Raw genomic sequence first — 72,089 nt, 5'->3', positions numbered from 1 at the left:
GTGGTGCCTAGTTTATTTATGAGAGTGTAATCGAAGTTGAGAGCAATTTCAGAACACGCATTTAAACAAAAATCTTTTCAGAAGTTAGTTGAAGCGTCTTGAGGACATTATTTTCTAGACCTACAAAAGGAGTAGGACCCGGAGCTAGGACTGGGAAAAAGAAAATTTAAACCAATGGATGAAACGTGGCAGATGCAGTTTATGCTTACTTTTCCTTTGCCTTTCCTACTCCATCACCACATTTCCTGAGAAGCCAAAATGCAAACAGCACAATTTTCCCACTCTCTCCAACTTAATTTAAGATTAACAGAACCGGAGCCACTCTGTTTTCACCCATTGACTGGCGCCAGGGTTCACTTAGAGTGAAGTTGAGATCTTCAGAAACAGAAAACTTTTGAGAGGTTAACTACCGCTGAGTGGCAAGCCTTTGCGTTCTCTCCAGGAGGAAGTTTGTTTGCTTGTTTACTTGTTTCTCATGGATTGACAGTTACAGTTGTCTTAGAATAGTCTTATTATTCCTTTGGGCAGTACAAAAATTCACTTACCAGACAGCAAGGTGTTTCTTGTTTTGCACAGTCCTACATAAAGTAGGAAACTCTGCAAAGCATGTATTTTCATGATCTGTTTTATCAACATAATATTGTCTTCTCTTTATTTGGTAAGGATTTTACTTAATACAAAACAAATGCTTAAGTTCTTATTACATACACTGGTCATAATTATATAATACAAATGTATTTGTCTGCAATATTTGTTTGGGGCAGATTTAAAAAAAACAGCCTTTGTAAATATTTATTTGTTCATTCCTGGTTCTCCAACAATGAGATTTGGTCATACTTTTCTATAAAATAACATTTTAAAAAACAAATGTATTTTATTAAAAACCTTGACGACATTTCAAGTTAATAACAACAGAAACAAATCAATCTTGATGGAAGAGATCTATTTGAAAAAATACCTCTAGTGCTTTTTTAAAACATTAGTAACTGTTTAAAATCACAGATTTTTAAATGTATTCTTTTTTGAACAGCAAACGTTCTTGTTTCACAGATTTGCCGGTGAAATTAAAAAGATTTGGCTACAGTAGTATGACTTCAGAAGACAGAACCCCAGCTATTAAGAAATTTTATACATTTTGCATCTGCTCTAAACCCAGGTCGCCAACAGAGAATCTCTGGTACCTCTGGTACAGCAGGTATTACACTAAAGTTCCAAATGAACAGAGGCATTTGACACGGTGGCTGAACAGATCAGTGGATGGTTTTTATTTTTGTTAACCTCCAAAGAAAGTTATTGAGCTACATTTTCTTGCAAACATTTTTAGGCTAGAATAATACATACAAACCTTCAAATGCCTCTGCCCCTGAACCTCAACTTAAATATATTAGGGGGCATCTGGTTATTTATTACCTTCCACCACTCTGAAGTGAGGGCTGTGTTTGGAGGGTTTCTGCAGTTAAAAAAAAAAAAAAAAAAACAAAAACAAAAAAACTTTGATAAGCACAGGCAACTAATATAGAATTCATTTTATTCAGAGCACCGCTTTCACACGAGTTATCTGAAAGTGAATTCGGTTTCAGCAGAAAAATACATCATTCTTATCCTTTCCCCTCTTTTCACCCCCCTTTCAACATCCTCCCCATCCCCGTATTTTTGGTTGAATTGAGTCTCATTTGTTGACTGGCTCTACCAGGACTTGGCCCAGTATAAACACAAAAATGCACCCAAATCATAAAACTGCTCTTCTTTCAGTTATGGTTTATTTGTAAGTGTACTGGGACACCCCCCCCCCGTGGTATTCTGGTGCACAGAAGTGATTCTGATAGGAGTGGGGAGGAGGAAATATAATAGAGCAAAGACATAACCAAGGAAAAAGCTCAGCAGACATACATGGGTAGGTAGATCAATCCGTGAGACATTTCAGGATTAACACGGGCAATTTGTAACCACTGTGTGAGTGTGTGCATTAAAGAAAATATTTACAGTAATCTTCCTTTTCTTCCCTTTTTCTCTAAATACAAGAATATGACAAGAATGTTGTGTTTTCGGTGAAAACAGGCAGTAGACTGTGAAATCACACTATCCACAAAACGGTCTATCAGAAAGCTAGCCCAGTTTAGTGTTCAGTTTCAAATGCATAGAATGTTTGCGCTGCAAACAATGATATACAACGTAATTAAATAAATAATGCCTAACCAGAGTGAGACCTACTTGTGTTTCTTTCTGTACCTTTCAGATCATGCATGATTTCAGTCTTGTTAAATGGCAGGGTTTTTTTCTTTTCTCATGTGTTCTGTTTTCAATTTATTAGTTCTTGTTAAAGGATAGTAACACACCATCTCCACCCGAGATCAAAAGAGTGACTTGTGCACCAAGCAGGCATTTTACCTAACCACCTTCAATTTTTTTTGTCATTTTTAAAAATCCATCAGCAGTTCATAAAGTACCTTAATTATTACTATGAAATACTATACATGATTTTCTATATTTGGGAGATTGATAGTGCAAATTAAAGTTCTTGCTACCCAACATTTATCCCCAGCAATAAATTACTTTTGAATAATAATAATAATAGTAATAATAATAACAATAATGAAATAGTTGTTCTGCTTTGCCCCCCAACATGCAGGCCCTTTTGAAACAAATGGAGGGTTAAACCTGTCTTCCTCTCATATAGGATTTGGTTCATTCTCTCATAGACAAGTCCCGCTCCAAGTGAAAGCAGAAACTTCTCAACATTTCAATGATTTCATGTTCTCCAAGAGAGAAGGAAAGGAGACCTAGAAGAGCAAGATGAGTCCTGTTCTGTGGAGAAAATGCGACAGAGTATCTCTCCTACCGTCTACTACCCCGTTAGGCTATTTGAATCAATAGGAAAAAATAATCAGTATATAGTTTAAAATAAACCACACTCAAATAAATAAATAAATAAATGAAAGGGCAAGCAAGTTCTGAGTGGGGAAAAAAGCTTATTTTGAAACGATCCATTTTCTAGGTCTTAGATATAAGAGCAAAAATGGAAAGAGCAAAACCTGGTTAAAATTGTTTTATTTTTCTAGAATAAAATAAATACCTCGGAGCCTCTAAATTCTGCCTTTTAGTCAGCTCAAAGACTGCCTCATTCTCCCTACAGACCTCCACCCGACCGGGACCAGGCCACAGGATTAGAGGCTGGGTCACTGGGAAACTTGAACTTTAACTAAACAAGCAGCCACCCCCACTTCCTTCAGATGTATCCTCACTCAATGGCTGGCAAAGGAGAGCAGCCATCGGAGTCTCATTGCAAAATAGAAAATAAATCAAAGAGGACTTGGATGGGGTGTAAGTGAGTCTTAGAAGGAAAATTAAACACACGGACAAAACAACTAGCTTCGACACCCAGAATTTCACCTTCCGGTTCGTTTGGTTTTCGGTTTTTGACTCAGTTCGTGTGTAGGGCTGGGGCTGTGGTAATAATGGTGGTGCTCTTTTTTTCTCTTCCTTAGGGGGAAACGAGGCTGCAGAATACGGCTCTCCGGAGTTAAATTTCAAAAGCATTTTTCTTTGCTTTTGTTCTGTTTTGTTTTAATTTGTCTTTATTTGTCTAGTTTTTGGTGGTTGGTAGGTTTGTTTTTTGTACATAGTTCCTTGGTCCCCAGGAGATTTTGATAAGTGTCTCTGGTCAAAAACTGTCCATTTCCCTACCCTCCCCGAGTGTTCCCCCCACCCCAACCCCCAGATCCATCCTGCTCCTCAAAACCCCTCCTCCAGTCTCCGCTTTCCTTCCCCCAACTCCCCACTCACCCAAATGCTCCCCCCTTTTCCCCCCGCCCTTCTCTCCTGTGTCCATACCCAGCACCCCTGTCCTCTAGGGTGGGAGAGGGTAAGGGCAGGGACAGCAGAGAGGAGGCGGAGTAGAGCGCTCCAGGAGGGCCTCCCCAAATGCAAGCAGGATAACGGACACTCCAAATCTGGGGGGAAGCAGGCCCGAGGAAAGCCCCCCAGAAACGCCCCTTCAGCTCCTCGCTCTGCCCGGCCCGGCACTTCCCATCCCCCTCAGTAAGTAGCGGAGAATTTCATCCGCTTCTGCTTCTGTCTCTGGTTGCAAAACCACACCCGCACCACGTTCTTTTTGAGGTCCAGTTTCTCGGCGATGGCAGCGATTTTCTCGGACGAGGGCCGGGGCTGTACCGCGAAGTAGGCCTCCAGGGAGCGCTTCTCGGGCGCGGCGATGGAAGTCCGCTTGCGCTTCTTCTCGCCGCCGTTGAAGAGCTCCGGCTTGTTCATTTTCTCGCGCTGCGCGCCCTCGGCCTCCTCCAGCCACGCCTGCAGGATGGGCTTGAGCGCGATCATGTTGTTGTGCGACAGCGTGAGCGATTCGAACCTGCAGATGGTGCTCTGGCTGAGCGAGCCCACGCCCGGGATCTTGAGGTTGGCCAGCGCAGAGCCCACGTCGGCCTGCGTCACGCCCAGCTTGATGCGCCGCTGCTTGAAGCGCTCCGCGAACGCCTCGAGCTCGCGCGGGTCCGTGTCCGAGTCGCAGATGGACGCCAGGCCCGCCGCGCCCACCACAGCCGCCGCCGCCGACGCCGCCGCCACCTGCCCGGCAGCCGCCGCCGCCGCTGCCGCCGCCGCGCCGTGGTGGGCCGCCGCCGCCACCAGCCCTGGGTGCGGCAGCCCCGACGGCATGTTCATGGCGGCCGCCGCCGCCGGGTGCGACAGGTGGCCCAGGCCGTGCATATGCGGGTGCGGATGCGCCGAGCCGCCCAGCAGCCCGCCGCCCGGGCCCCCGCCGCCGCCCCCCGGGCCGCCGCCGCCGCCGCCGCCCCCGGGGCCGCCACCGCCTGGGCCGCCGCCGCCCCCTGGGCCACCGCCGCCCCCCGGGCCGTCGTGGGCGCCTCCGCCGCCACCCGCTGCGCCCGCGCCGCCGGCGCCGGCCATGAGCGCGAGCGAGGGCGACGAGATGTGGTCCAGCAGGTCACCGGGCTCGAGCGCCTGGTGGTGGTGGTGGTGGTGGTGGTGGTGTGCCAGCGGCACGGTGGACGTGGACGTGCATGGCACGCTGTTCATCGTGTGGTACGTGGCGTCCGGCTTGAACGGGTGGCTCTTGCCCTGGGACACTGCGATGTCCACGGCCGCCAGCGCCTCGGCCCGCGCCAGCAGCGTTTCGTCTAGGCTGGCGAAGAGGTTGCTCTGCAGCTGCAGGCGACACAAACCAAACCAAAAAAACCACAAAACCAAAAAAGCAAAACCACAAAACAAAACAAAACCACACAGAAGCCGGAAAGCACAACAAGCAAAAGGCAAACACAAAGCAACCAAAATAACAACAACGGGGGTGGGGATAGTGGAGACCGGGAAAGACGGAATAGGGACACATTGGGAATGAGACGGGGGGTCAAATGAGAAGGATCGGGAGTGTGGGGAGAGGGGGGACGCAGGAACACATTCCGGGGACGGCGGCGTGGAAGACGAAAAAGGAGGGGGAAAGAAGAAGAAATGGAAATGTAACTAGCAGCTGGGGATCCGTGTCACGCACCCGAACACGCACAGAGACCGCCTTTCCGAGGCATGAAATTAAGAGAAAGTGGGGGGGGGGGGTAGTCGAGAGTCATGGCCCCAGCGCTCCCCACTCCAATCGCCGGCGCCCGAAACCGAGGCGACGGGAACACATTAAGCTCCAGTTGTACAAAGCGTGCCTCGCAGCGGGATTCCTCTAAAAATCCCTGCCCGCAAATCCCCGCACCGGGACCTGTGCACACATCAGCACCCGACATGCAGCGTCTCGGAGACGGGGACGGGGCAGGCGCGCGGGCCGGGTCCGCGGGCGTGGGGCGCTTACCGGCGGCGTGGGCAGGCAGGCCCGCCGGATGGCCTCGGAGCTGGAGTGCAGAGATGGGTACTTGTGCTCAGGGAGGGTGGGATGCATAGCAAAGTGAGGTTGCTTGCTGTTCATGGACATCATCTTGATGGCTTGGCATGTAAATCCACAAACACTCCGAAAGTCCCCGGGAAAGTGCGCACGCCGGCTTCCCCGGCCTCCGTTCGGAGGCTGCAGCAGCCGCGACTGGCGGCGCGGAGGCGGCGGTCGCGCCGGGGGCCGCTGCTGCTTCTGCTGCCGCCGCTCCGCCCGGCGCTCTCTTTGACCACGCAGACCGCAGCGCACCGGCCTCGCGATCCCACTTCTCCGAGAGCTCTAGCCCCGTGCGCCGACGGGATGCACTCCTCTTACACCTGAGCCCCACTTCTCGCGGCCGGTCCGGGGAGCTCTCGCGAGAGCTCACAGGCCGGCCGCGCTGACAGGCATCAGCTGTCTCCGTCTGTCTGACGCGCGCTCTCCCTCTCGGCGGCGCCGTGCGACTGCGCGCGCGCGCGCTCGCCCGGCTGCGACCCGCGCGTGGGAGCCGCTCTTATAGTGACCACCAGCAAGGACAGCGCAGGTGATGCACCTGTAGCTACCCAGACATGCGCACTGCACGCCTCACCTTTCCCACCGCGGGTCTGGAAAGATCAAAAGAGCCAGCTATTGTCTGAGGGTAGGCACCTTTTAGGGGGAGAAAGACAAGAGGCGTTCGCTAGCCCCTGGGTGGTTTCCCTCCCTCCTCCACCACCCCTACCCCGATAGCAAGCCCTGAATATATGCGCATTACTTAGGCACACCTCCTCTCCGGGACGTCTAACAAGCTGTTATATAATGTATACAGCTGGGCATTTGTATGTTAAATTATGCCCGCGCATTCCTCTGTATACAGTATAAATAACACAGAAATGCAGAAGGTGCTGTCTTTTGCGGCAAGAACCTGTTTCTTTCAAGGTTTATAAATAGGTTCCTGGAGAATAATCGCAGTGACAGACATTTGTTTGAAGCAGTCAGATGCTATTGATTTCCATATAATTTAATTTCCTCCACATACTTTGTTGTTGTTGTTGTTGTTGTGCATATAACTGTGTCAGGCACCGACAGTGACAGCCACTTAGGAACCACAAGGAGCGTGTGCTTTCTACTAGGGAACGGCTGTTGAAATGAAATTGTGCATTTCTCTTATTGTTTGTCTCCTTTAACCGTGTACAAACCCACATTTCAAACGAGCTCCGGGTGATCTGAGGCTTCTTATAATCAAAAGGAAAAATAGTTAACAGGGTGTAGTTGGGATCCTTACCTCTCTTCAGCGCGCGCTCGCATACACACACACACACACACACACACACACACACTTTATGCTGAAAACTCCAGGAAAAGAAAATAGTTTCAGAAAAACGGGAAAATGCAATAAGATGTTGAAGAGAACTTTATTTTGCCTTCCATCGTTTTGGTTTGTTTGCATCACCACCACCACCAACACCCCCTGCCCCCTGCTCTCTCTTTCTCCATACACACACACACACACACACACACACACACACACACACACACACACACACACATGCCTTCAAAAGGAATCAGGATCAAGCCAGTTTATAGGAAAGTGTGATTAAAATACTAATTCAAACCAATTTAAAAGAACGGGGCCCAAGCTCTGGATCAGCCTTTATTTTATTATTGTGAAATCAAAACCTAAGAAGAATAAATCAATTAGCCAACCTGTTATATGGCCCTTATGTGGCAGGCAGATCAAAGGCCTCCCGGGGGAACCACAGGTCTGGTGCCCGAGTCCCCAGGGACGCAGCGCTTGCCCGGGGTGATAATAACAGCCCAGATGTTATCACATCTGCGGCGAGAGAACTGGCGAGAGCGGCAAGGGGCTGCTTATGGGAGGCAGAGATCAGATAAATAACCTTTCTGGTCTCCCCCACACCAAGGAGGTGTATATTTCCACCAAAGATTAGATCGCATTTCTATAAACCTAAATTTGCGTTCGCGGGGATCTTTTCTTTGGATAGACGTGTGCGTATTTAGCATACCCACTCATGACTCAAATTCCAAGAAAAGCCCCACAGGCGTCACCACGGTTTTTTCTTTCTTTTCTTTTCTCTCTATCTTCCCCCTGCCCCTTTCCACCCGCCGGCTGCAGCCCGAGAGGGGAGTAAGAAGGATGTTCACTTGCTAGTGTGGGAAGAAGTCTCGTTTCCATCCATTACGCGGTCCCCTGGGAGTGCTAAATGCAACTTTATCTCTACGGGGAATGGACGATGAGCAGGACATCGCTGGAGGGAGCGAGTGAGTCCTACGGTAGTCGTCGCACCGGGTGTCCAGGCTTAACTTAATCCTTCCTGACACCCATCGCGGCGGTTCGCTGAGCTGTCCTGCTGGCGTGTGGGGGGGGGTGTGTGCAGGGGGAGGGCCCCGCAGAGGACGGGCGCCTGGATTCTGCCTCTCCGCCTCCCCTACTCTCACCCAAAGAAACGCTGGCTTTTCCTTGTCCTGAAGGATCCAGGGCAAACAGAAATGCAAATAGCACAGGTTTGGGGCCACGTGGATCCCGAAAGAGCGAGGCGAGCCCCTGAGAACCCAAAGTTCATCTCGGTTTACCCTCCGACATCGAGCTGGGAGGTCTCCAGCCTGAGGTCAAGAGTTCACCATCTTGCCGAGACTCCCCACCTAGTTCGCTTCTTTTTGGACAACCGGAGCCCCTGTCCACCTTGGGGGTGGGGCCAGACCTTTGCTCAGAATACTTCGTTTTTCCTGGGGGTTAGAAATAGGGCCCTGGGTACGAGCCCCAACTCACCCCCTCCCCAATTAATAGATTGAAAGCCCTATTAGGGCACACCTGAGTCCACCATGGTGCTTAGGAAAGGTGCTGGTCACAGAGTGAAATGCCCCATTGAACAATAGTGTGCAGAAAGGGAGAGAAGACAACTGGAGAGGGTCAGGAGCCAGAGATTTCAGCAAGCCTGGGCCAATGAGGGGTGGGAGTGGGGGGAGCAATCTGGAAGATCACTAAAGGTCACTCCTCTCTCCCTAAAAAGGAAGTGCAGATAGGAAGAGGGGCGTGTTGTCCCCTCACAGAGCTGCATATCTTGATTCCAGCCTGTTCTTTTCCTAAAGTTATTTATTTCATTCCTTCCTCATTTACTTTCTACCCTACTGTTCTTTCTCAAATGCTTGCTGAGCACCAATCTCAGCCAGGACAAGACACGGGAGATAAAATGAAGTATAAATATGGCTATCTGCTCTCCAGGTGGTGGCAGTCTATAAGAGTGGGGTAGCTCCAGGTGAAGGGGTGTTTTGTTGTACAGGTGTGATAGGTGCCATGAGAGGGAGTTGTACAGGAATATGGGGTAGGGTGGGGAATGATGCTTGCAGAATTATTCTGCCACATTTCTGCTGGGCCTCGGCCCCAGGCAAGAGAGTGGGACGCAGTGGTGAATCTGCAGGTAGGGCTCTGGACCATTTCAAGTCTTCCCCTATTCACCCCAGGGCAGTGAAAGGAAAGAGTGGTGAACTGGGGCTCCGTCCACCAATATGTCACGGCTTTGTTGCAGTAACTAGCTGGCCCTGGCCTGAGCTAGTGATGCCCACATGGGGTCTGAGCCTAGGAATAGATTCCTGGGCAGCTTTTTTTTTTTTTTTCCTTCCTGTTTCATGACCAACACAGATTCCCTCCTCCTCCAATCTCATAGCTTTGCATTTTATCAAGAGGGGGATAATTAATGCACAGCTATTGATTTCCAAGGAATTTCCGCCCCCAGGGACAGGGAGTCTATCATCTGGATCAGAGACACATTTCTTTCCCTCATTAATTAATTTTCTCCTCCTCCTTTGGCAGGCCGCACTTCTCCTTTCCTTTGGCAGCGCCTCTCTCCCAGGCTCAGGGAGCAGACGTGGGTAGGTTGGAGTGGCGGGAGAGGCGCTGCTCAAGGACCCGCACCGTTGGGGGTGAACGCTCTTGGCCTTTGACCACCCCGCCCCCTCCACAGCTCCGGAGCGCGCCTGACAGCTACCACTCGCTGGGCTGCCTTTCTCTTCCAAAGGGGCGCGGGGAAAGTTGGCGCTGGACTTGGCAGCCCCTACCTGCCCCCTCCTCCTCCCCTCACACACCTCTGGGGTTGAACCCATTTATCTGCATCTGGGACGGTTTGGTCCTGAGGATGTCCAGTGAAGTGCGTGGAGGTTGTGTGTGTACAAGGGGGGGGGGCGGAATCCGGCCCCACGTTCTTGTCCAAACCCAGGGATTTGGCCCAACCTGCAAGACTGGCCACCTTGGGCTCTGGAGCCCCAAGAGGGAACTCTGCTCCTCCCAGATTCGGGGCTTCAAGTTCCCCGCAGGCACCTGCCTAGATAATCGGCCCACATAACATGCAGTCAGCGCCTTGAGCGCAGGGAAAGCCACCAGAGCCGAGTCAGCCGGCTTCAGAGGCTTCTTGGGTTGTTTTAAGCAGTGGGAATTGATAGGAAGGGGAGTAGAAGGCCTAGAATTGTGGCGGTGGAGGAGGGGCGGTTCTCGGAAGAGGGGCAGCACTTGGGCAGTCCGGCACCCTACTGCTCACTCTCATTTGGGTGGGAAAAAGGAGAGACTAGGGCCCTACTTTAACTTCCCCTCCTGGCGGCCTTTCCAACGCCTAGCCTGGGCTGCGATGATCCTTGGTCTCTCTGAGCTACCTCTCGCGCATCCTGGCCCCGGCCTTCCTGCGGTATGGGGACCGGGATCCTCGCCTGCCCAGACCGCTTATCCCTCAAGGCGGTCCTGGGCGGTGGCCTGCCCTCTGCCGCCCGCCGCACTCCCCTCCCCTGCTCAGCTCGAGTTCACAGCCAGGAGCTCGCTGGAAGGAGCTGGGAGATTTCCTGCAGGCCCCTGTCCTTCCGCGCCCTGCACACTTGGGGCTCGTCTCTCTCGTCCCCAAGGCCGGGGTGGGTGAGATTTTGAGGACCCTCGTGATCACCTGCTGTAAGACTACCAGTCCCGCATTCAGTCTGGGCTCCAGCTGGGGACCCGCAGAGAAAGTTCTTGAGTAGACCGACGGAAAACCACTGTTTTCATTCTTCTGGCCGTTTAATTCAAATACAACTTTCCTGGGAACATTTTCCTGGATGTCAACCACTCCACTCCAAGATGTCACTCATATCCTTTCGGCCCGAAGGATGCAGCAGTAAAGTTCACTGCGGCCATTACCACTCTTGGGATCTGCAGGGATTTATACATGTATCTCACCACCCTAAACTCTCTGTGGGCTTAAACCCACCTACCTTGTGAAAGCCCTAGGGATGACGCATGACTACGTCTCCGTCCTAACAGGGGTACGGCCGGCCTTCCTCGCCCTCTAGTTGCCGGAACCAGTTTTGCTGTCCAGGTGAATAATGAACCGCTAAGCTTGGCCACAGACCCCTGCGGTTTAGTCCCAAGAGAAGCAGAGCCGCCCCCTCCCCGCCCAGGCTCCTTCCAAAAGGGAGACCGCGCTGGTCAGAGAAAGGGCTTCGAGGTACCCTAGTTAAAAATTACGAACAAACCAACTCTACAACACACATATCCGCCCCTGACCCCACGAGACGAGATGGAAGTTGTGTCGCCTTCCTCTCCCCTAGATAGCCGCCCGCCCGCCGCTCCGACCCAGACGCACGCACGCGTTGCTGGAAGGCAGCTCGGCTGGAGCAAAAGGACAGCAGAGGACCCCCAGACCCCCACGAGTGCAGTTCCGGGGACCGAGAGGCGGGCTCCCATCGTCCTCCGCAAGCTTGGCTCTGCCTGCAGGAGCAGGGTCCCCAAGAGGGTCCAGACGCCACGGAGGAAAGCGCGAAGCGGCGAGTCCAAACGCCGATGTGCAGAGCTGGGTCCCGTCGCCCCGCTCCAACGCTCGCCGGCGCCGCCGCCAGCCGCCCCTCCTCCGCGCTGCCTGCACAAATCAAAGCCCCTTGCGAGGGACTGGGAAATAGTTGCCTTGTCATGTAACACATTGCCCTGATTTATTATAAAATTTTAACGAAATCATGCATATTTTAACAGCCTTTAATCACTGCATGAAAATTTAATTCATGGACTGTAGCGCGTTTAAATAAATGAAGTGTTAATTCATTAGGATTAATTAATTTGTTAAAGGATTGTGTGCAAGGTTAAGGTGGAAAGAAAACTCTTTGTTGGTTTCGCGTCTTAATCGCCAGGTTTCGCGCGTGGTGATGAAATGAAAGGAAACCGCGGCGCAGGTCCTTTCTTCGGGTGGGGCTTGGGCGGGAGCGGCTGAGAGCGCCCTCAAGAGCGCAGGAAACACCAGCAGGAGGGGCATGGTCTATCCTCCCGGGAGTCTGGGGGTGGGGAGAGGGAGCGGTACAGGATTCGAGAATCCGGGAAGGCGGGGTTCGCCGGAATCAGACGGAAGAAAGCGGGATCCGAGCCGAGGCTGGCGGGCCAGACCTCACCTCCCCACCCCCAGCACAAAGATGACCCTGTGAGTGAAGCGAGGTCGCGCCCTCCGGCCCTCGGAGCGCCAAGCCTCGGCTTAATGGACAGATGATGGGCCAGCCCTGCCACCTCCTGAGCCTTCCAGCGCCCAGGGAGTCAGAGTCTCGCCAGAAGGCCGCCCGTCCTGGCGGCGAGGGCGAGCTTAGAGTCTCAGGGGATGCTGAGAGGAGGTGGACCAAAGTCAAACTTGCCAGCTCAGGCTGGAGCAATGGGGAAACCTTTTTCAACCAGGAGCCCTGTTGTTAGAGAATGGTTCCTTCAGCACCTCTTCAGAGTCTTATGATAAATAGGCGCCCACTTGCAGGAGAGCGGACACGCACGCAGAACAGATGTCTTCTGCACCAAACTCTTACTCATCCTTAAAGGCCCAACACATATAGGATGTCCGTGAAGCCGCGTGGTTTCCTCTCTGCCCCACGCTATCCCCAATTCACCTTTCTACTCACCAATGTTTTAAGAATCAAAATGGACCAGAACTAGGTCCTCCTTCCTTAAGTAAATTTCAGCAAATGCCTGTCAAATCCTTGCCCTAGGGTACTGATCTTTACATCCCCAAATTATGTCACACTAGGCGCACACTTCTACACACTTGGTTAATCCAACTAACATTTATTAGAGAGGTCTGCTCCCTGTTAATACACAGCAGACCTAGGGCTCTTCTACCATGTTTCAAGAAGTGGAGCTTCAATTCCAGGTATTCTAGACTGCCTCTGTCATATCAAACTTAAGATCACCCAAGCCTAAGCTTCAGATGGGTTCTTAAAAGAAATCTGCAACTTAATAGATGCTTCCTCGCTCAGAGTGGGGTTCCGAGAATTAGGCAATAAATGTTCACTATGCACTCTGAGATCATTGCTTAAAAGGTTTTCTCTCTGCCAAGCATTATTAAAAGGATCGGGTTACATCATGATAGGCAAAGACTGTTGTAGGACTCCCACGAATAGGAATGAAAGACCTTCTTATGAGGCCTTGGGAAACCCTTCTAATCTAATAGGCCACATTCCATAAAGTTAAACTGATCTCTACAAACATCATTCACAGGTGCAAAAGTGGGGGGAGAGGGGGAATGTCTAGTGCGTGTATTACACTTTGAATAATTGAAAAGCATTCAAACAAATTCGTGAAATGTACGAAGAATAAAGACCAAATTTCTTCCCTTGTTCAGTGCTAACTTTAGAGGTTTCAAACCAATGCAAATATAAAAGTTTATAGGAAAACAGAGCAGATTTGAAATTAAGGAAGTATCAATCTTAAAATCTGCCATTTTCAGTTTTAAGTCTCAGTTGATCCATTTAAACAGGGAAAAGACTGTCATTTTGGATGGGATGAAGATTTTCAAAATTGAAATATGAACACTAAAGGTCATGTTAAAAAAAAAGTATCTAGCATGTCACATTCTCTTCGCTGTAGCATTTTTAGAAAGATGAGCAGTCAAAAGAAACTGTTTTTATAAAGACATGAATTGATATGTCTTCCCTTTATCACCAGCACATCTTTTTCCAACATAGCTTTCGTGCTATTTTGAAATTCATCTAAATGTCGGAGTTAATGCAAATTTCTATAAACTTAAAAGTGGCACACACACAGCTCCCATCACTGAGCTTCCACTTAGTAGTAGACTCAGATCCAGGACACCGGGAGGAATTAAATGCTACTTGAAAAGAAACATGCTGATACTTCCCAAATACTGCTTAAAAAAGAATCCTTGTAAACTTCAAACCCATTCATTCTTTGGCTTACAAATGTGAACTCCTATGCTTCCCATGCATGAGACGGAGTCCAAGCTCTGGGGTCAGAGGCCCAGCTCCAGGACACGATTCCAACCCCATTCTAGCTGAGTGACCACTAACCCTCAATTCACTTATTTGTAAACTGGGGGAAATAATTCTTGGCTCACAGAGTTTGAAAAGAAGTTTAGATGAGATAGAGGTTAGTAAAGTACTTAGTTTCAATAAAAGGTAGTTTTTTTTTGTCTAAAGTTTTGTTTTGTTTTAGAGTGTATACATGTAATAGATTATATTTAAAAATGTGAGACCATCATATTTGTCATGACATTTCAGATTATGGTAAAGAGATTAGAAGTACAAATGAGAATGTGTCATTAAAATCAAATCCTGCACATATTATTTCCTTCAACTGAGGAATGTCACAGGTTTGATTAATCTAATATAATGTATGAAATACTGTTTTGGAGAGGATGGAGCAGGGTTTCTGAAGCAGCTGGGATACACCCCAGTCCAACAGAGATACCCTCACCCTAGGTAGGCATTAGTAAGTCAGGTTACACACTCTGCATTTCCACGGCACAGTGTCAGTTTGTATTTGGATTAAAAACTGACACATTCCTGGTAAAGAAGAGTTAGAGACAGAATTAGAGTGAGGTTTACCCCCAAATTTATTCAGAAAATCTTTAATTTCTGCATTTAGTAGAATTTCAAATGTATAACCACACTGTCAAAGATATTTAAACTGCAATATATCTGAACATATCCATTAGCTTAAACATTATCAGAAAAGATGAAATCATGCACAAATGTTTATTGGATAAAAATATGACAGCAAAAATTATGCTTTCTATTAGTTTTTTTGGGGGGTAGGCTCTTATTACTTCTAAAAGTAGAAGTCATGATTCTCCAAATCATAAGTGATTTTTTATACTTCTATGGTTTCATTGAATCCTGAGTTATTGTAACAGAGGTCAACCAATTTTTCTGTGAAAGTCCAAACAGTAAATATCGCAGGCTTTGTGGGCCAGAAGGTCTCTGTCACAACTATTCAACTCTGCCACTGCAGTACAAAAGCAGCCACAGATCAAATATAAAGAAATAAATGGAGCTGTGTTCTAATAAGACTTTAATTAGAAACACTGAAATTTGAATTTCAGATCATTTTCCTGTGCTATGAAATATTCTTTGGATTTTTAAAACTCATTAAAATGTACAAACCATTTTTTGGTTCACAGGCCTTTCACAAAGACAGATAAAGGCCAGATTTGGTCCATGGGCCAGAGTTTGCAAACCCTTAAATTCAAAGAGCAATTTAAAATGGTTAAGTGTTACTGGTCTTTATAGGCTTATTCAACATCTGAGACAACATCAAGGATTACAGTGCTTATGACATCCTTTATTCAATTCACATAGAAAAGCATGCAGTATTAATGTAAAACAGTACAGTATTAATGTAAAATGCTCAGTGCACATTAGATAAACAAGTCATTAGCATACAAGCCATTTTCAAGGCCTATGCAGGCATACCAAACATGTTTAGAATAGTATACCTTTTCAGAGCCTAAATTAAAAATTGTGCTTAGCTCACCTATTCTCATCCCCTTAACACTTCACGGAAAAAAAAAAATTGTCCTACATTAAAAAATATTCTATTAGTGAACTGAAACTTCTTTTTCTTAAGTAAGGAAGACAGTGCGAGCAAGGATGCTACCATGCACACAGTTTCCACAAAGAACAGTAACATGCAAACAAGAACTTCACCACTCCATAAAAACCTCCCTGGGGACATAAGTGGATCAAGAACTTTTGCACCTGTATATCTGAAACAATGATGCTACCAAGTTTAGGCTCCTCCAAAGCCAACTGTTCTGTGATTTCTTACTCAAGTAGACTCAATTTCTGATTTTCAACACACACAAAAAGACGAACAATGAAAGCTACCTGACATTAAACAAATTTTTTCATATAGAAAATGTATTCTTTCATACTAGCAACACATTTTCACAAAAACTGGACAAAACACAATGTTAAAAATGCAAACATGTACGTAAAACCTAAAAAAAAAAAAAAGTAAATGAACATTGGACTAAAGTTTGAGTGCTGTTTCTCCACCACAGCCTTGAATAAAAGTTAGGCCATCACTAAACATAAATAAAAAGAAGCAGGCAAAATAATTTCCACCCTGGGAGAAGCTTTAAAGAACTCAAGTGTCTTATAAGCAGTATGCAGACAACATCAAAAGTTTTATTTAAGAAATCCAAGTTCTGAAAACAACTGAGACTTATTAATAGGCCATTGCATGTGAATAGTTAAATCAAGATTCAAGAAAACGAAATATACCCAAACCAGACACATATAATATTCATTAAAAAGAAACCCTCTCCCTACCTTTTCTGGTCAAAAATGAAAAAGACTAAACTCTTCAAAATGAACAGAAGTATCTTGGGTATAGGCTAATCCACCATTTTGACCTGATATCTGACTAAAGATTATCAGTTCAAAATTGTCTAGAGCTTTTATGAGGGGAAATAAGTAATTTTAAAACCTTATATTCCTTTCAGGACAAAAACATAAATGACACCTTACTAATGAGTCAACTTTTAGTTGCTTTCGATGGGCTGGCATTAGAAAGGCTGGTCTGGATTTTTCTTTTTGTGGATTGATTCACATTTTTATTCCTCTTTTCAGGCATGAAAGAAGTAGACCAAGGAGACTGAAGGTGGTTATGAAGCCCATGCATCTCTGAGGACATCTTAAACAAAGATGACCCAAACCTTTGATCTTCAAACAGCCGGTGGGAACTGCTTAGCAAAATACCCTGGGAGAACTCAGTCTGAAACAAACAGCTTGGGGGTTTGATTTCATTGGTTCCTGGGTTAGAACTGGGATGGAGTGAAAAATCTTCATTCATTTCTTGGTCAGATGGAGAGAGGAGGAAAAAAGAGTTGGGTTTCCATTCATTTCCATTTTCTAACTGATCAGTAGTTATAGAACCTTTGGAAAGGTTTGGCTTAGTTCTTTCGTCCAACTTATCTTGTTCCTCAAGGAATTCATTGCCTTCAGATGACTTTGATAACCCATCCAAGTCCAATGACTTAAAACCGTTATTACAAGGGCTCTTGCTGTTGTCTGACTCTGACATCATTGAATCCAACTCCGAGATTTTATCAAGGTAAGCTGCGTCCATTGATGCTTCACTGGATGTTCTTGTCCTATTCATTTCAAAAGAGCGGATGGAATTCAACCTCTTGGATAAACATGAGCCTGATTTCTCACTCAATTTTGAAGAAATTTCTCCAACAGAATTTGCTATCGTGTTCCCCTCCGAGCTGTCAAAGTCCAAGGTGGGGGCATAACTGGTGGAACAACAATCCCAAAACCCCGTCTTTGGGGAAGTAAAACATTCTGATTTCTTTTCATTTTCACTTCTATCATCTTCTGAAGAATCTTTATTACAAACATTTGGAGAATCACAAAAATCATCAAACACTAATTTTCTGAGATGGTTTGAGTGCTTTTTGGACCCTCCTGCTTTGACCACAGAGCTCTCTCTATTTTCTGGTGTGCTGAGCTGGAGGCAACTAAGGGACAAAGGTGTACAGGGAGCTGGAAGATCATAGAGTTCTTCACCTTTGAAGGGGACACAATCACCAGGCTTATTACCCCATTCTCTTTCCAAGTAAGTATCCATACTTGTATCTGTCACATCTAACATTACTTCCACCTGCTTTTGATATAGGTCTTTGTTCTTAGAACAATTTGGTTCTGTTTTGCTGATGCTTTCCTGCCTAGCGGAACTGCTAGAAGGTTTTGCCAGCTGAGAACTTGAGGTGGATGAGCCAAGCTGCTTTCTGGCACCATCACCTTGATTCTTGGATGCCATATCTTCCTCACTGTCTTTGCTCACCTTGCCATCTGTAGAAAGTGCCCTCTGGCAAATGGAATTCATAGCTTCCTTCTCGTCACTTGAATTTTTTAGCTGTGTAATTTGAGATTCCAGTTCCTCTATATACTTATCACTTCGTTCCAGGGCCTTCTTGAGGCGATTGGTTTCACGTTCATACTGTTCGACTTTGGACTGAAGGGCAGCTACTGTGAACCTTCCAAACCTGCAAGGAATGGATGGATAGTTAACCTTATAGTTCAAGCTTTTTTCTTTCCTTTTCAAAGTTTAAGAGTACAAATTGTCTCTGCCCATTCTAATATCACAAAACAGTGACACTTCAGACCACATAATGAGCAGGATAAGAGTAATATCAGATGTAGTAGCTTCAAAGGAGGGTTTTCCCATTCATGTAACAATGAGCATATGATAGTAACGGCATAGGCCTACTAGTTTTGTGACCAAGTCACACTAGTGGTAGCAGTGAGGCAGAGGCTCACTGATGATTTCCCTTCCAAGAGCTAGCTCTATCAACTCAGCTCATATATGCAGGAAGAGTTATACCCTAAAACAATGGCAAAGATTTATGATAACATTTGAACAGTGGTCCACATCTTGAAATATTTACATTCAATCATTTTCCTATCATACAGCAGTGTTTTACAATACATTTCTTATACAATGTCACCTTGTCAAACATAAAATGCCAATTTGAAATTCAGAAATCTTAGCAGTTCCAGCAGGAGTGGCTTTAAATACTTATTTGGACCATTTCAATCACAGCCACCCTTGATCTGAAGTTTTTAACTTGGCCTTTCTGAACACCAGGCTTTAATTCATTTTAGCTCTACGTATTTTTGGCATTTTACAACTGTGTGGGAAATCAATTTCATTTCTTCCAACTCTGAGATACAAAATCAGTGCTTGTGGTTCCAATAAATTACACATAGAAACATTTTTACATTTTCTGAAAAGGAACATTTTGAAGAGTAAATGAAAAAGAATACATCAAAAATTCACTCCTTTCACTTGGGGGTTATCTTGTTTTCATTATTCCCTTAAGAATGGGTACTGGGTTCTGCTCAGAATATAATTTTTGAGCACCTAGTATGGCTGGTCGTATATTTGGAACTGATGATACAATGATCAATAAGACTGTCTCAGCTCCAAGGGACATAAAATATCTACCTTAAATTCTATCTGACCACCAAGGAAAATTCCACCTTTCAGGAAACTGCTTCTTATGAGTCAGTAAACATAAGCCTTACATTCTAACTCCATGAAAAATAACTTCTCTCCACAAAAGTTCTTTTAAAAAGACTTTACTTAATCATCTTTTTGATGACTTAAATATAGGCCAATCTTGAAGAATTCACACATTACCTTTTTGGAGCAAGGTACTTGAGAAGTGACTTCTAAACATTGTTTTTATCTATGGATTTTTATTTTCCTTTCTTTCTTCCCTAATTACAAAAATAATTACAATTAAGAAAATGCACTAAATATTAAAAAATAAATAAATAGGAGAAGGAGCCAGTAGCACTATTTAAAAAAAGAAACAACAAACAAAAAGGAGAAGGAACCAACAGTTAACTGCAATTCTTAGAGTTACCCACTGTATGTTCTGTCTCCCACTCAGTACCCAACACCTCCTCCTAAATGGTAGCCCAATTCACTCTCCAGCTCCCCCTGACACGATACCTGCTTGTCTTATCACTTGGGGAAAAAAGCAGGGGAAAGGTGAATATAGATTCATAGAATTTCAGGATTAGAAAGGGCCTTGAAAGACACATTACCAAATATCGATAAACTCACTGCAATTAACTGAACTCCCAGAAAGAGCATACTCCCTTTCAACCTCTAAAACATAACGCAAACCCAACAGGTATAACCAAAACAAAAGCAGCCACAGTAACAAGCCTCCTTCTTCTAAAGACAAAGTTCACTACCACGAGTATCTGGTTAAATGAATGATGGGAGCTTTTCTTTCTTCACCAAAGAAAAATGTTTTTGTTTGTAAATGTAGTATTTGACAGAGTGGTAGTTTCTGCAAGAGAATTTTAAAAAGTGGACAAAGATCTTCAAGTTCATTCAGCAAAATTATTTGTGTGTTCTTGACTCTAAGTACTCCGGCATAATCAAACAACTAACACATTTTTAAATGGAAAAACTGTACAGCATGTTTATTTAATGAAAAGAGCAAAAGTGACAGCCTTAAATTTGCTTAGCAAGATAAAATTTGTTTTTCCTTAAGTGCAATTTTTATAATAAAGCTATCCTCAGATGAAAAAAAAAATCACAGAATTTCAAATCAAATAATGTTGCTACATAGTAAGTTAGCTGTTACCAAAGGATGTCCTTGGGAGCTCAGAAGCCTACGTAAGAAGTAATGATAAAGAAGGAATGTTTCATCCAAATATTAGCAGCTTTTTATTCTAGGTTTTAGCCTGGAATTGCAAACATAATGTCATTTTATGATGCTACATTTGTCCCATTTTTATTATTATGATTTTAAAAGAAGTAAGTTAACAAATTGTTCTGAGTTGAAGTTAAAATGATAACCTAAGTGTATTTTTTTGTGTTACTTCAGAAATAAAGCTGAAGTGCCATAAGAACTAGCAACGATGGCCAGCAACGAAGCACACAGCAGAGGGACATGCAAGCAGGAGTCACTGATGGAGCTGGCTGTTTTCTAAGAGGTCACTGCCCTCAATTCCCCAAAGCTCCATTCCAATACTTTGCAAGTCTATAATACTTCGAATGGTCAGACCTTTTTACCATGCTATTAAGGGGCCTGTGCCAGTGGGCAAACTAGAAGAAATATACAGTGAAAGCAAGGAACTGATCAATTAATCAATCCATGTAGTTTGTTTTCTGTCTCTCCCTTCCCTATTGGAGTATAAGCTCCAGGAAAGCAGGGAGTTGAACGTCTTACATTTACTGCTAGCTCCTTTTTGGTACACAGTAGTTTCTCATTAAATATTTCTCGAAAAAATGTTGCTTTCTTTAAGATACATCAACGTCTTACACCAAGACAGAGCTACCACCACAAGGTAAGCCAAAGGCCCTTGGGCCCCTTTAACATAGGAGTATTACGAGTCACTAAATTACTAAACTACGTGTTTCACACATTTGTTTGACCGCTTATTTTCTTTTTTCACTGACACCAGGAAGAGCAACAGAGAAGGCCACATTAACCGCAGGCTTGCTGTTCTACATTGCTCCACCCAAAACAGAACTCTCCACTTTCACCTTAGCAAGAGAAAACACACACATGAGACTTTGGACGTAGGTATCAGGGATGTTTTGCTTACACTAGATACCTATATACATCTGGCAAGGGACAATTTACTTGATCACATAGAAGTAACAGTTACGAAGGCATACCCGATGCTACACTCCCATGGAAGAAAACAAGGAGGATAAGAGTTTATTTAACTTTGAGTTTTAATTCTCTCTTACCCACGCTAATTCCAGATATTTCCAGAGTTCATAACATTACATGAGTCAATGTCAAGGCAAGCTGGAGGGATTTCTAACATCACTTACCATACTTCCTTCTCCTGAGCAAATTTCCATTAGAGACCAAAAGGCTTTGATTTTTAAAGCAGCAGTGATGGCCAAAGGCTTCATTATGTTAGAGAAAACATCATAAAGCAGTTTGGGGGCTGCACGTGATATTGGAAGTGTGTTCTGCTAGAACGTAGGAGAAGCTTAAAGGGTTTTTCATCTTGCAATGTTAACTGATGGATACATTCTGGCTGAGGGCTCCCCTGTCCAAAAGTGACAGAGGTACAAGAGTCTTCCTGTCCCTACTAGACGTAAGAGAAATGAAAGTCCTACTGGTTGGGCCTCTGAGGTATTATAAAAAGGGTAAGGGTGTCTTTAACAATGAAAAGTTCCCAAGACCACATTTTGTCATCGCCCATTATCCAGGAGGAACAGGATGTGTTTGAAGGGGGTAAGAAAGCAAATGTGGTAAAAGAATAAATGTCAGAACCAAGTGTCAGAAGGACTAACCTCTAGTGCCATGCAACCATCAACTAGTTGTGAAAACGTTCATGGCCTCGCCTCTCTAGTTCTCAATGGTATCCCCAACAAAAGGGATTCATGCAGCCAGCGCAGTGGGTTGCTGAGACCAGCAAACTTCAGAAGCATCTTCTTGGGGAACAAGAGGGGCGCTGGGGAAGCAAGCCCATCTGCTTCCCACGTACCTTTGATTCTAAAATCTTTTCCTTCCTTAGGACCTGAAGTAAGAGTGAAGCAAAGTGAAAGCAATCTTTGGATCTGGACCAGCTTTTGTGATCTGGCCTGTCTGGCAGGTTTTCAGTACTGAGGTCCTTGATGTAAATGGCTCCTATATGCACAAATTTCAGCTGCCACAGTTTAGCTGTATAGCACCAGTCACTTAACAACGTGGTTCAGATTCACCACATTATGTTGACTGTGAGTAGCCGCATAAAGTAAAAACTTCACTGCTAGCCTCTCAGGTCACAACGCACTAAAAAAATAACAAGCATGCACCACAATCAGTGACCAGGCAGGTCACTTCTTTCAGAGCCTGAAAGTGACGAATGAGTCCCTGTGCACCTGTTACTCAGTTCACACACAAGACAGCAATACATGGAGTCGTGCTGCCACACGACATTTTATGAAAGTGGATAATCAAACGACGGACTTGGCCAACAAACACGAGGTGCAACAAAGAATGGAAAAGCTGACTAACGCTACTAGTAAAATAAGAATCTAATGCAAATTTAGTTAGAAAAGAATAGCTGACTGTGGGGATGCTCAAACTGCTAGTATTCGAGAAACCCTAGGTACGCCGGAGGAACTTGGGAAAGGCAAACTTCTTGACATAAATGAGAGAAGTGGTTGTGATGAAAAGGATAAAGATGTCTAGAGGAAGTGACAGGCTGGCAAAAAAACTTCACATTAAAGCGACGTAGAGCTATTTCATGACACTGAAAGCACAAAAGGATAAAATGTTAAAGCTGATGCAAACTAAGGAGTACCAACCACAATTCATCAAAGCGTTAGAGAGTCTGCTACCTGCGTATCATAAGCTAGATGATAAGAAGGCAGGCACTGCTGTTCAGACTATTCTCCGTAAGTTTTCTATAAAGAAAGAAAACATTTCACTTCTCAATGTTTCTAATGTCTTAAATTGTACTACATAAATATTAAAGCACTAAATAAATACCAGCTTTACTATTTTTTTGTCTTCATATACATTTATAAATGACAGTAAGAGTCACTGACAGAGTTTTGACAAAAAATTATTCAAGTTTATCGAAAAATTTGATTTTTCTCATTGATGATTAAGATTGCTTTGCATGGCTTTAGGATGAATGGTCATTTTTATGGTTCTATATAATCATGCAAAGTGAGGATTACCTACACTAAAGTAACACTTGGTATGTGGGTAAACCAAGTAAACTTAAGTGAGTCTCAACAATTTTTTTTTAAAAGAACTGTTAAACTTGCCTAAGAAAAAATGACCCATTCACAGAGTAAATTTTATTAGAGTTGCCTGGCTATAAAACTGTAGTTGAGTATCTTCTCATTCCCTGATTTTCAGAGATACTAGGACAATATCTTCATTTTAAACACGAGGGAGAGGTAGAGAGTTTCAGAGGAAAAAAACCTTCCACTGTTCCTTTCCCTTTCCTAAGTGTTTTCTCCTAAAGCATAATCTGTGAGTTAGAGGCTCCTTAAGTCTGCAAACTCCTCTTTTTGATTACACAAAACTTAAGTGAGGAGTCTGTAATATGAGCTCTTCGGGACCTGAGTTTTGACAGGAGTAGGAAGGAAAAAGAGAGATCCCAGTGCTGAGCTCTGCTGTGTGCATGTGTGCACAGGATGGGTACGGGCATGATTTAGGAAGAGAGGACAGGGAGGACCAGGACTGTCGGGAGCTCAAACCTGTGTCTGGTGGTAAGGGCCCTTCTCTCACCCGCTTCCAGTAAGTCGCTGTGTGTTACCCACGTCTATCTCATCCCTGGGTGTGTGTCGGGAGGATGGGGGAGAGTGCTCTGCCATAAAACTATGAGGGAAGCTTTGGGAAATGGCCTGTACACTTCCATCCACTGCTGAGCCCCACGACTTGGCAGTGTTTCCTCAAGAGAGTGTTCTCTGTTTAAAATGTAACACTTGGTAATGAAAATGCTACATTCCTAGAGAATTTGTTAAAAAAAAAAAAAAAGTATTGCCTATGGCCAATCCTGGTCACACTAGTTGAGTCATTAAAGTATATTAAATAACATGAGGTATACTTAGAACAGGAAAAAACCTTCCCCCATGAAGACTCAAGACATGTTTCTATTCCTTGGCCCAACATCCAAATAAAAAGGAAAGTGAACTTCAGGGATGGAAATTACCAAAAGTAAGTGTAACAGATAAGTCTTCAACAGCAGTGTAAGTGACTATTATTGACAATGACAGCAGCAGCCGCCGCCGCCATTTACTAAAAGTTTACTTGTGTCAAGTGCATTGCTATGTGCTTGGTCACTTACTTAATCATTACATCCAATTTATGAAGATCTGTTGTTCTTATTTTAAAGATGAGAAACAAGAAGCTTAAAAAGGTTGTCTCTTGTTCTAGGTTATAAAGAAAAGCATCAGGAAGAAGATTTAAATTCAAGTCTGTCTGAGTCCATGTACTATATATGAAGCCATATGAGATGCCTGAACGTGAGATCCCTTCTTAAGTAATGTCAGCACCATTTATACTATGACATAGTCCAAAATGTAAGCCTGTCCACTGCATACCAAGTCTGTATACACAGTCAAGGGACTAGCACAGTTGTAATACTTATTAATATATATATTTGCTAACAGAGCATGGATAGGAAAAAAGAAAACAAGATGTAGGAAGACATACAGATATGTATGTACAAAGTCAATTAATGTTTCTCAAACACCCATTATTTCTAGACATAAGGTCCAGAGTATTTTCAAATTTCCAAAAATCATTTATCAAAGTGATCTTGCAAGAAACTATAGCACAGACAGATCACCCTGGCAAATGCCAGCAGAGGGTGACTAGTGTAACCAGAGATAAGAATACGAAATCTGGAGCATAAACTATAAGCTCCATCTTTAATTGTGCTAGGTGCAAACGGCAGACATGATCATCCCATCTACCTCGTGCACAATCAGCAGGTATTTTCAACTACAAGGAAACAAAGCTACTTATGTGAAATGAGCGAAATTTTAAATGCAAAATTTTAGGACCTAAACATCAATAGGCACTTACTTATCTCAAGGTCTAATAGTAAGGAATAAAAAACACAAGCTATGTTATGTTGCATCTTAATTTTACTATAAAACAGAATGATCCAATATTTGCAAGAACAAAAAAAGGCCACAATTTTCCTCTAAAGACAAAAATCACATGGACAGTGGAACTAGACAAAATAATTAAGGCCCTTGCAGACATTCCTCCTCCTTCCACCTCCCAAAAGCACTGTTTAAAAAATTAAGGTAGAGTCTGATTTGCAAGCTTTCAAATAGAGAGCAGAGTTTAACAATAATAGCTCATATCATTAACACAATTTTAAAGAAAATTTTGTGTGTATGTTAATCTTATTTAAACTAACGATGCATTTGTAGTTCAAAATTGTGGTGAAAAGTCTTACTGAGATACCTAGAAATTTTTAATAGAAACAACAAGTGCTGGGCAGCATATGTAGATTGAAGAGGAACAGATTCTTATCTGTGGTAAGTCTCTAAAAAGGGCCAGCCCACATCTATATTCACTGCCTATGAAGACGAACTACTCTTTACTGTGGAATAAATTCCATTCTATTTGATAAATATATTTTATTTCAATTTCTATGTAGAAACACCCTAATTTTCTAGTCTAAAACATCAGTCTTGAAGTTGACATGAGGATCAATGGCAATCCGAATCTTTCACGGAAGGAGAGAGGAGAAAACCTTGAGACATGCTATTTCATATCTTTGTATAGTTCTAAGAGGAATAAAGGATTTACACCTTTTCCCAAAATACATTAACTTTAACAACAACATCTCAATAGTACAAAAGAGTTCAACTATTGCTGGGTAGAAAAAAGCGTACTTAAAACTCTCTGAACTAATAGTATCTATACATTTTTCACTATAGTTAAATCTTGCTCTCTCTCTCTCTCTTCTCTCTCGGCATAAGGAACAATATGTAACAAAATAAAACAGAAGACTGATTCAGCCACTCTGTAATTATTACTCAGATGACAGTTACTGAGAACTAATGTATGCTGAGGGCTATGAGGAAGGAAAACTAAAGGAGTAGAAGACATTACCCTTGCTCTCAAGCAGTTCATAATCTTTCTGACAACCTTACCGCTTAGTCATCAGCATGAACTACAGGCTCCTAAAATATCTTATCAATACAACAAAGACAAGCTGACAGAAAACTGCAGTGACTGTCCACCCCCAATTAGCTGAATATCCAGAGAAGGGCCCCTCCGGCGGCTGAGGGGCCCGAGCACACGGGCTGTCACAGTCTGGCCCCAGGGTAACATCAGGCTCCCCTGACAGTCTACAAGTTCCCCTTCTGGGAAAACCAAAGGGCACAGCAGAATCAGTCAACAGATCAGGCTAGGGTCAAATACCAGGAATCATGGTGTTCGTCAGAGCAGAATCGTGAGAAACAAAAAAGGCCAGAAAAGGTCAAGAAGAGAGAACAGCCAAGGAAGGCCAGCAAGACCAGAGGTGTTGCCGAGGAAGCTGGAAGCCTGGCGTGGTCGGAGCAGAACTGGCACATCTTGAGAGGCAGTTTAGGAAGAGCAGACGTGTGAATCAGGATGAGCCACAGCTCAGGGTCAGCACGGAAACAGACAAGGGCCGGAAAACCTGGTTCAAGCAAGGAGCCTCCGACCAGAAACCTTGTCCTAGAGCCAGGCAAGCCCTGACACTGCCTCCTCCTTCCTTTTTCTAACTCTCAATTTCTAGGACAATTTAGGAAGACTTCAGGAAATCCCTCTGCTCTCCTCATTTGGAGAATGCCAGGAATCTCTGACTTCCTGTCGTCTTAAGCCCTAAATATTTTAAGCTTCAAGAAAGCTCAAGATCTTAACTCCCTGGTCAGTTCCCTCCAAGCAGTAGTATGGAGTATTAGGGTGTAAGGACCCCTTCCTTCTGCCAGGCCCAGAGGGAAAATACACATACACTTTACATAGATCCACACTGTGCATTTTTAAAAATATGTCTTAGTTTCAAGGAGCTGGTAGATTAACGGAGCATGACAGTCATGGAACTGGTCAGTATCCAATGTAATCCTTAAAACAATTTGATGTAAGGACAGTGGGAAATCTTGGAGAGCCTCATAGATAAACTGACAACTGTGCTCAATTTCAAAGGACGGGTAGGAATTTACCAGGCAGAATAAAAACAGAGAGACTAATGGGGAGGACCAGGGAAAGCAAAAGGAAGGACATGAGCAAAGGTACATGTGATAACAGAACCTGGGCAAATCTGGGCCAAGGGAGATATTCAGCAGGACTAAAGCAGAGTGCAAGAAGGGGAAGGCTGGAGAGCAGTTAAGAAGGCTAAGCTGATGTCATATTAGTAAAGAGGCTCGCATACTATACTAAGAAATCTGGGCTTTAATTTGTGAGCAATGAAGAATCACCAAAGGTTATCAATCAGGAGAGAGAGCATCAAATTTATATTCTAGAATTGAGGCAACAAGAAAAGCAGATGATCGAGGGTTGGGAGAAGAAAAGAAGAGCAAGCAGTTGGAAGGTTGTTGACACTGGCTATGCACAAAATCATCTAAGTGGATCTGAACTAGTGGGAACAAGAAGATGGATTACAGGGGCATTTCACAGGTAGGACAGAATCTACTGAACAATTAGGTGTGGGATGAGGAGAAGGGGTGGAGAAACATAGGAAGACTGAGGTCTTTATCTTAGACAACCAGATGAGCAGTAAAGCCATTAAGGAGGATAGGAACAAGGCAAGAGGATAAACAATCTTTTGTGTGGGATGGATAATGGATATAATTATTCAGACACACCTCTACCAGTTCTTTGTGCTACGTGTTATGCCAAGAACAAAAAATTATTTCCTTTAATCCTCAAAATAATACATTTCCACATTTTACATAAAGAAAGTGATGGCTTCAAAAGGTTGAGCAATTTATCGAATGTTATTTATCTATTCATTTAGTAATTCAACAAGTCTTTCAGCTCCTGGAGATAGCTAGCAAGGTCCTTACCCTCATGGAGCTTCGAGTTTAGAATGAAAGGGACAGAACAACAGGTCACACAATTAAACGAACAAGGTAATTTCAGACAGGGATAAGGGCTAAGAAGACAATACTACTATAATATTGGTTGTGCATTAACTGTGGGCTCTGTTATAAGTACATTTCAAGTTTTAATTCATTTAAACCTCCCTACAACCTATGGACCCATTTCACAGAAGATAAAAACTGAGATACAAGAAGGTTAAATATCATCCCCCAAATCACAGAGTTAGTGAGCAGAGCCAGAGTTCAGTGCTAGTGACTCTGGCTCCAGAGCCTGAGATCAGAACCACCTGCTACACTGCTTCACTGTGCCATTAATTTACTACCACGGTTAAGTAAGGAAGGAGAAGGTGCAAAAGCAGATGGCTGCTTGCTTGCTTGCTTCCTTTTCTCATTCTTTATTTCTCTCTTTCTCTCCTTGTCTCTTTCTTCCTTTCTCTCCCTCTCTTTCTTTAATGTTTAATAGTGGCTTTATTAGGTGAATGCTTGAAAGCATTCAACATTAAATTCAACTTAATTCACATTAATGTTTGCAAATACATTATTAGCAATTCTTAAAATATTTCATATCAACTAGCTTGAAGTACAGAAGGCTTGTTCTCAAATACTGCTTCTGGGGTGACATGAAGACTGAAAGAAGTCTATGACTTGAGTCCAGGTCTCTAACGCAATCACTATATTGTGACTGGTGAACTAATACAGGGAAACTTCAAGGTTGAGAGGTGCAGGCCCCTTCGTCATCCTGCCACAGATGCATCATAGTGTGAACCACACAGCAAGGGCAGTAATAACCACCCAAATCTCCTGCATTTGCAATGGATACACAACCAACACGAGTGCAAACACCTATCATGATAAGCCATTCAGGTTTCTTTACTTGCTCTAAATCATACTGTGGGTCCCTCAATCGGGACACTTCAGCTGCAGCTTTCTGCTCCATGTCCTTGGTTCTATGACGCACAAACAAGAGTCTGCCTCTCCATTTGAAAGTCATGTTCTTGTCTTCTGGAATGTCGGGTAACTCAATTTCAATTTTCAGCATGGCCAACACATCAGCAGAAGCACGTGGAAACAAAGTGGGAGATGACATTCCGGGCAGCATATGGAATACCACAGTAGTTGTTGCAGTTATCAAACAGGAGGAACTTTTTCTAGCCTCACTGATCTCTTTTGCAGACTCAGTCCTATCTAACACTTCAGTGCAGTGATAGAGAACTCTATATGGGAACAATGAACAGAAGCAGGGACACTGAGGCTCTCGGAAGAGCCCAAAAGCTGACCCATAGCCTGGCTACTCAGTGACTCCTAGCACAGGAAGGACCACTTTACATCTAGCATGGGCACCTCAGCCTGTAGCAGGGGCTGAGGCACTCCTGCCACCCCGAGGGACGTGGCCAAGAGGACGGGCACGAACCTCTCCAAACAGGCAGTGACTGACAACATGGCAACAGCTGGTCCAAAATCCAAGCTGGTCACAGGGACAAACTCAGAGGGCTGCTTTAGACTGAACGATCAGGAAAACCTTCTCTGAATCCCATGACAGAAGGAGACAGCTACACAAAGATGTGGTAGCAGAACATTCTATGCAGAGGGGGAAACCCAGAATGTATAGAAACAGAAGGCCAGGATGGCTAGAGCAGAACGAGCTGGGGGAATGAGACTGAAGTAGAACAGGAAAGCAGAGACAAGTTGGTGAAGAATCTGGATTTTATTTTAGGAAAACACTGGACAGTTTTAGGTAGAAGATTTAATAGTTTGATTTATACCTCATAAAAACAATTTTGTGTATGGTAAAAATGAACTGGGTAAAGGGAGGCGGGAAATTTGAATCTAGGTTGTTTGTCTCCAGAGCTAATAACCATTTATTTAACCACTACGCTTTGTGGTGAATTTAAGGTATAGGATCTTGAGTGAAAGTGTAAAACAGACAGATGGAAACATGAATCTACATTTTAGGAGAAAAGGGGAGGCCAAAGATTTAGATTTTATTCTGCAATCTCTGATACGTGTGTGGATGACTATTAAAGCCACGGGAGTCGATGAGATGGCTCCAGAAACACAAATACAGCAAGAAGGGAAGAAAGCACAAGTCACGATCTAGGAAGCCTATTCTTTCCTCCTCAAAGCACTTCTTTCCACGCAGTAATAACGAGAAATACTGCTCACTGTCTAGAGAGTATCTGGAGCCTCCATCTTCCCCCAGAAGGAGCTAACACATAGGTGAAGACTGGTCCAGAATGATAAGCCTTGGGGCTGCTGGGCAGTAAAAATGATGCCTGCAGGGAGACACTATCAAATCCACAGATCTCACTAAAGACTCAGTGACATTCCCGAATACGTATTTAGAGAAAAAAAAAAAAAGCCATTAATCCAACTATAACCAAGTCTGACAGAAATGACCTACGGAAGTTCGTATATGGAACTTTATACCCGATGCTATTAAAGTGGGTTAGTAGCTGAGGGCAAGAAGTGCTGCTCTGCTGAAGCCTCATAATAGGTGGCAACATGGCGCACTCTGCCTGGCACGCCTGGAGCAAAAAGGGACAACTGAGCAGAGAGATCTCGGAGAGAGGGCATGGGACTTTCAATTGCTTTACATGTCAATTCTTCATACCTCTTCAAGATAAAAAAGTCACTAAGGAACTCCTAACTCTATTGAGGACAAATATATCCACATTTCCTGGCACAGCTTCGGAATAATAATTGAAGCCAAAGGAATTCAGGAATATGGGAAATGCAGCACTGAAGTCCTCCCTTCAGCTTCTTATTCTTGATTCTTACCACGTGGACGTGTGACACGCCTGGCATCCCCTACTAAGTAGGAGACTGAGAACGGGCCTTTCTGCCTGGAGCAGAATGCAGTGGAGTACTGGATGTAGTGGAGCTGTGGTAAGCAGCTATTAAGTGGGATGATGATGGTCACAACAGAGAGATGTGCAAATTACACAGAGGACTTCTGCTCTGATGAGTCTGAAAAGGTAGCCATCAGGTTTCTTGAGCATGAATTGTGGCTGCTCTGGAGACAAGTAATTAGAGCTGAAGGGACCTCTTAGTACTCATAACAGCTCAAGCTGTTTCCTCTCGCTCAGAATGCCTTCCTCTTCACTAAAATCTCCATCCTTCAAAGCTGGGCTCAAGTCCCACCTCTTAGATGAAGACACTCATCACTGCAACCGACATTCTCTGAACTCATATTGTTGTCTCATTTGGCATAGTAACTGCTTAGTATTTAATTGTTTTACGTGTTTCTTCTCTTGCCTTCATTCAATTATGAGCTTCTTGGAGGCAAAGACCATGCTTTGTTGGTTTTAATTTTTTATTGTAAAGAAATTCAAGCATTCACAGCAGTACAGAGAACATCGTACAACAAACCTCCATATACTCATTACCCACATTCAACAATTATCAAGATTTTGCCTCATTTCATATGTCCCTTTTTTTCTTTTGTTAAAATATTCTGTAGTCCATATCTTAGTATGCATTTCTAAAAGAAAATATGGACATTTTCTTAAGTAATCACAAGACCTAAACAAAATTCCTTGATATTATCTAATATCAAGTTCACGTTCAAATCTATCCAATTGCCTCAAAAATGTCTTTTGATATTTGTTTTGTTATTAATCAATAGTCAAACAAAATTCGTACACTGCATTTGGTTATTGTATCTCTTAAGTTTTCTTTTATTGTATGTTAGACTTCCTCTCCCATTTTGCCAATGATTTAATGAAGAAATCTAGTCATTATTCCTATTGACTGCATTACATTCTGGATTTTTGTCTGTTTCCTCATAACCTTAGTTTTATTTATTTACTCAACATATTAGAAGAAGAATATTAGCCAGAACTCTATAAAATACAGGGCTACAATGTGAATACAACCATAGTCCTTGCTCAAACAAAAGAAAGCAGTGAAACAAATAACTACATAAAACATTAATTATTAGTATCTGTGATATATGCTAAGACGAGAAAGTACAAAGCAGTAGGAGAAATTATAGTAAGGGAATCTAACCTACTTTAGAGGTCAGAAAGAGTGTTTATTTTGTATAGTTCAAAGCATCTAGTACACTGTCAAGAAATAAACTTTCAGTATTTCTGTGCTGGCTGGGAGAATGAGCTTTCCTCACATATCAACCTTGTAAACTAAAGGACATTATCACCACCTCTTGAGTTCTAAATATCAAGTCCAATTCTCTTAGGAGTCCTTATTAGAGATAACTGAAAGGGCGGACAGATGGTTTCCTCCAGGTGAAAGAAATTAGAAGAGAAAGACGAATTCAGGAAGTAGCTACATCAAATCAAAGAAAAAGATGACATTTTCTTGACCACCAGTTTAGATATCAGGACAATGAATTTTTGACAAGGAATAGAATGGATATTATTGAAACCTAGAAGAGTATGCTTAGTAGGGTATTTGTCACACTGCTCAAAAGGGCTTTTAAGTTAAAGCTGAGAAAGGAAAAATATCCAGGTACACTTTAAGACTGGATATAATGGAGGGTAAAAGATAGACTATAAAAACAGTAGCAGAAATAAATGATAATCCAGGTTTCATTTTGAAGATTATAGTACTGTTTTAAAAAATTATAAAATATATTACTTTTATACAACACTATCTCCTTGAGACAAATGTAAATGTTTAAGTCCCTATTGTTCACACCAGATGTTAAGTCTAGTTTTGGGTCAATAGCATGATATTTGCTTGAGTGTCCTGAAAATAAATACCTTTTGCTATGGACTGAATTGTGGTACCCCCGCCCCCCGACCAAACTCAGTGTTGAAGCCCTAACCCCCAGTGTCTTTAGAAGGTAATTAAGGTTAAATGAGATCATAAAGATGAGACCCTACTCCAAAAGGACTGGTATCCTCATAAGAAGAGAGACCAAAACACTCACTCTCTCTCTGACATGTGAAGACATCGAGAGAAGGTGGCTGTCTGGCAAGCCAAGAAGACAGCCCTCGCAGGAAACCTAAACTGCGGAACCTTGAGCTGGGACTTCTAGCCTCCAGAATAGTGAGAAAATAAACATCCAATGTTTAAGTCACCCTGTCTATAGTATTTTGTTATGGCAGTCCAAGCTGATAAATACACCTTCCCGATTTTTTAGTGTCTAAATTGTAAAGCTCTCTCTTCTGAATGATTTGTAGAATATGTCTGCACAATTTGAAAGATACATCAGAAACTAAAGCCATGTGTATAAAAAGTACAACTTGACACCTAACCAAGTAGACAAGAGAAAAAAAAAGTGGTCAAGGCACTTCCTAATCAAGGAAACGAGATGGAATGGATAGTTTTTATTTGCTTGCAGCATTTACTTTTAAACTCCTAAAATTTCATACTCTTTTCAATACAAATAGGAGTTCTCCTCAGGTAAACCAGATCTGGGTATTTTCAGCTGTGGTCAGCTTCTCTCTGAATCCCACTAGGGTTTGGTGATGCAGAGTAAACAAGGCTATAAATCAAATGCAATGCATTTAATACCTCAATGCATTGCAAATTGATCTGGAACAGGGGTCAGTTCAAATCGTTTTTTAAGTGAAACTATGCCCTTCCCTTGAAGGGAAGAAATGGAAGTTAAAGACAGCAGATCTCAAAGTTATATGGGATTCAGAAGCGTGCTGCTTATTAGAACAGACAGAGGTGAGGTTTCTTCAGGTGAGATTCTTCAGCTGTCCACCAGGCTGGAGTCATGGATATTTAAAAACACACATCCAAGTACTAGCATTAAATCTGAAATCTGGTGGGCAACTTTTCAAGAAATAAAAGCTACAAACAAAATGGCTTCAGTTCCATTCAGCACGCTGTGGGAAATGGCTAATGGACAAGCATTACTATGATGGGCAAGGCGAGCTGCCAATAAATGAGAAGAGCAGAGATTCAAACCACCACACAGTAACAGCAATACTTCCTAAGCTTATTTCACTAATTTGTCAAAGTAGGACATTATCTGAAGTGAAAGAAAAATGAGATTGGAGAGCACAGGGGAAGGAACTATTTAAAAGTAAAAGCTATGCTTCTTTCTCCATTGGTTAGTTATCTCAGCTTTGAGTAATTATGGTTTACTTCTACCATTTCCTGATACCACACTTGGTTTTACTGAAGGCAATATTTTCTCCTCTGCAAATGACAAGCAGAGACCTACTTCTGGGAGGGTAAATTTCCACTGTTTGTTTAGGCCTGCCTTGTCTTTTTCCACTAGGAAGAAATGAGTCTAGTGGCTGGACAGAAAGAAAGCGTGGGGTTCTGATCTGCCACCCCACAGAGTGATGGGGGACATATTCTCTTTTCACTTGTCATTTTTTTTTCCTAGAGAAAGAATAACCTCAAGTGCTAGCTGCCATCTTTTCTCAATCTCCAAGTCTTAACTCTCAACTCTTTCTTATAATTTTAAACAAACTAACTGTTAAGTGGGTCACTAGGGTTACAATCTCAACTTTTGGAATGAAGTGAAAATTATCCCATTATAAAAGAAGAATAAATTCATTAATTGTACAGTTCAAATCAGTACAAAATTCAACAAATGATGTCTTAAATTCGATTTCAGACAGGCTTTCAGTATAACGGGTAGTGTAGTAGAGAAATGGTTTTCAGTGTAATGTAATAGAGCACAGACTCTGGGGCAGGACTACCTGGGTTCAAATTCTATTTCCACCACTGAATAGCTGTGCAGATTTAGAAAAATTAATTTAATCTCTCTTTGCTTCCATTTCATCATCTGTAAATGCAGAATAATAGTTCTACACCACAGGTTGTTGTACCTGGCAAAGAGAAAGCATTATATGAATTTTAACTATGGTTACTATTATTTCAGAAAAGGTCTAAGGGAATAATGTTACTCTCTCTATTCTTTGTTAGGACCATAAAACAGTAGTTATATGTAAAACCAACTGAAGGCTCACCTGTCTTAGGTCACCGAAAACAATCCTCTTGCTAATCAAATAAGGAAAAGGACAAGAAGGAAATCCTTTCTTCAAAATTAGCCTTAACTGAGACTAAGATTTTACCAACAGCATAAGCACATAGTTGACTTTAGAGGTAAAACATTCTACTTAACTTACATGCTTCAATGAAAAGAGTCAAATGAAAAACACAAACTATAATAACAACTTTTTCTAAAACACTGACATAATCTGAAACACTGCTCTATGAGCAATATACATACTTCTGGGGTGATCTGTTATCAACTTCAGCTTTCAGTCGTAAATTCTCCCTCACCAGGCCACCATTTTCCAATTTCAATTTTTTATTTGCCTTAAAAAAAGAGTTGAAAATAATTAAGCACAAGTTAAAACAAAAGTGCCTCATAAAAGTTATGACATGACCCACCTATATATTTTTAGAGAAATAAAATAAAAAACTGAATACTAGAACATGCCTTCTGAAATTTAAAAGTCACCAATGCGAATGACTTGTGAAACTGTGAACACAACCAAGCATTTTTAATCCATAGTCCCCAAGCACTTTGCAAATCTATCCAGGGAAATAAATGGAGCTATGTTAGTTAGCTTAGAGACATTAGGGGGTCATTAAGGGACTAAAGTAATGGCAAATATGTTTTTTTCCCCCTTTTCCACATAACTAAATACTCTAAGCATGGTAATATTTTATCACATGCAATTATTCACAATACTGATGATAAGAGTTAATCCTGAGCTATGAGATTGACTATAGGTTACTATTTGAAAATAACTTTTAGTGATAACATACCTAATATGATTAAACCACTTGCTTGTTTTTTTCCAAAAAGGCTTTCGCAAATGCTCTGGTTCACAGCTTCTGGGACTCTCAAAACTGGGTCAATATTTCCTGATAAATTCTATGAATTAGCTTTTGATTTAAAAAAAATCCCAAGTATAATTTTCTTTTTTGAATTGCACAATACCTAAAAATTGCCTGACAACATTAATTGCTAGAAAATCTAGAAGTTCAATTTTGATTCTGGACAGCCTGAAAAGTAGTGTCTATATTTTAGAGTCCTCTTAAAAGCTACTTTCCTTAAATACCCCAGCCATTGCCTTTTTGAATTCCAACATAAAATAAGACTCCCTAGACTAGAAACCAATCTCACTAACCTGTGAAAGAAATTCATTGACTAGAACATTAACATTCAAAGTGAATGAGTCACAAGAACTACTGTCAACAAAAAAGTTTAAACCAACAAAACTTGAAAACGCATTTTAAAAATCTGACCCATCATTTCTAGAACTTTTGACTGTATTACTTGCCCACCTACACACATATGCCCCAAGAGGCTGACAAGAGAAGCAGGACAGAGGACACTTGGGCACTAAGCCTAGCTCTCTTAGACTCATCCAGATTTCTTTTGGCCTCTGAGCACCTGCTTATCTTTATGGATGCAAACCAATCAGGACTGCGGAGGGTTAATTCTTTAAGTGACTGATATAAGGAAAGTAATTTACTTCCTCATACACACAAACAATGAATTAAGCCCTCAAGCGTAGCACCATAAGAGGAGGCACTTAGAGAATGCTTTTTGATGATGAATGACAAGCTTAAATTAGAAACCCATTTGATTTCTTTTCCCCATCCCCTCTATTAAGGTCTCTCACCAGTCCTGTGGCTCTCTAAGACTCTCATTATGGGCTGGCCAGTTCCTCAACTATCAGAGATATTTTCAAGTTCAGAATTAGGAGGGTAAAAGTTACAAAAAAGAGAGTTCTATTTGTTGCACCTAAAAAAGTAAAGAAGACTATAGCTATTTTGCATTCTCAACACTGGGTTTATAATGGTTCAAAACTCACCTAATCCTGGAAACATAAGGAAAAAAGTCCATTTCATTTACTTAAGTACATTGCACTTAGTTATGGAGCTAAAGAAGACATGGCTGATTGACAAATACTGTAATGTCCCAGCTGTCTTTCCTGTTTGTGTCCTCTTCTCTTCGCGATAAACTGACATGCTAATGTTGGCCATCTATACAAAGAAACTGCACACTTCCCCTAAACTTGTAACAAACTCAGTGAAATTATGTCTGTAGCTTCTTTTTTTCTCTGAAAGCACTAAGTTCCCTTCTTTCTCTCACCTTGGCCTTTTCTGAACACAAATGGCATTTATTTTATATGTGGGTATGCCGTTTGACTTAGTATTTACACTAAGTTGCAAATATACCTCTGCTATTCAATCTTGCTGAGGCTCAGAGGGCCAGTATATGGTAGCATATCTTTAATATATCATATGAGGCATTAGTGATTTCAGGAGGCAAGATTTAGTAACTCAGCACAGTAATAATATTTTAAGAGAATGCAGATAGGCTGAATGGGTGGTTGTGGACCTGGATACTACAAAAGCATCTCTGTTCAGCCCAAGACTCCACTGTGGATAAACCTGAAGCCAAGCTAAAAGCAGGTCCCTTTGGCCAACAAAGCTCTACCACACTTGATTATTACCTCTAGTGCTGATGGCATGGCTCTCATCTCCTATCCTAGACCAGAACATCCAAGAGGTTTGCCCTTTGCACCTATGCTTTCTCTACCTTGTATGGATGGAAAGATAATTGAAAAAAATGAACTTGCCTCATGAGCCACAATATTCTTCTGTATGGAGTAGTCTAAAGCTGCAACTCATAGCTCTCATGGAATTAGTCATTAAGTCTTTAACTATTTACAATATTAAAAATCAAAGAATGGTAGTGCTAGAAAGGTATTATCCAAACCTTTCATTTTATAGGTAGGAAAATGGATATGTGTTTATCTTTATGCATATAGGGCAGTTACTGACATAAGCTTAAAAAAAACTAAGGCAAACCACAAAGAGGGGAAATAGAAACACATCCTTTAAATTGATGTCACTCCTCCACAAGAAGACGCACACTCATACAGCAGCACTGAAGTCTCCACTTATAGTCACAAATGGAACCACCTGCTATTTCTTGGCAGCTAATGACATTTAAGGAGAAAAAGTTTTCCCATTGTTTATAAATGCTCATCCAGAGATTTCTGTCCTTTCCCCAAAATCATCTAATGATGACCCAAGATAATATAGCTATTTATAATTTTGAAGGTACTTAAAACATTATAGAATTCTAAAAACAATCTTAACTTACCTCCTTTAACTTATCCACATCATCTTTCACTTTTTCATAGATTTCATTCGCTGTTCTAAGTTTTTTCTTCCACTCTGCTACAGTTTCTGGGTCAATTTTACTTGGATTATCTGCAACTGAATGTTTGTCTTCATTTTGGTTGCCCTGCATCAAGGTTAAAGGATCCAGAATAGTCTTGATCTGTGACTCCAGGCTGAGATTTTTACTCTTAAGCTCTTCTATCTCTTTTTGCAGACAATCTATTTCATCCTGAAAAGGTATTGCATAGTCATCAGGTAAATACAGACACTAAACACATACACATGCTAAACTGAGGCCAATGTGCCTTTAAATTTTATACTCAAAATTCTGTAGATACATGGATTCTTTACGCATCAGAACAGTCCTGTAGGCAGAAAGTCACATACAGCTGAAATTCTCAAAATGCATTTTGACTGATAAAAATTGGCATTTCCTTTGCTTTTATTTTAACGAGTTTGTGATTTAAAAAAATTTGTCAAATCTTTGATTCTACTTAAGACACTCAGAAAACAAGAAAAGTCACATGAGTTCAACAAGGAAGTAGATTCCTCAGAAGAAAATTCTGAGGCATGTTTAATTGCTTCACTGAGAATTTAAAAATACAGTCTTGATCAAAGTGATTTATAGTTTTGTTTGATATCTATATTTTTGTTTCTATATCTGAAGTAGGAGTAAAGCCATATACCATTTCCTTTTACTTTCCATTTCAGAATAATACCGCTAGTTAATTTTTAACTTTTCTACATTCTGACTCTTCAATTACCACTGTGACTATTCCAAGAATTAGGTTTCCCCATGTGGAACTGCTTATTACCTTAAATCCAATAACGAAACATTTGGGCTAGAACTCTTTTCTGCGATAACATTTACTCGTTTATAATGGATACTTCATCTAAGATCATTAGAAATTCTGTTGTTAGAAAATAAACCCCAGTATGCTAGTGATCTCCGAAAGGGTTAATGTGATTAGTATCTAAGTGTGGTAAATACCCATTAAGTATGTAAGAATACATTTTAGAATTAACACAGATAGCAGTATTTACTATTTTAAATTACAATACATTTCAAGTTAAATAGCATTATAAAATCAGAAAATCACTTTACTTATTTGAATCAATGTATTAATGAATAAATAAATACAAACAGGAAAACATATATGAATGAATTTATTCAGTCATTTACTTATGCCTCACTTTATTTCAAAATGTTTTGAGGCAGTTGAAGTAGTTTCCATTTACGTAGTATAACTTAAAGATATTTGATGTCAAAAGAAGAGAGCCCTAACACCCCCCATTTACTCAATATGAAATGACAACTGGGCTTAATGTTTATTCAAACATATATATAGTCCATTAGCATGAAGCTAATTTAGAAAAATTCCATCACCATGTCAAATCACCCTCATAGGAAGAAAACTACTGCATGATCTCACACATTTGTGGAATCTAAAAAAGTTAGATACATAGAAGCAGAGAGTTAAACAGTTGTTACCAGGGGCGGGAGGTGGGAGAAACAGGGAGATAGGTTACAGGGTACAATGCTGCAGGATGGAGGATAAATAAGTCTAGAGATCTACTGGATAGCATGATGACTAGTTAATAATACTGTACTGTACATTGGAAATTTGCCGAGAGACCAGATTTCAGGTGCTCTCACCACAAAAGAAAAAAAGGATGTGAGGAGATGGCTATGTTAATTAGTTTGATTGAAGTAATCATTTCACTATGTATATCAAAATATGTTGTACACCTTAAATACATAAAACTTTTATTTTAAAAATACAAACACTGCTTTACATGTAAAAAAATAATTAAGAATAGCATATTTCACACCAAAATCTCTTTGCTGGTAGCTGACACAGACATATTTTCTTTATCAGAACTGATCAGACTTATAGTTAGCAGTGAATTTATAGGCAGGAACAAAAAGAGAATGAAGGTTATAGTCCCTGTCTGACAGAAAATTCATAATGCCTCTTGGGGCTGGAAGATGGACTTTGACAAGAGGGTTTCCCTTATCTCTTAACTTCTTGAGGGAGCAACTTACAAAATGATGTTTCTGTTAAGGACAAATTTAAAATTAAAAGAAGCAAAAACAGTACTTCCATCTGTTCCTCTCCTCTATTTGAAATAGAAAAGGGAAAAAGAAAAAAGAACTTGTCAATTAAGATATTTTTAAACTAACATTTAAAGATTTCATTAGATGTTTACTCTAAGAAGTCCAGGGACTGAGAGAGGTCAGTTTTACCTTGAGTTCAATGCTGTCAGCATTTAGCACTTTAACTATTATTTACCTCATATTCTTTGTGGAGTAATTCAAGTCTAGTTTTCCGAAGGTGCTTCCTGACCGTATGGCTTAGCATAGGTTCGCTTTCACTTGTTCCTCCTACAGGAGAAAAAAAAATCTAACTTTTCATTCTGATTTGGGTAGAATGAAAATGAACTCTTTTCTTATTGTTCTATATAGTTCTCTAGCTTAATTTCTACCCTTTCCCTTATATCCACTTGGGGCTGCCACCTAGGCCTTTTTTCCATTTCAATCTTGTGAAGAGACAAATCTCAAATTTAACACCAGAAGCAATACTTTCAGTAAAATATCGTGTTGTGTTTACTTACCTATGTATCTGATCTGTAAGCTCAATGAAGGCAAAGGCTATATTTTATTAATTACCACATTCGGACAACTGCAAATTTTGAATATCAGACAATTATTAATGATAAAACCAATGATTATATTTAACCAATAAGTTGTATAAATAATATATTATCAATGTTTTCTATATGTAATTATCAAATATATATTATCTGCATATATCATAATAGATGATACATACATTATGATAACCAATGTGTTCATTCAAACATATCTAGTTACTAGTAACACAACTGAAAAGATTAACTGGTCTCTTCACTGATTCTAACAATCTAGTTACAATGGATTATAAATCACGGCATTAATTGTATGCCCATAATAACTCATTACAAGCATACTCAAAATGTTTTCTTCCTGAGAGCTCTTCACTTATGCTATGGTTACCTTTGTTGTACTTCTTAGCATCATGACCGTAAAGGAATTTACAGATGTTCTTTTTCAGAATGTTCTATGCAAATGCAAGGATAAATGAACTATTTCACTTGAGCGAATTTATGAAATATCACTTAGATACAAACAAATGAAGGCAAGAGAGAAGGGATGTGAAAACAAGCTGCGGGAAGAAGCATTCAAATTATTTTTATCAATGAAGCTCATGTTCTGCAAGAAAAGACTTGACACTGGTGAGGTTCGGTGCAGGTAAAAAACTAGAGGCAGAGAGGTTAACATTCCAGTTTGCAGCACAGCAGAGACACACTCCTCTATCAGACTTCACCCAGGCACCCAAGAAAGAAACCCTGGAGCCATCTTGGAGTCCCCTTTCAGATCTCTTCTCTCCAAAGTTCCACAGTTCTTCTTTTGTTTGAGCATACATATCTTCCTTTCCCTTTCCATTATAAAAATTTTCTTTAAGTCTATTTTCCCTAATTTGGGACTATCACAATGACTTAAGTCTTCTGAAAGGTTTTTTTTTATGATTCATGATAGATACACGAAAGTGAATGACAGATTCACTTTCAATTTTTCCTAAAGCAAAAACAAACAAAAATCTTTTTAATTTTTGCAATCTAAAAGAAAAAATTTACATAAGCAGAGTAATAACTAAACAGTAAAAAAGCTCTTTAAATGTTTTATTTTTCAAGAATCTTCAAAGTTTTATCCCCTCTCTTACCCATACTACTGTGGCACTGAATGTTTTGTACCCTTAATCCAGACTCACATTCTCCCTCACATGGGCAAGAGCCTCGGACCTGACCTACTCATGTCCTTTCTCTCCCGGAGAGCCCAACCTACATATCCCACCTGAGTAATAGTCCTTATGCACATTTTGGATTATGTCGTTTCCTTGCTCAAAACCATCATGCCCACCTCACCCTTCTCACTCAGAGCAATTCCCTGATTTAGTCTGTCACTCAAGATTTTCTGCACCAAAGTCTCAATTTACCTTTCTAGTCTTATTTAACAGTCAGAAACAAATTAGACTACTGATTGTTTCCAAAAACATAAGCTGTATGCATGCTATCCTCTCTGCATTAAATGCCCTAATCTTTACCAACTGAAAATTTATCCATCCTTAAATCTCCATCTTAAAGGCCACCTTCCTCATGAATCCCTTTTCAATGTTCCTAGATAAACTTCCTTGCCTGAACTTTCTGGGCTTTTCTTTTTTTTGGCTGTTAGCATCTGCTGCTTTGAACCATTAATATTTTGGTCCATATGCACAGCCTCTACCAGAATGTAAGTTCCATGAGGCTGTAAGAGTTCTCATACCGCTGTGTGTCCCTCAGTTGCTCCAATTACAGATTATGCAAATAACCAATCCATCCAGTATGATATAGGCAAAATAACATCACTGAAAATTGCCTATTTCAGTCTTCCTCCAAACAGACACTATTTAAAGATTGTTTCAGATCTACTTCAATGTGTTTATAAAATAGACCCTTACCAATAATCTCTTTGCAAGGATTTTCAGGAGTGATGGGGACTCTGCAAGCTGGACATTGGCTATTATTCTTCAACCACAAATCAATACAAATTGAACAAAATACATGGTTGTTGATGCATATGACAGGCTGGCGTACCTTTGAAAAAAGAAACATTACTTTTAGTACAGGGCAACAGTCATAAACAGAATCCCAATAGGTTTAGTTTGGAACATATAAACTGCTACAGCAGAGCAGGTGCTTTAAGAGGAAGTATCTAGGATTCACAAAAATACTGCTGCTGCTACCACACAGTTTCTTATACGTGTAATAGAGATACTAGCTTAGATATCTGGCTGCAAAGACTGAGATTTCTGACATATTATGAATCAGTTTTATTTTGTTTCTAACCACACTCATTGCTAAAAAGGATATGCATTTTGTTCCACTAAGGCTAGGGAGATTTTCCTTCAACTATTCTATTTTAGAATTATAAAATGTCAGAATTAGGAGGCTCTTTAGAGTATTTAGTCCAAATACCCATCTGATGCTTGAAATCCTTCCCTCAAATTATTCCACTGTATTAAACAGCAATAGTGACCAACAATTAAGCATTGACACCTTCCTACAAAGTCCCTGAAACCAGAGGCATGAAAGCTAAAACAACCCTAAAAGACATGACATACTCTCAAGTGGTTTACAAACTAAACAGCAAACAACGCTGACAGGAACGTTGATGTACACCAAATATACAAATCTTTGACTCAGTGCAATCAAGTACAAATAATAATACTTTACATTTATATTGTCTTATATTTAACAATAGGCTTTCCATGCATATTCTCTCTCTCTTAATAACCCTGTGAGGTCAACAGAGTAAATATACTTAGGAAACCAAAGTGTGAAGAAATTAGGTGGCTTGCTCAGGGTTAATGATGTAGGTGTTTTGACTGTGTGTAGCTGTTTTCTTAGAGGGAAAGTAGACAAGGGCAAGAAGTTGCTTTAGTTTTCTACCTGATAGTATATGTTTGTTTATATATATATTGTAAATTTACGTGTCTCTCCCATTTGAATGGAAACTCCGTAAGAGCAAGAACTTCCTTTGTCTTATTTACTTCTGCATCCCTGGTGCCTAGAAGACAGCCTGGTATACAGTAGGTACTCAGTAAAGGTTTGTTGGGTGAAGTAATTGCTATTAAGTATTTAAAATTCAATTAATTGGAGAACTTGCCAGAGGGAATAATGAATATTCAAATAGCACAAATTTAACAATATAAAACAAAAACAAAAAAGACACAGAAACACGCTTTCACTTGATTCACACTGTACTCTTACTGTGGGGCTCAAAACCCTGTATAGCCACTTTCAATATATTGCTGTTCTAATAACAACAGTATCACTGTAGAGTCCTTCTGCATTAGGGAGTAGAAGATCAAGGGAAAGCAGAGTGAGCAGAGGGCAGATAAAGAGACAGAGCCACCACAAACCAACCTCTTTCTGCAGAGAAAACACTTGTGCTGCGCTATGTCTGCCTCAGAAGGATACTAAGAGCATTCACCAATCTGAAAGGGGTCCCTACGCTCAGAGAAATCACAGATGTAAGATAATCCAGGCCAGGCAGGTAACCATTTTAAGGACCGGTGCAAAAAGCTCTCTGGGCTTAGCCTGGCTTTCCAAACATTTTAGAAGTTTCCTTGATTATAAACACTAGCATAAGAAAACTAAACAGAGAAGATAATTCAGCATAGATTTAGACCTCCTCTTGGAGAAACCAATCCTAATTCTTTGAGTTCAACTGATAATGCATTTTGTTCCACTAACTGACAAGACTAATTAAAATACAGACAGACAGACATAATAAGACCATGAAGCACAGCACTTCTTCCAAAGTGTTCCTATCAACAGTAAGGAATGAATGCTTATCTAGGAGTTATTCCTGGTCAGAGTCTTAAGAGGCAGACAAGCCTGAACTCTGTCTCTGAAGGTTCTGTTTTTCCTAAAATTTCACATGATTTCAAAGTCCAGGCCATAATACATTCATGGGTGTTTTAATTTCATCCTTAAGTCATAAATTGTTTTAAAAACAAAAAATTCTCAAACTAAGTACCAGGGAGATATTGCCATGTCTATCCTATAGCTTCCCCCAAACATAGGCACCTAGACACAAGCACACACACCGCATTCCTGCAATGTGCCTAGAAGTATGTACACCCCCAAAGTAAGAAGCTTAGCTAAAGGAAGAAAAGTCATCTCCTTGGACTTTTAGAGCAGTGATTTGAATTCCGTTTTTAAGTCACAAACTTATCTGAAAATGGATGAAAGGCTCAAAACATAAAACTGTGCACATTATTTAAGGCAATTCAAGATGCTCTCCCACCCCTTAGAGGCTTCCCTCGTTAGAAGCATATTTAAAGGCAATTAGCATTTTCTATGTAACTGCTCCATAAAAACATGTTAAATACCTCCCCTCCTAAAATAAAAAAAACAAAAAAAAATTTTAATTAACTCAGTTGTTGGTGTTATCATGAACTGAGGTGAGAAAGATAGAGGAGGGGAAGGTCTTACAAGTGATGGAAATCAAGAACTCTGTTTTGGCCATGTTACATTGTGATACCAAGCTGACTTCTAAGTGGACAAGGCAAAGTCTGAGGCTCGCTGGAATAAAGATGGCATTTAAATCCACAGGACTGGAGGAGATCCCTGCATGGGCAGAACAAGGCATTCCAGCAAGCAGAGGAAGAAGAGGAGCAACCAGCAAGGGGAACTGAGAAAGGGAGGAGGACAGGAGAGTATGGTCTCACACAAGTCAGAAGGAAGTTTCTCAAGAGGGAGACAGTGGCCAACTATGTCAAATATTGAAGAGGGACTGAGTTTGATACAGACAAAGAAAGTGACTATGGGATTTAACTGCAAGGAAGTCACTGTGATCTGTTTCTGACAAGCACCATTTCAGTGAAAAGCAGCGATGAAAAATTGACTGGAGGCTGCAAGACAAGGAAAAGTGAAGACAAGAAGACAGAGAATATAGGCAATTATTTCATGTTTTGTTGTAAAGGAGAGAGCATAAAAAAGGAGAGAGCCAAGCGGCCATGGTAAGAAATGAAAACAGGAACGATACAGTAAAAAGGGAAGATTAATTAAGGATGGAGGAAAAGGGGGAGGGATTAGAGACATAGATAGCAAAGCCCTAAGAAGTCAAGCGGAGAATGAGATCCAAAGCACAAGGGGGAGACTCTGGCTTACATGAGTGAGGATCTGTCTTCCATTTTAATAAAAGGGAAGGCCGAGGGTATGAGAACAAATACAAAGCGGCTGAGAGATCTTTTGATCACAACTGTTCCAATTGCTTATATTTTGTCATTAAATATGAGGTGAGGTCACCAGATACAAAGTGAGAAACAGGGAGGAATATCCACTTGAGAAAATAGGAAAATAAAGCAGTTATTTTGAAAGGTAAGAGAGTAAATTTACTAGGGTCATGTATGTATCAGGATTTCCAAACGGTTGACTATGTGAATGACAATGATGACAGTGAAAAAGTGGTACAGTCACAGAGTCAACCAATGGGTCTTTTAATTGAAGTATAATCAATTTCTGGTGTACAGCATAATGTCCCAGTTATGCATATATATACATATATTTGTTTTCATATTCTTTTTCATTAAAGGTTATTACAAGATATTGAATATAGTTCTCTGTGCTGTACAGAAGAAATTAGTTTTTTATCTATTTTTATATACAGTGGTTAACCTTTGCAAATCTCAAACTCCCAAATTTATCCCTTCCCATCCCCTTTACCCCAGTAAACATAAAATTGTTTATTATGTCTGTGAGTCTGTTTCTGTTTTGTACATGAGTTCAAAAATGGGCAGAAGACCTAAACAAACAACTCTCCAATGAAGACATACAAATGGCCAATAGGCACATGAAAAAATGCTCAATATTGCTAATTATCAGAGAAATGCAAATCAAAACTATAATCAGGTATCATCTCACACCAGTCAGAATGGCCATCATTCAAAAGTCCACAAATGATAAATGCTAGAGAGGCCGTGGAGAAAAGGGGACCCTCCTACACTATTGGTGGGAATGTAGTTTGGTGCAGCCACTATGGAAAACAGTATGGACATTACTTAAAAAACTAAAAATATACTTACCACATAATCCAGCAATCCCACTCCTGAGCATATATTTGGAGGTAACTCTAATCTGAAAAGAAATATGCCCAGCAATGTTCATAGCAACACTATATACAATAGCCAAGACATGGAAGCAACCTAAATGTCCATCGACAGATGACTAGATAAAGAAGATGTGGTATATTTACACAATGGAATACTACTCAGCCATAAAAAAGAATAAAACAATGCCTTTGGCAGCAACATGGATGGACCTGGAGATGATAATTCTACGTAAAGTAAGCCAGAAAGAGAAAGAAAAATATCATTTGATATTACTCACATGTGGAATCAGAAAGGAAGGAAGGAAGGGAAAGAAAGAAAGAAGAGGACACTAATGACCAATGGGTCCTGATAAGGCTGAAGTAATGCTGGAGAGTAGGTATGATTAGAGGAGGATCAGAGAGCGAGATGCTTATAGTCAAAATATAGAAAATGGTACAGCTTCTCTAATGTTTTGTCCTGGGACATCTTACCTGACATAGTTGTATTTTCTCTCTTAATCTCATGTATCACATAGTTAACATCTTTCCTATGGTAACAATTCCTAAGACTCCTCTGTAACTGGACCTCAGTAAGTAGTAGAGCTTAGGCTTGAGAGACAAACCTGGAGCCAACTCCAGCTCTGCTACTAATTGAGCTGTTTGACCTTGGGTAAGCCCTTTAGTTAAAGTGGCATCAGTTTCCTCATCCAAAGATGTGGTTTAACCTAGTACACTTTCCATTCCTGTGTTGTTTAAGATTTAATAACATAAGGATGTTAAGCACAGAGACTTCCACATAACAATCTTGAAAAGAAAAGAAAAAAGAAAACAAAAGGAAAGGAAAGGAAAGAGGAAAGGAAAAAGGAAAGAAAAGGAAAGAAAAGGCAATTACCATATCCATATGTCCAGGAGCCAACACCATGTAGGGATCTTAAAGCTGCCTCAACCATAAAAATATGTCCAAAACCAAGCCTGGCCCCCACACATTCGCTCCTCCTCCTGTGCTCCCTCCTAAGTTACTGGTACCCCCACCTCACCACTTGGGCTAGAATACTCAGAGCTGTCTCTGACTCATCTTATCCTCACCATCCAATCTGTCACCAAATCCTGGAACCATATATCAGACTAAGAAGTCAGAGATTTTAAGATGTACCCATATTTTACGTACGACTAAGAAAAAAGAAAGAATGAAAAATGTTGCCAATTACACAGTAAGAGGCCACCGCTTGTAAGAAACAACCAGATTTCAGAGATGTTATGTGAAAAAAAAAAAGAAAAAAAAAAACCCCAAATAGTCAAAATGTGGCAAATCTACCTCTAAATGTTCTTTTACCTATCATCTACCCCTTCTTTTCCATCTTCACCTCAATAATGAGCTCAGGTTCTCATTCTTTTTCCCCAATCTATGCAATGACCTCCTCCCGAGCTTCCTTGCTTCCACATCTTTACTTCCGTCCACCTTTCATACTGATGCCAGAGATACCCTTCCAAAATACGGAGCAGCAGCTTTCACTGCTTGCCTGCAAAACGTTTTTTCCCCTGCTCGTACTTTTAAGTAGAACATTCAAAGAACAATGTAATCTGGTTCTTAAACAGCCATTTCCCTTGATCTGCTATTCCAATACTTGACAAAACCTACACTTCAGTCACACGGATCTACCTGATGTTCATCAAAAAGAATACTAACCGTAGAGGGCCTCTGTTTACTCTGCTCTCACTTTTTAGCTTGATATGTCCTGCGGGCCTCCAACTTCCCCAATCAAAATAAAATCCTTCCCAGCTTTTAAGATGAAAATCAAATGTCACCTCTTCTGTAAGGCCTTCAGTAATCCTTTTTAGAATTAACTGGATCTTTGCCTGATTCTAAGGGCACTCCTTATGCATCGATTTAATGTTCACTGTACTTAGAAAATTGTTTACATCCTGTCTTCCCTATTAGATGTCAGGCTCCTTGGAGGCAGGGGCACCATCCTGCTCATCTTTGTGTCCACCTACAACACTTGATATAGTGCCTTACACACTTTAAGATTAACAGAAGTGAATTTTGATGCATTAAAATTAAAGGCTGAGATAATGCTCCTAAAAGCGTCTCAAGAAGCAAAAGGCCAATGGCCACTGCCAAATTGTGAAAAAGCAAAAGTTTAACCTTTCCATTTAATCTGCCAAAATGATACAGAAGAGCAACCGCAGGCAGACTACTTGGCTCTGTCTGCTAAGAGCCACTGGCAATGTCACCCAAAGGAGAATCATTTCCACTGCTCCATACCTAGTATTATCACAGTCATTGTGTTGGATTTTGAAACAGTTGACTAATCCACTTATCTGGACCATGTACTTCCCAGATTATGATTTCTAGACAATGGTTTAAATTTACTTTAGGAGAACAGAAACCTATAAAGGAGAAAGAACTACTAAAACAAATTACTTCTTATTTATTTGACCATAACCCATAGAAGCAAAATATAAAGAATCTAGCCCTCCCTCAATTCCTGCCCCTCATCTCCATCTACCCTGTTCCTGTTATATACAACACCAAAACACATACATAATTTTCCTTACTAAGATCGCCTCAAGATACAGAAATAGTCATAATTTGCCTATGTTATTAGATTTTATATCCAATTTACTCTCAAATGAGATCTGTGGCAATAAAACAGTAAGTATTCTTATGAAATAAAAATGCAAGACAACAATGGCAAAGGTAAGTGCCATGCACAATTCCAAGCTCATCTGGAGTAAGCCCGTTGAAGTGATATCCTAGGGTAATGCCTCAGAGGCCGGTGAGGAGAAGGAATAGAAGACAAAGCAAGGTATGAAAAGTGGGCTCTTCTCACTGGAATGGGCCTAAGGAGGCAATCTCAGGTGCAAAAAGATTAACCGTTTAATCTATAATTCAATGTTCCTAGCTAAACTTCCTTGCCTGAACTCTCTGAAAATGTTTCAGTTTTAAGAAACTTTACTACCAAAATCCCTTTCTTAAAAAGCAAACATACCTGGGAAGATCATGCCTAAAGGTGTTGTCCATTAATCTCCATCCTAGACTTAAACCCAATAGGAGTTATGCATTGGTTTAGGACAGGGTTTCTCAACTTTGGCACTACTAACATTCTAGAACAAAAAATGTTTTTGTTGTGGGAGGCTGTACTGTTTGGCTAGCAGCATCTCTGGGATCTAGCCACTAGATGTGAGTAGCACCCTTCTGAACACAATCAGACATGTCTCTAGACAGATGTCATCCTGCCAAATATCTTTGCAGGATGAAATGCACCCCCTCACCATTGAGAACTACTGGCCTGGGATATTCACATGAATTTCCCTAACCACCTAATGGGATTGATAGTAGCAAACTCATTTTCAGCTGTGGAAACTGAGGCTCAAGGAAATAATGACAGAGGTTCTAAGTGACAGAGCCAGCACTCAACTACTATTACACATGCAAACTGGGTGCTCTTTCAACTAAGAAATAGTTCTTTCTTCCTTGGAGCAGATTTAGTAAACAGTAATCTGGGAGTAAGAAATAGAGGACACACGCATGTAAGAAGCAAGAGATTAGGATCAAGACACTGGCATCAGTAGGGGCTACAGAAAAGAGGTACAGGGAGGTGGTGATGGGAGGGGAAAAGCAATAGATAAGCTTTACCAAATGACCTGGCAATTACACTTAAATTCAACTCCTCTGCCCTTTTGCCATCTTTACTAGAGACAAGCTAATCCCTCTTCTCCAAAGAACATTCTTTCTTGCATCTATGTCAAAACTTTCACTAGAGGAGAACTAAAAGGACTGAAAAATTAGGCTGAGGTACAAATGACTGTAGTAGGGGCCTGCTTACTCAACCTTAGGAATTTATAAATTTTTAAAAAGAAAATTCCTGAATTGTTCTTGCTGTGTTTCAAGAAATCTTTGGCTCTGGACCAGAATTTAGGTCCAAGATCTTTAAAGCTGTGTGATCCTGAAACTAGCTACTTAATGCCTATTGGTCTAGGCGCTCACTTCTGTCTAGGTAAAAGGAGAGAGAATACATCTTCCCCTCCCACCTTTACTCCTACCTAGGACACTTCAAGGATAAACTGGAACCTTACCTGTGAAGTAAATATGTTCGCTGTTACATACCAACCTTGAAAATTATTAGGATGTATCAACACTTTTTTGAGTTAATTTTTTTATTATACTCTATGTAAAAACGATATTGTTATACTTTTTGGAAAGTGTCTAAATTCTTCAAACTTAACTGAATCTAGAAAAGAGAAAATGCAGAACTTATACTCCATATAGCTTTTTTTTCAAAGCAAATTACTCATGACAATTATGTACAAAGCTGGTTCTTAAATCCACTCTTGGGAACTGAGAGGCAATCAGGACTCAAACGTGGGCTCAATGGACTGAGGTGAATGGCTTGTGGCCAATCAACTGCTCTTGATGAACACTGATGAATGAATTCAGTCAACCTAGAGTGAGAACGCTTAGCTGCTTAAGGCTTTGTCTCTAGCCCTATCTTTTCAACATTTTTAATCAACAATATAGGTGAAAGCAAAGCAAGAAGTCCTCCTTGAAAAGGGTTCCTTTCTTAAGTGTTCCTAGTGGGAAATAGTCCATCCTATTACTTAGCACTTCAAGAGATGGACAGCCTACATCCTAAGAAAGCTAATTCCATTTCTGATTATTTCAGCCAGAAAGCTTGTAGTTATATGAAGTACAAATCTTAAATATTATGGAGCTACACAAAGCTTGATTCTCTTCCAAATGAAAATACTTCAGTTATTTAAACATTCATTATCATGTCCATTCATTTCAACAGTATTCCTTTCCATCTATATATTCCAACCTCAATTTTAACTTCTTTCCAAGTGATTTCAAATACTCTATTTATATTTATCTTAAAGCATGGTACCCCAGAATGAAACCAGATTCATACTCAAGTGAGGAATAACTGGATATGCTATATTAATGTTAAACAACATTACACTCGGCACTTCTCTTGAGAACCTCCTTTGTCCTTTGATAAAACTGGCCACATTTGGCTGTCACTTACGGCAAAACACAGACTCAATCAATAAAAGTATTACACACAACAATTTGGTTTCATTGCTTGAATCCTAACTGAAGAGATAAAGGCCTGGGATTATCTAGAGATAAATTGGTCTGCACCATTCTGGTGGCAATACCAAAATGTCACTTAACAGATATCCTAGGCTACATCATTTCTGTATTTCTGCTTGCTGGCCCACTAGCCCAAGGCATGGGGAAAAAATTTAAGAGGAATAGGCAAGAAATGTTATATATAAATCATCCCACAGGACATTCCTAACTTCTTCAGGCCACATAGAGTTCTTACAGTACTGGCAAGGTTGCTAAACATTACTGGGTAGAGAGAATCCACCTTTAAGACTGAGGTAGAGTCAGAGGTAAGCAAATGCAAAATATCTAAACTTTCCAATTTTAAGTACATTTGTATTCAAAAGATAAAGCACTAACCACATGCATACTTAGGTTAGCTTCATGGCTTCTTTCCCCTCCATTTTCCCCAACCCCTTTCCCCATTCCAATCAGCATCTATCTTATCTCTTCAGATTTAAGGTCTCCCCTACCTGATCTCCTTTAATATGCACCTGTTTCGTTTTAACAGTAATCCTCCAAGGATAATGGCCCCTAATTCTGTTGAAAAATCAAAAATAAAGATAGTTAATCCCATATGGGACAAAAGGTGAGGGCAGCAAAAGAATGACTATCAAGAAGAGGGGTAGGCAGTTAGGACCTTTAGACAGATCTCAGAGGTGGCTGGAGATGCTGTGTGTCAGGGAGATGGAAGTACCCTTGTGAACACGGTGCTACTCCAGACCATGCCATCTCCAGTACCCTACAAATACAGGTGTGTGTGGGAGGCTAAGTAGCACAAGCAGTTCAGATTTGCCTTAACTGTACAAAGGGCAACAGTGCCATATTGAACCAGCTAAAACCTCTGGAGGTACTGTGGTAATTTCCAGAACAAACAGGTCCCATGATGTTGGGAACGTAAATCTTTATCTAGTGAATGTACTGGCCTCACAAGGCAACTGGGAAGAACAGTTACTGCAAAAGGCCAGTTTCCTCATTTTGAGGGGCTGCCTCAGTGCCCCCAATAAAGGTTAGCATTTATTAAATATTATTATATGCCAGACTTCATGATAAACACTGTATATAAATGACTTAATTTAATCCTTCCCAAAATGCAAGGATAGATGTTACTATTACTATCACAGTGTACTGTAATAGTATTACTATTACCATTTTCATTTTACAAATAAGGAAACTGCTCTGAGGGAGGTTAAGTAACTGTAAAAGGTCATATAACTAGTAAGTAAAAGATTAGATTAGATTAGAATCTAATGGATTAGAACTCATGCAATCTGAACATAGTACTCAGGCCCTCAACCACCACATCTTTCTGCCTGCATAGCAGACAGAAAAAAGTGCCTATTTACAACTCATTAATCTTTTATTATCAGATTTAATTCTAGAATATAGCTAACCAAGACAGAGCAAGAAAAAAAAAATGTCTGCGGTCATGTACGAGCTCAAGTGAGTCTTTAGGAAGTAACCTAATGAAGACACAAATGGTAACAACAGACTCAAAGCCTTAGTTTTCTTTTCTAAAAGTGGGGAAACCAGGACTATCTATCTCAAAGCACTGGTGAGAGCAGTAAATGAAATAATTACTTGCATACAAAAGCATTCTGTAAACTGCAAATCACTATATTCTATTAAGGGTCACTTTTGCTAAACAAAACACATAGGAATGGGAAGTCAACCAGGCAGAACACATTCTCAACACAATTGCAAAAGACAGACCACTAACTAATGGGAACTAGATATGATGTGTACAACTAAGACTAAACGAAAATTATTTCCCAAGTATATTTTATCAGCCTTTCAGGCTACTATTGGAAGTAAATTCACTCAGAATTTAACTTATGCTTGTGGGAACTTCAAGTCAGGAGCCAAATGTAGACTGTAGCAAATAGAAACACCCCCTCCTCCTTCCAGCCATGTGTGTAGGCAGTGGTAGCAAATGCCAGCTCAAATACCACCCTCCACAGGCCATCCTTGATTTCGCCAGTCAGAATTGATCAAGCCAGCTCTACATCCTCTCACAGCACATTTGCTACTTTCTTGGAATTTCATTCTGATGGGTATCAAGAGTTATCAGTTTCTTCAAGCCTCACTTCCTACTACTTCTTGAACTCAGGAAATTCACAGACCTAAAGCAGACTATCGTATTGGCTGGCACTCAAATGTTTGCTCTATGAAGTTTGTATTTCTCAATTCTAAGCCTGCGGCTGTAGTTTCAGTGTGGGGGTAAACACACACACACACACACACATGTACACCACAAACAAAAATAATTTAGGGTGGGGAAAAAATGGGGAAAAAAATCCTTCTGGATATACGTAGTAAAAAAAATTTTTTTTTAAATGCTCTTAAAAACAGAACAGGAGGCACAAACGGAAATTAAAGAGGAGACAAAAGCATCAGAACATTCAAAGCTCCATTTCTAATTCAGAACTACTTTCTCCACCTGGTTTCACAAACACCTTAAGATACCTCTTGCATCACAAAGAGAGGGTATTTATTCTATGTCGTGACCGATCCGTTCTCAGATTTAATGACCACACCTCTCATTCTAAGCATCATTCAGGAGCACGTACTATTTACCCTTCAAATTTTAAACCCACAGCAAAGGCCACTCTCAAGGCCGGGTTAAGTCAAGGAAACGATCTTGGAAATGGAAAAGACTCCTCAACTAGCACTGGAGGCCCAAGAACAATAACACTCTCGCGGTGTAGGGGACGAAGGGGCCTTAGCGAGGATCCCACGAAACGTGCTTTGGTGCTTTGATGGGGATACACAGGGGCGTAAATTGTCGCGATTCGTTTCTGACCAGGCCTCCTTCGACACCGGGCTCGCCCGTGAGGCCGCCCTCCCTCCAGACCCCAGGCCGCTGTCATCCTCCACCAAAAGGCGCACAGACGACCCCACGAATCACGGCGCGCTCCCTCCGTCCCCCAGGACGGGCCTCCGCGGCCGGAGGAGAACGAGGGTCGGCGTCTTCACCCAGGTCGGCGCCTAGAGCCGCGTCCCCGCCGCACACGGAGACCGCCCTCGCCTCTGGCGGGCCGCTGCACTCCCGACCCCGATTCGTCGCCGTGCCCGGGATCACCCATTACCTTCCCCAAGCAAATGTGGCACGTGATGGGCAGAGTGAGCGACAATGTAACGTTCTGCACGGTCTGAGCCATGGCAGCGTTCAGAATCCCGCCAACACGGAAGTCCCGCCGACAGCGGCTCCTCGCCGCGACTGAGGCCGCGCGCGGCCGGCTACGGCGGCTCGGCAGGGCCACGGCGCGCCGGCGGAGGAAACGAAAACGCGTTTTCCAAACGCGTGCCTCCCGAGCTTTCCCCCTTCCTTCTTTCCTTCCTTTTCAGTTTGAAAAAAAAAATTTCCCCCGTTAAGGGAGCTGCAGGATCCCTGAGAATTGGGAAGGAAGAATGTTTACTACGGGCATCGAGGATTTTGAAAGTTTAAATGAAAAAGTAATAGTGGCGAGAGGAGAGGAAGATGAGGAAAGGCGACTTTGAATCTCTGAACCTTTCCCGGAGGGTGGGGCGGAGGGAAGAGTTTTCCGCTTAAAGATTAAACTCACACAGTCTGCAAACACGGGGCACAAGTAAAAAGGGAAAAGGAAAGACGTTATCTCTACATTTTAATTTTTCAAAGCAACTTTCTGCTGCGCTCAGCTCTCTTTCCATTCTTAGGTGATTAAATGTCACTTAAAAACAACAAACAGTGATTGTCTCATTTGTTTCTCAGACTTTTTGGCTACGTTTAATCGCAGCTTTCCCTGAAGACAAGCTTTCACTGTTGGTCCTTCTTTGATTTCTATCTAAAAGAGACTTCAGTGTCGGAGTCGTGGATTCTGATTTACACCACATGTGAGAAAGCTGCTAATAGTATCCACAGTCCCCGACAGCTCTTGCACAAGCGTTTCAAACCATTTCAGGCTCCTGGTTGGTCATGGAATGTACCACTGCTGTTTGAACTCCGAAGAAGAATGTATAAGGTTGTAAGTTAGCAGGAAGTTATAGTAGGAAGCTACCAAAGAAAAAGAAAAACTCTAAAAATTCCTGAAAGAATCTTGAGTATAACAGATTTGGAATTTAACTGCAATCTACTTTTAAGTGAGGAAGAGCCAGTGTGATCAATTTATGCAAACATACAATCTGTGAGTGGGAGATTTAGAAAACCAGTGGAACTACCTTTATTAATCTTTTGGGGAAAATACAGTATAGTTACAAGAAGCAACCTCGTAGTTAAAAGAAGGGGGTTCTGGACTTGGACTGCCAGGGTAGAAATCCCTTTCTGAACAACCTCCTGGCTCTACTGGCTTCAAACTATTTGTTAACCTCTCTGCTTCTTAGCTTCTTGTTGGTAAAGTGTGTGTGTGTGTGTGTGTGTGTGTGTGTGTGTGTGTGTGTGTGTGTGTGTGTGTGTTTTCATTGAATGAGGCCAATGTAAATTTACTATCATATCTATAAAAGGGACAGACAATAATGAGATTGGAGCAGCTAGTAATTCACTTGGAGTAAGCCCAGTCCCAGTTCAAAATCAGCTCACAGGTGACAGAATTCTTCCAAACAGCTTAGTAACTTAATTTCCCAGGAATTGGAAACCATCGTTTGCTTGAAATTGGAGATCTAGGCAAAATAATCATATTGATTTTCTGTTTAACTGCCACTCTTTCAGAATGCCTAGCCTAAAGGTCTTCTGGTTTGGTTATTTCCTGGCTGTTTGGGCTTGCATTTATATGGGGTCTGGGATTCACATGTTTTGCTAATGCATCTTTCACATTCCTGGTTGTCTCTGATCTCAGGCTTCAGAATGAGAAAGCTCTAGGTCATAATGCACTGTCATTCAAATTTTGCCTTTTCCCCCACCTGACTGTGCTCTTCCCTGTTCCCTTTCTTACACCTAAGGTGATGTTTTAGGGCCTGTCATTCCCACCCTCTGAGTGGGATGTAGGGCTGAGAGTGGTCTGCCTTTCACACCCATCCCTGGAAACAGTGCTGCGGGAACACATGTTGAAGACAACTTTTTAAAGTCTTTTCCAGAGCTACAAGGGAAAGTTCATTTCTTGTTAATCATCCTGATGATTGGTGTTAATACTCAGTCACAAAAATATATTTAAAAAGTCATAATGTACATTTTAAATAGGATGTTAATATCTAGACTCTTTCCAACATCCCTTCCCACATCTGCTACCATCGTCACAGTGCTGTTACAGTGCTCTGTCCATACAGCTATTTCTGCCCTAAGCTAATCACATTTTATTATAGTTGGTTATTTATGTGCTTGCCCCCACAACGGACTGTCTGTTTCTTGAGGTCCGGGATTGTTTTTGATTTATCTAGTGTCTGGTACCGAGTGACTAGTCCACAAACCGTAATTTTTCTTTAGCCACAAACTACCCTTATTACAAACCCAGGCTGCTTTAAACACTGTCTTTACTAGTTTTTCACTTCAGAATGGAAGACTGTATTGCACTTTGCTAATTATAAAAATAATAAGCATCATCTTGAAAATTAAGCCATTTCTAAATATATAAAACAATAAGCAAAAGTTTCCTCTGTGCTCCTGCCTCATCTCTCGATCTTGGGTGGTAATCACTGTCAACATGCTGGAGCATAGCCCTGCAAACATTTTCATTCCTATATCACTGTGTGCATAAGCTCAAGTCGGACTGCACCCTAACATGCCTGCTCTGCTCACTAGAGCTTTGTGAATAAGTACACACACATCTGGCTAATATCGTTAGCAATACAGGCTGACTAGGACTTGCTCTAGGTCCAGACTGATTCCAGGCCAATTCCCAGGCTTTGCTTTAAATAATGCAAATACTTTAAGGCCAGGAACTCTCTCTTCCCTCTGCTCTATGAAGGACATTTTCTCTTTTTTGACAAATCATGTTCTAAATAGACATTATTTAACCAAAATCGTTAAATCATGCTGCCATTACTTTAATAGGAAAACAAAGATTACATGGCTCCTTGACTTCCTGCTTAATTTCTTTGTCAACTTCTTAGTAGCCCTACGAGGCATCCTGTGACCTAAGGAGGTCTATCAGAACACCTGCGATGGGGTAAAACCTCTGAAATTCTTAGAATTCTAAACTTTTTGAACTAGGAAGGATTTTTTTTTTTTTAATTGAAGTACCATCAGTTACAGTGTGTCAATTTCTGGTGTACAGCACAATGTCCCAGTCATGCATACACATGCATATATTCATTGTCATATTCTTTCTCATTGAAAGTTATTACAAGATATTGAATATAGTTCCCTGTGCTATACAGAAGAACTTTTTAAAAAAGATCTATTTTTATATATATAATGGCTAACACTTGTAAATCTCAAACAGAACTAGGAAGGATCTTATAAGGACTCTATGCAGGCCTTTCCTTTCACAAATGAGGAAATTGAGGCCTAGATAATGTAAACCACCAGATAATGGTAGAATTGGAGCTAAATCCTAGATCTCATTTAGACTCTTTGAGATTGTTGGCTAAATGCCATCGTGTAAGAGCAAGATGTATTATTATTAATAAAGTAGTTCAGTAATAAAAAGTCAGTCATAATTGAATTTCTTTGCTAAGAAAACCATCAAATAGCCATGGAACACCTTTTACCCCTTGTTTAAATCAGATTCATTTTTATGATAAATTATTTAAAAGCAAGTTTAAAAAAATGTAAAATCTTAAGTGCTATTAAAAATTGATTAGGAATGCATTATTCTTTCATTGACCCAGTTCAGATTGTTTTTTAATTTTTTTGGTCAAAGCTAATAAATTTGAGTAGGTGTTTCAGACAGACGTTTTGTAATCATTTGGTCATCAGTCAATTAATCACAACTTCATAAATATTGATTTCAGATTACATTTATTTTTCATTCCTAAAAGACAGTCCTTTTTTTTATTTTAATTTTTTTTTTTGGTTTTACATTTATACACCGCCACTTAGATTGTGGTTAACACTGAGAAAACTCATAAAAGTTGGATTAAAGATTCATCAGAGGTGTTGGCCCAATTGTATGGATGTCAAGGATGGCACCATATTCTCACAGACTGGGAATTCTGAGCTAAAATGTCTCATGATGGTAGCATGAAAAATGCTTGTTGCTACAACAGAGGGAGGAACTTGGGGTTTTTTTGCACAGTGATTTTTCTTGTTGTTTTGTTGTATGTGTGTGTTTTTAGGATAAACTGTTGGAAGTTAGCATTCATTCACTTAATGTGTTTTTATTAAAAACACTAAGGAACAAGTAACTCAGACAAAGTACATCTCATGGAACTAACATTTGAGTAGAAAAGTTAGTTATGCTGTGCTGTCTTGGAACCAAATCCTGGCCTCTTGAGTAGCAGTTGAGGTTTTAATACTGAATCTGCACATCAAATTTGTATGTAATCACAATATAAGTGATCGCAGAATAAATCAATAAGTGTAATTAGTTATTTGTTATTATTCCACTGATATTTGAATATGTTTTATGTGCCAGGCACTGGTCTAAGAGCTGGGTAGACGATTGTAAATCAGACAATGTCCTGGCCAGCATTTATTCATTCAACAAATATTTTATTGATTATCAGTGATGTGCCAACCACTCTTCTATTAATGAACAACTTTATAAACGGAACTAGTGAGCCCAACTCTTCTATTCCACCATAAAATGCCTATTTCAACAGCCATTTCTCTTCTATATGTTCTCACTGTTGGTTAGCGCCTGGCATTGTGAGACAGCAAGTTATAATTTTAAATATTTTTAAAATGTTGCAAATTGGGTGATTCTTTTAAATTAGGCTTTTTTAAAAAGAATATTTTAGTTCCAGCTAAGGCTAAGTGGTACTTCACAAATGTTTGTTGAATGCTGGAGAATATATGTAGGAAATACTCCCCTCAGTAATATCATAAGAGGAATCACAAAGACGGAGAAGTTGTAGGATTTGCCAAAGTAGCAGGATAGGGACTCCAGCTCTGAAAGCCTGACTGCTTTGTCTTTAAGTTGCCTAACAGAGCACCCCTTTTCTTCCTGCTCTTAGTTTAAGTGTGACCAGGCCTTCCAAAGTGAAATCTCCCATAGGAACTCACAGCCAGGCCCCTGTTCATCCTATTTACTGAACTCCTATAAATAATTGCATTCCACCTTTGGGCACCTCTCCCACAAAGACATCTTGAACTTGGCCATGGAGTCCTCAGCAGCTGGCTGAAGTCTTGCCAAGTTGGCTTTACCTCCTTTAGGTAAAGCATCAACACCTCTTTTACACACTCAACACCCCCAGTCATTATTTTAGCAGTTGAATCCTTCATTACCAGTATTATTTAAAATATGGCTTCATTTCCCCACATCACCATTCTCAACTCTTTGATCTATGACTTTTCTTTCTTTCCCCTCTCACTCCATTCATTATGACCAAGTCTCAAGTTTCATCTCTTTCATGATGCTTATCCTGTCTGCTCCAGCCTCCTCATAATCCCCTTGCCTTTCAAATTCTTTATCACTTATGATCTGTATCAACCAATTTTGTACCTCATGCATTTATTTCACAAGCTTTCATTTAGCATCTGCGTTGGGTCAAGCACTGTGACAGGTGCTCAAGCTAAAAGGTCGAATGACAAGACCACCCTGTTCTGATAAAGGTTACATTCTAAATGCAGGAAGGCAAATACATTAGTAAGTCATCAGTTGTATAGTGAGTTAATTCCTGCAGGAATGAAGAGGGAGAGCACCCAACTGAGCCATGGCAGAGGCATATGCACCTCTGTTGCATTCTACATTTTTGGAAAACCTCTCCCTAACTAGACTGAAAGTCTCTGAGGATGAAGAATTCTGCATTATCACATGTGGCCCAGCGCTGAGCACACAGTGGCTCCTTGTACATCATGGCTTACTGATTGGGAGTCTACCAGTTTTTAGCTCTATGTCTATATCTCTTTCTATTTCCATATCACCATTTTAGAATGCATATTAATTTATTTGAGTTGTTGTTCTCAGGATTAAAAAGAAAAGTGTGTGTGTGTATTCTCACTCAAGAATGTTTTCAAACCATCATACAAATTAAATAGTAGGATCTGTCCAGAGTACCAAGTCCATGGGCAAGAGCCTTATGGGGTAAGCTGGGGGGAATGGCCACTTCTGCTAGCCAGCATTTAAATTCAGTTTAGAGGGAAAGGTGCCGCCATATCATGGAACAGGTAATGAGTGGCATTGTCTCAGAAACAGCAGCAGGATTGTGACAGAGAAGCACCCTTGACTCTCCTACTCCACCATGTTCATGGTCTTCGTTACCCTCCCTTAGAGACTGCTGTTCTTCTGTTTCCAGAAACTTGAAGTGGACTCTGCAAGGACAGTAGATTCCTTCCAAGTAGCTGAGTTTCATTGCTATTCAAAGAAGGCTTGAAATTATGTGATCACTTTAGAACCATCACATAAACAAAACTATTTTGTAGTTGTAGTAATTTTGTGATTAAATCATAGTTCTCTGGAAACCCTTATCCAGAGTCCTCAGCATGGCTTAAAAATGAAGGCATGGCTGTTTTATTAGAGTTTAGCGTTTGTAACCTGAGAAGAGAATATTCAGTGAGGACTAAGGGTGTGAGAAAGTAGGTGCTGTAATTCACCGTAAGTTAACGGCATACCTGGAAGTTTTTTGCTGTGAACAAGTGTTACTATGATGGCTGTATTTGTTTGCAAATGCTGCCACAACAAAGTACCATAAACTAGGTGGCTTAAACAATACAGATGTATTGTCTCACAGTTCTGGAGTCTAGAAATCTGAGATCAAGGTATTGGAAGGGTTGATTTTTTTCCTGAGGGCTGTGAGGAAGACTTTGTTCCACGCTCCGCCCTCACTTCTGGTGGTTTTCCGGCCATCTTTGGTGGGCCTTGGCTTGTAGAAGCATCCTTCTGGTCTCTGCCTTCATAGTCACTTGGCCTTCTCCCAGAGTGCAGTCTGCATCCAAGTTTCCCCATCAGGGCAACAGTCATACTGGAATTGGGGCCTTTCTACTTCAGTAGGACCTCATCTTAATTTAATGAATTATACCCGTGATGACCTTCTCTTTGTGGAAGGTCATATTCTGAGGAAATGGGGTTAGGACTTCAGCATATGAATTTTGGGGGGACACAATTCAACTCATAACAGTAGCCATGAATACTGTTGACAGTGATGCCTAATTCCCTGCTTCCAGAGGCGTGATTGGTCTGTCCTGCCTGGCTCTTCTTTCTGTGGTGGGGCTCTGGGTCTAGTTTGGCAAATAGGATGCAGGTTCAATTAGTGTGGTGGCTTCTTGGCTGGAGCTTTTCATCGCCTGTTAGAGGTCAAGATGCTCTTTCTTTCTACCTTGGTAACCAGTAACGTTTGAGATGCTTTCTGCTCCATTAGTTTCAGTACCAGAGTGCAGAAAGGAAAATAGCCCTGGCTGACTCTTGATAGAGTCAAATCTCAGGCAGATAGTCTGATAAAAAACTAAACCTTTATTATCATAAGTGACTAAGATGTGTTACCATAGCATAACCTAGTCTCTCCCAATATGATAACTTTGGGAGATTATTTTTATTTATAATGTTTGCTCTGCACCATGTATCTCCCCAAAATTCATATGTTAAAACCCTAACCCTCAGTATGACTGTATCTGGAGACAAGGTCTTTAGGAGATAATTAAGTTTAAGTGAGATTCTAAAGATGGGGCCCTAATCCGATATGACTGTGGCCTCATAAAAAGAGGAAGATCTACCTTTCTCTCTCTCTCTCTCATTACCCTCACCTTTCAAGTGGGAACACAGCACAACAGAGGCTGTCTGCAAGCCAGGAAGACAACTCTCACTAGAGCTCAACCAGGGTGGCACCTGATCTAGGACATCCAGCCTCAGAACTCTGAGAAAATAAATTTCTGTTGTTTAAGCGACACGGTCTAATAGTATTTTGTTTTGGCAACCTGAACTAAGACATATTTTTTGTTACTTATACTTATTTGTATATTTTTATTACTTACGTTTATTTAGACTGTTTTCTTATTTATGATACTTCTTATTTGTGCTTTTCTTAAGTTATAAAAGTATTACTTTCATAACCATGAAAGTTTTAATGTTAAAAAAATTCTTCAAAGCACTCATCATTATGCCATGTATTTTAGTGGATATGCTACTTAGGTTATATTTGTAATGAACTAAATTCAAAGAAAATCCACATGAAAACCCAAATTCAATTCAATTTCTTAGAAATATATTGAGATCCTACTGTGTCCAGCCCCAGCTCTCATGGCCACCATCCTCTAGTGCCTCACACAAATCTCCTACCTCCTTTTCTGCAGTTACAGACTTTGAATGATAACACCCACCATTTCTGTACTCCTGGAACTTACTCCCAGTGGCTGTTCATTCAATAATCATTTATCAAGGATGCACTGTGTTCCAGAAAACATGTATTATACCTGGAGGCTATTAAACTGAGTGAGACATGGTATCTGCCCTCAAGGAGCTTGAATCACTCTGGGATTACTGATACATTTAAAACTTGATCAAATATAGTTGGATAATAGAGCCATAATAACCACCACTCTTGGAGTACTTACTCTGGACCAGGCGTGAGGTCTGCACAGTGCTGCAGGGACCTTGAGGAGAAAGTCTTTTCAGAGTAGGGGGTCAGAAAGTTTTTGCATCCCCAGGAAAGGATAGTTAGAATATCCAGAAGCCAGAGGGGATGATAAGGCCCCTCAGAACAGTGGGAACCTCGAGTGGGGAGGAACTGGCTGGGTGAGACAGAGTCTTCTGTTCTCAGGATGTGTGCAATAGTTTGGCTGTTGGGTGGGGAAAGGGGTGTCAAGAATATTCCAGGACTTCTAGCTTGAGTAACAGGGTAAGGAGTGGAATATTAGCAATTACTGAATTATAATTTTAATTAATTTTTAAATTTTGTTCAAGACTTAGCATGGTGGGCTTAACACAGGCGCTCTCTGCCTGGAAGAATGCACACCTTCCAAACTCTTAGGTTTATATTTGTCATCAGTAAGTAAGTTGTGGGAAAAGTTTTCCTAATTAAAATCAGGTTTTTTTTTTTTAATTGTTGTTGCTGCAGGAATTTATTTTGGAAAAGCAAAATATATCTTGACACATTTCAGTCAGCAAACCTCTCCATGAACGGCTCTTGTCTATTGATTTAAATCTATATCTAAAAGATTAATGAACTAGGAGAGGTCAGTTTTAGAATATTTATATAGATTTGAGAGAACAATGCAGTCAATGTAGAGTAGACAGATAATCACCAGAAGACTCAGCCTTGTTGAATGGTAACAGGATACTGTTAAAAATAAATTTTTAATTCATTGATGTTTGAATGGATCTGTCATTATTTAGTCATTTAACCATTATTTGTATAGATCTGCAAGGGACAAAACATCACTGTTTTAAAATAAACTGTTAAAAGTGTAAAAGCACAAGTCTTTAGGAGTCAAAGCATGTGCCAAGAGGAAAATTTTTTAATGACTACATAAAGCCCTTTTTTAAACTAGTGAAAATGTTTTATTAGAATATTCTGTGTGTTGGCTATTGTAAATAGTGCTGCTATGCATGTTGGGGTGCCTGTGTCTTTTCAAATTAGAGTTTCCTCCATATCTGTGTCCAGGAATGGGATTGATGGATCATAGGGTAAGTCTATTTTTAGTTTTTTTAATTTAAGGAATCTCCATACTGTTTTCTGTAGTGGCTGCACCAAACTACATTCCCACCAGCAGTGTAGGAGGGTTCCCTTTTCTCTATAGCCTCTCCAGCATTTATTACTTGTGGTCTTTTTAATGATGGCCATTCTGACTGGTGTGATTTGATACCTCATTGTAGTTTTGATTCACTATGCTGTACACCAGAAACAAATACAACATTTTATGTCCGCTGTACTTCAATTAAGAAAAAAAAAAGAATATTCTATGCTTTTTAGGGGAAAATGTAGGCAATGTTCTAGAAAAGGAAAGCAAGGCAGAAAGGAAATGTATACTTTTTGTATGCAAATTGTATACATGCTGTATATGTATACACAACTCTGGCACCATACACACTTCCCTTCATATACCTATATGACTAACATCTCATACTGAATTTAAACAACCAGGAAGCTCAGATAATCAGTATCAATACTTCAGAATTATAGCTGAAATTCTTAATGATGATTCTGTGACTCTGAAGAATCTTGGGATGCCTCTGGGATCCTCAAGGGGATATTAAATTATGTCAAGGTCAATATTCTTAATTATACTTTGTTATATTATTTAAAATCTTGGTTATTCCTCTGTGTTATACACTGTTGCTCTCATTTCCCCAAAATAGTTACTTAACTGTGTTTTAATTTGCTTGGTGTAAAAATTGGTGAAAAAGTGGCTAGCATGCACATTTAATTTCATAACTGGTCTTCAACTGCAGCTGTAAATGTGGCATTTAATAAAACATCACTGTAATATAAAAAGACTATAACCTAAAAACCCTACTGCTATCTTATTTATATGATTGATTTTACATTAAATTTTTGAGGCATTTGGTACGAAAAAGGTGTTTCTTTGGTTTATAAAGTAAATTGACATCTAATATCATTGTACAGCACTAGCGAGCCCTTTTTGTTCTCATTTAATGCCTAGTTCTCATGTTTTTGTCCTCTAGCTCTGTCTGTACTTGTTCCAAGTTCTGATCTTCAGTGATGATGCTTGGATTGGCAGGGGTGTGTCTGGGCAGTCAACATTTACCAGAATGTGCTTCCTAATTCTCTCTAGATTTGCAATCCACAGTAACTGAGACTGGGTGTTCAGGTTAGACAGCCCTCTCCTCGCCCGCAGCCCCAGTGAGTAGGGATAATGAGAGATTTGTTTTCAGGATAGGAATAATGGCCAGCTTACTGGACTCCAGTCACTTTTATCAAGAGCTTTAAGTGCTTCTGTTCATTTAATTCTCAGGATGACCCTATGAGATTGTTACTATTTCACTTTTGAGAAAACTGAGGTGCATTCATTCATTTCACAAATGCATACTGAACTCATACTAACTGCCAGGCACTGATCTAGGTTGAGGTACACAGTGATGAATAAAACAGACACAAAGTCCTCACCCTCTTAGAGATTACATTTTGGTGGGGGCTCAGAGATGTTCTGAGACCTTGATCAAAATAGGACATGTACTGTGGGGTGGGACATGGAGCATGTGCTCCTAACCAGTGTTTCAATACTGTTTTCTCAGCCATGTAAGTTCTAAAGGGAACCTCAATCTATAGTGACTTTTGAATTTTAAGTCAAATGTCACAGAGTCTATTTGGTTTAGCAAGTATTTCTGAGTGTCTATTATACATGGTTTACTAGAAATAGCACAAGACTGAGAGTCAGACATCCTCATAATTGTGTCTCTGACATTATTTAGGCCCAGTGAGCAGAATGGAAAGATCCTATTTTTTTCACTTTTATGTTTGTGGACACTAAAGCTAAGTGGTTTACCCTAGAACTCAGAACTAGCAGACACTGGGACAAACACTCATATTTCTTACAAACTCTGGTCCAGCTGTCTCTGTCTGGAGGACAAAATTGAGCTTGTCTTGGAAAAAAATTGTTATTAATCTCTTACTGTATACTCAATACACTATGAACAAAGATAAACTGAGTATGGACCCTACATATTCTTAAAAACCTTGTAGTTCAGCAGGGGGAGGATACTTATACACAAGTAACTCCTAAGAAGGAATAAAATGACAAGAGTCTTAAGAGAGATTCTAATATGCAGCAATAGGAATTGGTGTGGAGGATTATTAAGTGGGTAAAAGAGCAGACTTCATAGGAAAACAGCATTTCAGCTTGTCATATATAGACATATGAAGTAGGGGGAAGGGTATTGTAGGTAGGGGTGTTAGCATAAGCTATGGAAATAGAAAAGCATTAAGAAACAGCCCACAGTTTAGCTGGAGCATAAATGAGTTGGGTAAGGATAACAGTAAAGAGACGACTTGGATGGGCTGAGGCCAATGGTAGCGGGTCCCATGACTTTGGACTTTGCTTTGTAAGCTCTTGGGAGCCAGTGGAAGTTTCTGAGCAAAGGAGCATGTGATCAGAGTTATGCTTCAGAAAATCCAACCTATCAACAGTGTATAAAATGGATTGGATTATGGAATAAAAAGGCAAACTATTATACATGATGCATATAGTCAGGAGTGAGAGAGATGAATCTCTATAGGCTAGAATATTGAAAGATTTCCTGGCACAGGAGTGACTTGGTTTGGGCTTAGAAGAATGGTTGAACTTGCTAAGGGAAAGTCTTGATAGATGAGGATGAGGATGAGAATGAGTGCGACTACAGCATTTGCTCTTAGCAGGGTCCTTTTGGAAATAAAAAGACGTACTCCCTTAGAATAAGAAAGTGAATACTAAACAGGAGTGCCCCCAGAGTGAATCCAAGGGTTCAGGAAGCTCTGAAATCAATCCAGAAATGCAGAGTTAGGGGCCAGATATGCCTCCTGGGATGTGTGACCTAATCTTATGACAAGTTTAGGCTAAGAAGAATGCTTAGCACCACTCTGGGGGCCACAAAATTGTAATTCAGCTCTTAAGGAGAATAGCAGCCTTTATGGCATTCCCAACAGCATCAAAACTTAAACAATCAGCATTAGATTTATAGAAGATAGGTGGAGGAAGTCAGACCAGGTGGTTGGACAAAGCACAGAAGCTCAGCCTGAAGCAATGTAGCTCTGCTGTAAACAGCTGGGAAACAGCTGCCACTGACAGCCCCTGCTGGCCTGCTGCTGCTAGCAATAGGCGACAGGCTGCTGGGGACCCCCGGAGAAGTGGTGAAATCTGCAAGGCTCGGCACTCGGGCATCAGGCTTTCAGGCCAGGCCTGAGACACACATTTGAAGGCAGGTCCCTTTCTGCTGGTTGACTTACTGCATTTCCCTCGCCCAGGAAGGGAAAATACCAGCCGTAACCTTACTTCAAAAGGAGATCAGGAGACTCCGTTTTGTGTTTCTTAGGTCTTGCGATGCCATTGCTACATACACAGCAACCTTCCTGCAATTGTCAGGCTGTAGTTTGTATGTTTGTATTTCAGAAACTGGCAAAATGTTTACCAAGGTGGTTTGTTATTTTTCACTCCCCCAAGCAGTGCATGAGAATTCCAGTTGCTCCACATCTTCTCCAGAAGCTGGTAGGTTAGGTTTTTATAAGTTTAGTCATTGTGATATCTGTTATGGTATTAATTTGCATTTCCCTAAAGGATCTTTTCATATCCTTATTCACCATCGTATATCTTCTTTGGTGACATGTCTGCTCAAATCTATGGCCCATTTTTAAGACTGGATGCTTGTCTTCTTTTTTTAGTTGCAAAAGTTCTTTGTAAGTTCTAGGTACAAGTCTGTGGTCAGAGATTTTTTTCTTTGCAAATATTTTTTCCCAGTTTGTAGCTTCTCTTTTTATTTCCTTAACAGTATCTTTTAAGAGAAAAATGTTTTAATTTTGATGAAGGTTTGTTTTCTCTTTCTCCCAACACTTTGATTCCAGGAGTGAGGCAGATTCTTTTGGCCCACCTTGTCAGGGCCATGTCAAATTGTTCCCACCTTTAATCCAGGCACTTCTCCTTCTGTACGCTTGTGACTCCATGGTTTCTGTGGCAAAGAACAGAGGAGTAGAAGAAAAGATCAGGTAAGGTGGAAGTGTTATGGGAACTATCAACAGATATGAAGTTCACCCAAGACTGGCATTCAACCCACTCCAAAGAATTTGGAAGGATTTTCTCTTCTATTCACTAAAAGCAGTTTCCTTGACAGGTGTTTTCTCAGCATCCCTTGCATCCTTTGCAAGTGTGATTTATGTGGGAAGGGAAGATGTGATTCTAAGCCTGTGACTTGCGCTTGTAGATTTCCTTGAGGATACCTCCAGTGACTTTAAAGTACTGACTACTCCTAACACATTTTCGTCATCACCCAGACACTTTGGAGGCAACATTTATTTCTTTGGAGAGGATAGAAAGTCAAAGCTAAAAACAATGGACTTAATTCCAGAAAGATATCTAGAATAGTGTTTAATAAACATATTCCATGTTCCTCTAAAACCTTTCTAAAAATCAAAACCATCTAAGTAAATGCAGATATTTGTTTCCAACTGTATACTTACTGAATCAGAATTTCTAGGCTGTGAGTCTCTATATGATTTTCATTTATACACAAATTTGAGAACCATGGGCAGAGATGTCTTTTCTTGTATGTTTGGTCAGTCATATAATATGAATACTGGCATCTGTGCTGGGGCAAAAGGATCATAGAAAGGCAGAATTTAAATCTAATTCCATGCCGTTTACAATCAAAATTACGTGCTTCTAATGAAAGTGTAATGAAAACAGGAGGAAGTTCCCAGACCTGCCTCTGGGAGAGAAGGAGTTAACTTGCAGGATGCTAACTAGCAGGGCTGGCTTATTACCTGCTCTAGGCAGGAATGTACCTAACTCTATTGGCTGCAGGCAACAGAGTCCCTAAGGGGTATGGGGGAGAGGCTTCTGTGGTTGGGAGGCATTATTTACTGCCTATTCTGTGGGGCTGAGAAAAGTGGATGTCATTTTATTGAAGTCTGAAGGCATGGAGAAGAACAGCAGAAGTCATTTCCTAGAGGTTTGGCATTTGGCTGCAGAGGTATGATACATGTTAAAAAAGCATGGCTTTTTAAATGTTTTCTAACAGAATGCAAACTTTCTTGTAATTGTTTATGGCAATGAACATGTTAGCACAATGCTAAAACAGTAACGGTGTTTATCATGAAGTATAAGAAATCCGTAGGGCAAGAAAGACATCCCTTCATTCACAAAATGAGATACCCAAAGCCAATAGAACTTTGCAGCCATATTGGATATTCACTGTACTTTCCCACCTCCTTGCCATTATATTTCCCCCTAACTATTGTCAACAGTGACAGACACATCTTTCAGTGACAGACACAAATGCCAACTACCGTCTAACTTCATGCCTGTCCTCCACTACACTCATCCTCCAGCTTGAGGGTCCTTCACATCTTGCTATGGTCGACTTTTAATTCTTCCTTCCTGTAGGAACTCATTGCTTTCCCCAGATGTCTCCTCGGCATCCTTACAAGGCCAGCCATGGGCCAACATCTTTTCATTATACTTGCCATTTTTTGCCTTTGTCTAAAATGTTTTCTTCTTTCTATGATTTTAATACTACCCTAAATTTAAGGTCAAAACAAATTCCATGTCTTTCTCAAGTTCTTGCCTGCCCGTGGAAATCTACCATGATTTCTGCCTCTTCCGTTACTCTGAGTCTGTACCTCCTTTCGATACTTTTTATAATTTGTATGATTCATTATCTTTTCATGAGTTTTATCTTCCCAACCAAACTGTATGTTTCTTGTAGGTTATATGTCCTCAACTTCTTCACATTCTCCCCTAAGGCTGTCATGGAAATCTGGCGATTCAAATATTTCCTGGTGAAATTCAGTATACGAAGAGAAGTTTCTAGAGGCTGGAGTAACACAGAGAGTTGTAGTTTGATCTGAGTCATACCTGTACTTCTCATATGTCACCAAATGGTGAGCATCCAGGTGGCAAGGGGTCTGGTATATGTCCTTGAATTGCTGGTTGGTAGTAAATTAATATTTATTGAATGAATGATTAGAAAGAACTTTCTTGGAACATCAAAAAACATGCCATGCTCCTTCCTCTCAGTGTTTTTGCCTTTCTTTTTTTGAGGTGCGTTTAAAAATTGTGGTGTCAATGGATAGAGTTGCTTAGAAATGGATGCAGAACCTCACACACACCCTGCTGTTTCACGCCTGTGAGTCTTTTTTGTGTCTTCTGTGTTCTTTCCATCTTTCTTTACTTGGCCAACTTTAACTTATTCTTCAAGCCCAAGTTCAGACTCTCCTTGAGGAAATCTCATCAGAACCTTCAGGAGTTATTCGCATCTCCCCTGTATTCCCAGAGCACCCTGTACACGCTCTATTTTAACCCTTATCATACATTGTTGAAACATTCTGTTTATGTGCCTGTCTCTCTTGTAAAACTGCACTCTCCTCCAGGTCACAACTGTATTGTGATTTGACACAGATTATTTCTCAACCTATCCCTAACCCCATCCATCACCTTGCACAGAGTCTGGGATAATGATTCAATAAATATTTGTTGAACTGTTGGCCAGTGATTCTCAATTAATGGGAGGATTTTATTCATCAATTTGGCAGTGCCTGAAGATATTTTTGATTGTCACAATTTGGGAGGAGGTGTTGCTACTGGTATCTATTGGGTAGAGGTTGGGGATGCTGGTAAACATATTACAATGTCCAGGACAGTCCGTTTAGCACCACCCCCAATGCCCCCTACTTTCCCACCCTAAGGAACAAATAATTCTCCAGCTCAAAATGTCAATGGTGCTGAAGCTGAGAAATCCTAGCTTCAACTGCGATATGGAAAAGTGTTGAAAGCAATACTTTGGAAATTTTAGAGGCTATGCTCTCAGCTCTGTATTTGTTTTCCAGGAAGACTTTTAGATTTGCATTAACAGTTGGGAATGAACTTATAATAACAGCAACTTGTGATATGCTAGTGAATCGGCTTGGTTTCTAAGTGTGATCAATGTTGGAAATTAGCAGTTAAAAGCTTTTGTTCATGCAGGGTTCTGTAGAGTTCTCTATGCAACTGTTTGAATTAGTTTCAGGTGAATTTAAAGACGATCAGACTTTTGTGTGTGAAAAATCAATCCTGTAGGGATTTAGAATAGCTTCTTCTGGTCATTTATGAACTGAACTGGGGAACTTTTTGAATTTTATGTACTAAATGTAGCCCTACTCCCACATAAAACTGCAGGGGGAACTGTACTTACGCAGGAGAGACACTGGTATGTAACTGCGTGCAAACGTGGCTTTCAAATGACTTCTACTCACCTACTTAAACCAAAGAGGCTGTCAGTTAATTTAACAAACTATCCCTGTTCCCTGATCTTTGGGCCATAAAAATTGTTCATCTGCTCAGTCACAGGCCATTTAATTTTGGATGCATCGTTGCCAGTTGGTTACAGTAATTAGCATTCCCTATATTGTGGCAGCTTCCCTGAAGCTA

At 40.8% G+C, this 72,089-nt stretch overlaps 2 protein-coding genes and 1 pseudogene across 5 annotated transcripts; all 3 read right to left on the bottom strand.

Moving 5' to 3' along the window:
• Positions 1-3,857: 3,857 nt before the first annotated feature.
• POU4F1 (POU class 4 homeobox 1) lies at positions 3,858-6,169 on the bottom strand. The gene is made up of 2 exons (XM_064492895.1): positions 5,822-6,169; positions 3,858-5,178 (listed from the first exon to the last, which is right to left on the bottom strand). Exons 1-2 carry the CDS (start codon positions 5,942-5,944, stop codon positions 4,036-4,038), a joined length of 1,266 nt encoding a protein of 421 aa, XP_064348965.1. The 5' UTR covers positions 5,945-6,169; the 3' UTR covers positions 3,858-4,035.
• Positions 6,170-15,413: 9,244 nt separating this feature from the next.
• On the bottom strand, positions 15,414-55,269 carry OBI1 (ORC ubiquitin ligase 1). 4 transcript variants are annotated; one of them, XM_031466166.2, is made up of 7 exons: positions 55,138-55,204; positions 52,522-52,588; positions 42,797-42,932; positions 40,553-40,644; positions 38,239-38,487; positions 35,338-35,426; positions 15,414-18,147 (listed from the first exon to the last, which is right to left on the bottom strand). In XM_031466166.2, exons 4-7 carry the CDS (start codon positions 40,619-40,621, stop codon positions 16,632-16,634), a joined length of 1,923 nt encoding a protein of 640 aa, XP_031322026.1. In that variant the 5' UTR covers positions 40,622-40,644; positions 42,797-42,932; positions 52,522-52,588; positions 55,138-55,204; the 3' UTR covers positions 15,414-16,631. The 4 variants fall into 4 exon arrangements, with proteins under 4 accessions (XP_031322026.1, XP_010994978.1, XP_064349120.1 ...); XM_010996676.3 differs by lacking the exon at positions 52,522-52,588 and having other exon boundaries at positions 55,138-55,269; XM_064493050.1 differs by lacking the exons at positions 42,797-42,932; positions 52,522-52,588 and having other exon boundaries at positions 55,138-55,259.
• LOC105103155 (cytochrome b-c1 complex subunit Rieske, mitochondrial-like) lies at positions 28,776-29,618 on the bottom strand (annotated as a pseudogene).
• Positions 55,270-72,089: the final 16,820 nt, after the last annotated feature.

The sequence above is a fragment of the Camelus dromedarius genome, chromosome 13 (genome assembly GCF_036321535.1).
Source record: "Camelus dromedarius isolate mCamDro1 chromosome 13, mCamDro1.pat, whole genome shotgun sequence".
In the NCBI taxonomy this organism is placed as follows: domain Eukaryota; kingdom Metazoa; phylum Chordata; class Mammalia; order Artiodactyla; family Camelidae; genus Camelus; species Camelus dromedarius.
The sequence above is the reverse complement of the archived record's forward strand: the minus strand, read 5'-3'. Positions and strand labels throughout refer to the sequence as shown.

Bases quoted from the DNA above. Each gene is read 5' to 3' on its own strand.
- POU4F1 (XM_064492895.1), bottom strand. From the start codon at position 5,944: ATGATGTCCATGAACAGCAAGCAACCTCACTTTGCTATGCATCCCACC. The intron at 5,179-5,821 runs GTAAGCGCCCCA...TGTCGCCTGCAG, and splicing joins CCTGCCTGCCCACGCCGCCG to CTGCAGAGCAACCTCTTCGC.
- OBI1 (XM_010996676.3), bottom strand. From the start codon at position 55,209: ATGGCTCAGACCGTGCAGAACGTTACATTGTCGCTCACTCTGCCCATC. The intron at 38,488-40,552 runs GTAAATAATAGT...ATACCTTTTCAG, and splicing joins TACTCCACAAAGAATATGAG to GATGAAATAGATTGTCTGCA. The intron at 18,148-35,337 runs GTATGTATATTG...CATTCCTTGCAG, and splicing joins GATAACAGATCACCCCAGAA to GTTTGGAAGGTTCACAGTAG.